This window comes from Physcomitrium patens, chromosome 4 (assembly GCF_059467195.1).
Source record: "Physcomitrium patens ecotype Gransden chromosome 4, ASM5946719v1, whole genome shotgun sequence".
NCBI lineage: Eukaryota > Viridiplantae > Streptophyta > Bryopsida > Funariales > Funariaceae > Physcomitrium > Physcomitrium patens.
In genome coordinates, this window is record NC_143413.1 from 20,289,276 (window position 1) to 20,361,364 (window position 72,089).

Genomic DNA, 72,089 nt, shown 5'->3' on the forward strand with positions numbered 1-72,089 from the left:
TATAATTGTATAACTATCCATAACAGCTGTTCTTTATCGGACAACCATTACCGGTTTTCCTCTCCTAATGTAGACGCATAACTTTGCCCCTAGTTTTGTTTGATAAACTTTGTGATACTATGTGCTGGTCATTGCAGTTTAGGGAAAAACCCTCCACAAAGTGTCACTTTCAAGCAAGGACTTGCAGCTCCCCTCTTTGCCTCAATATCCCTCTTTGGATTCTATACGTTGCTACGGTTTTTCCCCAATCTCGACATCCGCACTTTCATCTCTGCTTATCTCGGTGTGGCTGGTGTCGTGGCTGTTGCAAGTAATCTTGCACCGCCACTTCGCTCCATTCTGCCAAACGCTGAAAATGTATCTTGGCGTATAGGTATGGACCTGGGCATTACGCATTCGAAATGTGTCCATAGACCTTACGTCAATCCTCGTGAAACATAGTGGGTGATGTAGTGCAGTACGATGTACATTTGGAGGAGAGATGCTCAGATACGAAAGTGACATCTGAATACTAATGGTTTGTCAGCCTCTGCAGGGCATGACCCAAAAATGCATCTTCTGATGGACGTGCTTTGGAGTGGCAGATTTTCCAAAGTGGTTGGTTGAGGATGACGGCGAAGCTGTTCATTTAACGCTTACTCCTGCTGACATATTGGCTACCGCTGGTAACTCTCCTACACTTCTAGGATTTCTAGCTCTTTGCAAGAAAAGCTGATAAGGTGGAGTTCATATTTTGTCTCTCGCAGTATCAAATTACACTGACAGAATTCTGACGACTTATATGTTGGGATTCGCATACTGAAGTTGATTAGTGAGTGATTGACGGTATGGTTCGAACAGTGGGTATTGCGGCGGCTATCGCGAGTAAACAATCGGGCGCTCCATTCACTCTGAACAACTTCATAGCCGTTTGTATTGTAACTGAACTACTACAGCTTTTGTCTCTTGGGAGGTAAATGCCTTGCTTCATAAGCATAATGGTCTTAAAAACTTCAACTTTGACTTTGGTCGTAATGGTTACTCGTAATGCTATGCAAACCGCTCCTCTTATTCTTATACTTGATTTCACATTAAAAAGGTGTTGTCAATTGCTGTAACAAAATCGCGCTTTTCTTTTTAACAGTTTTGCGACAGCAGCTACCATGCTTTCGGGGCTGCTTCTGTATGATGTCTTCTGGGTCTTTGGCTCCTCGCATGTATTTGGCGACAATGTTATGGTGACCGTAAGTGCCTTCTTACTTTCATACACCTCGTATAGATTCTCATCATCATGAAGATCTCGCGAATCGACGCGATTTCTCTCTGCCAGTTTATCGTTTCACAACCGATATGTGGTATACTACATGGAGTATTCAACACTTCTCTTCAATGAATGTCATTGTGCAGGTTGCAACATCGCCAGTTTTCGACGGACCCATGAAATTAATTTTCCCACAGTTAAATGTAAGATCTGTGTTTATGCACAGTCTTTTCGTTTTCAATAAGCTTGTCAGTGCCTTGAATTTCAGATCTAGAGAGCTTATAGCTGAGGTTTAGGCCATCGGGAGCCAACTGCGACTTAGCATAACAATCCAGACCCTCCATCTCCATCTGCTCGCACACAAATGAAGTCATGAATCCAACAATTTTCTTAGGATTATCCTTGCACGACTCTACTTGAGTAATTGGTCGAAAATTTCAGTAGTCAAAACCTCTGATGCTGGACAAAGAACCGATTAACTTTGCAAGCATGTTATTTTATTCTAATTACAAACTAAGGTTCGTCATACTGGATGCAATCTGGACAGGCAAACGCCGCCAACCCTTACTCTATATTAGGGCTGGGAGACATTGCTGCACCCGGGCTACTGATAGCTTTGATGCTACGGTTCGACCGCTCTCGATCCAAGGGACTCTCCGGAGCAGATAAGACAGCCGACTCCCAGAAATTGCCAGCCGACAAAACATACTTCATTACATGCATCGCCTCATACATTTTTGGGCTGACTGTCACCGTTGGTAAGCGATCAGTGCACCAACGTTGGTACAATTTCCCTCTCGTCCTTTTTGCTCATACAAAGCATATCACCCACATTTCCTCTGCAGAAACTGCTGTAAGTGCATGTGTTACACCATCTTGTATGTCAGTTTAGCGGTACTGTCTGTGTTTCACAGTCTGACTTGACGATTGCAGTGGCAAACACGGTCTCCGGTGCTGCACAACCAGCGCTGCTCTATCTGGTCCCATCTCTTCTTTTCGGTGTGTTCATCGTTGCGGCTTCAAGGTCTGAGGCGTCCCTGTTGCTAGACTATAAGGAGGAGTTTTTGCCGATAGCTGTTAAAGGCGATGACACACTGGAATGAAAGGTCCTGGTTGGGTGATCCATCCTTTTCCTGTGAGTACAAAGCAGAGCTTCTTGTTCACAATACTGCTGGCTTATTGCAAATAGAGCAGGCAATTTGTTGCTCTTTCGACTCCCGAAACAATGATTGATAAAAGACAGTAAGAGAACTTCCCTTTCTTGTCTGAAAACTAAATGTGGGATTCCAAGTCTAGCGACTACATTGCATGGTGCCAATAGCATTTGAGAATGACTATTACTGTTGTCCCTCTCGAATATGACAGGTTTGGTAAACAAGTTTTTTTTTGTATAATTGAAACATTTTCCTCTTCCATGTTGATGTGCTCTTGAAAATGATCAAATGTCATCTTGAAACATTTTCCTCTTCCATAGCATAAACATCTTTTGGTCTATAATTTGATAAAAGAATTAGTAGATGGCTTGAAGCTTGTAATACTCCAATGCTTGAAGCATCTCTATTCTTAACATGTAAATAGCATATATCCAACAAAAAACTCAATACCAAAATATATTTACATGGCATGATACAATTATGATTTATTTATTTAAATATTGATATTATATCATTATTGAATCACTATACATTCAAATGATCATAAAATTAAAAAAAATTCATGTGTATAAAATTGACCATATGCAATTTCATGTCTCTTTTTGAATTTCTCCAACCATCAATTGGAAATCTTAAAGCATTAATACTTGTCCACATTTTCTTAATTGTATGCAACTTATATTGAAAATAAACCTATAAGTTTTGTAGCCTTCTTGAGTAATAACTTATTAATTATAATTCTATCTTTTGACCTTATTTGTGAACGAAGAAAGAATAAAAAGTAACTAAAGAAGAATTAACAAAATTATAAAACTAATAGGATTAATTTATAAATTTTACAAAAGTTTTAAATACTTAAAAAATTATATTTCTCTTTACTTGTTTCTTGCAATTTTGATTGAATTCATTAACAACTTATTTATAAAAGATGAGTCTTGTGAATAGATGATATTTTTTTTATTTGAAAAAGTATTAAATTAGTTTTTTTTTTTTTTTTTTTTTTTTTTTTACTAATATCCTTCATATTAAATAACAAAAATATTTCATCAAAAACACAAAATATTAGAAAGACTTACCAGCCATGAAAACTTCAAATGCATGTCTTATTTCCTTCCATATTGTAAATGAGCTTATGCCATCATATAACATAGAATTAGAATGACTCATTAATCATGCAATTCCTAAATGCATGCTATAAGAGACCATTGCCATGTCTCAATAAACACCTTAAATTCTCTAAATTGTTCAAGTACTTGAATTGTGAGGAGCTTTTGTAATACTTCATGGAATCAATCAAAGTAGAACTCAAGCATCAAGTATATTGGCACTAAGCTTTTTAAAACAAAGTTAAAAAGAAGTTTTGAAGTAGCTATTTTAGAATTTATATTGAGCCTAATAAAAATCCTAAGGCTTGATTTTTTGAAGTCCTTGAGTTTTCTTGTAACGTTCTTAATTACAAATGATTTTTTTTTAAAATATTTATTATTTGGATATTATAAAATTATATTGTATAGTGAAGGTTGTTATATAATTGAGTATTAGATTAACAAAATTAAATTTTAGTAGAGTTTCATATTCATAGTAGCTTGTATTATGTTAAATGGTAATGTCTTTATGACATTTGAAGCTAATTCTAGTTGGAGGTTCCAAGGGATAGAAGCCCTCTCAGCTAAGGTACAAAGTAGATCCCTATAGTACAAATCATGTGTAATACATGAATATAAATGCCAAAATATAGAATCAAGTTAAGGTTTCCAATTTAGAAGCTCCAATGGGATATAGTCTTAGATAGACTTCGAGTTAAGAGTCAATGTGTAGGACAAGTTTTGTAGTGCAAGAGTAAGCTTAGATAAAACATATTATACTTTAGGTGTGGCATTAGTAAAGTTGTAAGCTAGAGATTTCTCCTATGGATGTAGCTTTAAAGTAAGTGAACCACATACATATTGCATTAATCTACATCTAAATTCTTGTTATTTCTATCATTGTGAGTGTACAATTCACTTTTCGTAACATTTCAAATTAAAAATTTTAAATTAAGTTTTGAAAAGAAATTTTAACTTAAAATAGGATGAAATTTTTTCTTAGTGTTTGGTAACTAAAAGAAGTTGACAGAGTATAGTAATTCAAACATATTAGATATATAAGTTTTTGATAGAAAATATGGAATATTATACAAAAATCATCTATAAATTCTCATAATGGTTTATATTAAGACAAAGTTGAAGAATTAAAAAAAATGTAACAAATATAAATTGAAGATAACATGTAAACAAATAGTTTACTTTTAAACTTAGATGTAAGAAACAAATCTATATACTCCATTTAAGCCAAAAATAGATAAAATCAACTTTAAAACAGTATTCAAAAAAGTTTTTTTGTTTATAAGACAAATAAATAAAGTTACATGTCTAATATTTAAAAGTTGTCTTTTAAAGAATTTGCTTTATGAAGAGATTTAATAAAATATATTAAAAATTAAAACGTATTTAAAATACAAAAAATAAGAAAAAATAGTCATTAAATAATATTTTTTTAAAAAAAATATAAAAAATTAAATAAAATAAAATAATATAAAAATATCTAAGTATTTAGGTGTTTATATTTAATAAAAATTTTAAGTTGATTATATACAATATGGACTAAATTAACTTTAATTCTTTTATTGAATAAAAAAAGTATATAAAAACATAAATTTAAAAATAATTATATCAAAATTCTAAACTATTAATAATTAGTAAGATCTAAGATCATTGTAGAATTCTTAATATAGAATATAATGGTTAAAAATTTAAAAAATTAAAAGTAATATATTTGTATAAAATCAAAACTAGAAAAAAAAATGCTACATAATTAATTTTTTCTTTTGATATTTCAATTTACTTGCTATATTTGTTATAATTTTTTATCAAACATTGTGCTACTTTGCAAATAGAAAATAAAGTAAATTAAAACTTATAAGTGGATAGTTTAGAATATCTATATATATATATATAATACTTCTTTTTTAATAATATATCTAAAAAAGCTATAAATAAGAAGAATCAATTCTTATATTTTTTATTATACTTAAATTTTCATAATAAAAGTAATTGATATAAGAAGATCTATCCTTGATTTAACACGTTAAGAAGGTCAAGGTAGTAGAACTTTTTTCTTATAGTTGTAGTAATCTTATAGGTAATTAGGTTAAAAAATATAATATTTATTTTTTATTAAATTAATTTCCTTTATTAATATTTGTAGTAGAATAAATTCTCTATTATGCTCCGGCTTATGAAAAATTAACTTCTATTCTTTTACATTTATTATATAGGTTCATTTTATCCTAAAGAAATAAAATTATATAATGTCATTGATTTTTGTGGAGAATTATTATTTTTTTATTAATTTTTTATAAAAATCTAATTTTTTGGAATTACATTGAATTATTATATGATTCTATTTTTTTTTAAGTTCCTATTTATGAAAAATTTAATAAGATAATTAAAAATATAGTCTTTATCTATATAGATTTAGCTTGTAAAAATATTGAAATTGAAATCTATTATTTTCTTTCTTTAGGATAAAATAAACCTAATTTATTTATTATAGATTTCTATCTAGTAGTATGTATTAAATTTATTAAAAATATCTATTTTTATTTTATTTTATTTTATTTTTTTGAACTAATTCTAATTTGATAAAGAAACTATAATATAATTAAATCAATATATTTTTACAAATATAATTATTCTTTAATAAATATAAATATATGAATCTTTAGTAATTATTTTCTTAATTTTAAACTTAGTATTTTTTTAAATTATTTTTAAGTAAAAATTATTTAATTTCAGATTTTAAAAATAATTTTTTTCAAAAGATATACTTTAATTTTATACTTTTTAATAGAATAATACTAACATTTAATTGAAAAAAAAAGTTATCCTACAAATATAATTCTTTTATAAATTAAGATTGAAGTTTTTATCATAATAAATAACTTCTATGTTTTATCTTTATTTTTTATAGTTGATTATATTAGAAATCTATGAATTAGAGGTTATTAAATTATAATTATTTTTTTATAACAAAAAATTAATCAAATTTTTAATTTCTTATTAATACCTTATATAAAAAAAGATCAAGCTATGAATGAATTTATATTAGGTCTATATAAGTTTTAAAGGTCACATATGATCATATAGAAGATCTTGATTTTATTCTTGTATTTCTAAAGCTAATTATTTAATGATCTCAATTTGATTTTTGATAAATAAAGATTAATTAATAAAATTTAATCACTTTAAAAAAATTATTATAAACTAAAAAATATTATATTATATAAATTTTAATTTATAAATGTAATAGGTACTTAATTATAAAAAAAAGATTACTATGATCTACGATCATTTTATAATCTTAAAAATAAAAAGCTTAAAAAATATATTTTTTAAAATTTTTAATAATTTTAACATCCTTAAATCTTTTTAATCCTAAATCATGTACTTTATTAAATTTTAAGTTCTAAATCTTATTAATTTAAAAATCCTAAATTATAAAAATTCAAAAGAAATTTAGTTAAATTATAAATTTTCTAAAAACTTTATAAATACTAATTACAAAAATTATTAAGAATAAAAACTTAATAAAAGAAAATAAATAAAAAAGACTTTTTTTAAAGAATTGTAATAAATTAGAAATAAGGAAGTATGTATATTAAAAAGAAATTAGAATGGCTATTGTCAAAAGACAAGAAAATTAGAGACTTCTTGAAACTAGACTAGAAGCAAGAAAAGTATTGACAAGAATGAAAAAGGCTTCATTTTTGCATCTATATATACTATTTACCTAAGAGCTATATGGCAACATTCTATAGGACCTCCAAAATATATTGACTTTGCATAGCATGTATCTTAACTTAGAAGGTAAGTTTTTTATATAGATGCTACAAAGTTAACTTGTTTTGTAAGCTACCAACATGTTTAGTATGTGATTAACTTGTTAACCAAGTTTCTAATCTATCAATCAATTATAAACATATGTAAAGTTAACATAGCCTCTATAAAGCTTCTAAGAAGTTTTTTTAGAAGATATTGTAAAATTAATCTATTTTTTTTTACTTCTATCAATTCATATTACCTAAATAATAATTACAATAAATATATATGTTTGTGATATTAACCCTCCTTCTAAGAATGAATTCTATAAAGAGTGTTGATTATATATTGAAAAAAATTAAAATATAAAAAATTATATTTGTTATATACTTTGATCTTTGTTTCTTTTGAAGATAACTGATAAGTCTTCTCAACCATTGTTAATGTCTCATTTTAGAGTGAAAAGACTACCTTGTTATTTGATCATTGTTGAGACCTTTATAACTTCTTTCAAACAAAATATTTGTAATACTATTAGGAGTTATTCTTACCTCCAATAGAATCACCAAACATTGAGATTTTCTTCTTAGGTTGTGATATCAAATATATTATATCTTACCATCTATTTGAAGAAAAATTTATTTTTCTTAAAAGTCTACATCTATATTATATCATCTTAAAGGCTATGATAATTACAATGTTTCATCTAATAAGTCAGCAAATGATAATTCTTGAGTTGAATATATTGGCTACTATTTTTCATTTTTTTAATGCCATAATTACATAAAAACTATAAACAATGATAAAAGATTGAATATAATCTATCTTAAATTGTGTTTTTTTATAGCAAAGCTCTACTATCCTTTATTTTGATTTTGATGGATGTTGTTGATGAAAAGCTTTGATCTTCTCTGCACCATTTGTAAGATTTTTTGCTGGCTTCCATATATATTTGCTAATATTGTATCCACACTTATGAATAAGATATTCTAATCTAAGTTGGTGCCTCCTTAAGTCTAAAGATTCTTCTACCTTGATTTCTTGATTATTACCTACTTCTATAAGATGTGGTGGTATTTGTCTCTTTTCAAAAATATTTACTATCTTATATAGCTATTAAAGAGATATGTGAAATACAAGATGGATTTTCATAAATTTTTGTAGAAGTAATGAATAAACAACTAGTTGACTTTTTTGTAAATAAAGAAAGATCCAAGTCTATAATAATTTAACTTGTCATAAAAGTGAATAATTTTAATATTATGACAAAGTAATCATATCTTATTATTAATATAAAAATGAGGTTATTCCTTGCAATAGGCATTTGCATTATTTTTTTGTTGTTCTTGAGCCTTTTTTAGTTGAGCCTTTATTATTGTATGTAGTCCAAATAAATGATTTGCCAAATCTTTTGTTACAAGATTATTAACTTTTGAAAAGTCAAAAGTATCAAGTCATAGATAATAACCATAACTAATAAAAAAAGATGTTTGTTGCAAAAAAAAAATTATTATGTTATTATAAGTAAATTTTTACAATGATAAAAGAATTATTCGACCATTTTATTGATAGTTGATGGTATATTTCAAATATTGCTTCAAAACTTGATTTATATGCTTTATTTGTCTATTAATTTGATAATAAAAAGTAAAAGATAGTTTTATATCTATTTTTAGAATCTTAAAAATTATTCTCTAAAATCTTAATATAAAATAAGCATGTTTTTTAGATGAAGAATTTGCTAAAAGACACAATGTAACTTTAGTGAAGAAAATTAAACTTATCCGCATAAAAGTCAAAGATGGTTATCCATTATCTTCAAGAAATGTTACTCATAAAATCCTTCCTATAGAAGTAACAACTAATAGTAATAGTAGATTTTTAATATTTAATATCATTAGATCTTCCTCTAATCCAATCATTTTAAGTTTATCATGGTTAGAAAAATATAATTCAAAAATAGATTGGATTTTTTGTAGTGTTAATTTTTTTAAAATTATAACTAAGAGTATAATTGATCAAGTAAAAATTCATAAGTCTAGTGCAATTAAACATGTATTTATAGATACAATAGTTTTCTTGGATGCTACAAAAAAAAAAAAAAAAAAAAATTATCTTATGTCATTTATGCTGTACTTGATTCTAATGGTGAAAAGACTTCAAGTGGCATTTTAAGCCAATATCAAGCTTTTCAAGATGTATTTGAGAAGAAGAATGCAAATATTCTACCAAAATATTATTCCTATGAATGCTCAATTTACCTTCAAGAAAAAGTTCAACTGCCATTTAGACCAATTTACAATTTATCACAAAATGAGTTGGCTAAATTCAAGGGATATACTAAATAAAATCTAGCTAAGAACTTTATATGCCATTCCAAATCTCCAGAAAAAGCTCCAATTTTATTTGTGAAGGAAAATGATGAAACATTGCAAATGTATATACATTATCAAGGTCTCAACGAAATCACTATCAAGAATAGGTACTCACTATTTTGATATTTGGAATTTTTGATGACTTGAATTAAGCTATGATCTATACAAAAATAGATCTACAAGGAGCATACAATCTGATATGCATTAAAAAAAAAAAAATAAATAACCTCATTTTGAATACGATATAGACATTTTGAATACAACGTCATGTCTTTTGGACTTATAAATGCACTAGTAGCTTTCCAACACCTAATAAATAATGTTTTTTTAAGAGTTTTTAGATGAATTTATTTTTTATTACTTAGACGATATTTTAATCTATTTTAAAAATATAAAAGAACATAAACTTCATATTTATTGTTGTCATGACGTAATATAACTATATAATGAAACTATAATCAAAATTGAATTTCTAATTAATATCTAATTATCTTGATTCAATAATAATTTAAGGTATCTAAATATGGTTTTATAAAAGCCTCTTAGGTTATTTTTTTATCTTAATAGTTGGTAGGTTGAAGGTTGGTTAAAACTTTTACCTTCTAGGTTGTAGAGATTCTTTTACTACCTTAGAAAGACGATAAATTTATAAAATTAGATTAAAAGAGATAAATAATTAATATAATTGAAACTAGAATTAAGTTGAGGGTAGGATTGGACTAAAAAACTCTTAAAACATGTTAGATTGATATCCAGGAGTCAACTATTTGTGAGACAAGGTCAAAATTAGACCTTTGGCTACTAAAACATCCGCCTAGGACAAAATAGGGTTTTATTTGAAGATCAAAGTTTAAAATTTGAGAGCTAGATTTAATTTCTTTTCAGAGGCATAAGGCTAGTTTTTTTAGGATTTGTGATGACTTAGCAATTTTTGTTCAAAATTAGGATTTATATTGATGGTTTGGATTTTATGTTATACAATTAGGGCTAGCACTTTTGGCTAATTCGTGCAAATGGTATAACATCTATAGTTAAAAATTTGGTACTATTTAGATTATTGGATGTGCCAAGAATATACAAAATTTTGTATTAATCCAATACTGAAATTGAGAGATATTTGGATTTTGGTTCAAGAACATACTAGAAGTTGGTAATTTGGGGTTGGATAGGATTTCTTTGATATCTAGAGATCTATTAATCGGATCATCATAAAATTTGGCATAGTATTGGAAGATTTGAAGTTCAAGATATATACCAATTTTTATTTGAAGGTGATAGTTAAAGAAGGAGAAATCACTACTAGAACTTCTACATCACTTTTCAAGTTGGTATCCAAGTGACATTGTTTTAATTTTTGAAGGTATTCTCATGATTTGTAAGTTGAATTGGGCTGAAATTTCTTAAACATATAGAAGACTTACATTGACAATTGCATGCAAAATCTTACATCAAGTAGATAGTCAAATTAGAAGTTACAGCTTGTCAAAACTTATTGATTAGGATTGAGGCTTATAAAAAAAATCTAAATTGCTTAAATATGAAAGTAAAAAGGTAATTCGGGTTTATGTATGATTGAGGCTATTAAGAAGAGTGTTTTTTAGTACTTTTGAATTGAAATTTGGATTGTATTTTTCTCATATGAATGAAACCTATTAAGATTTCTTGGATACTTATAAAAGATAAATTCACCTTCCATAGTTAGGTACCCAACGCATTTCCAAATAAGACAACACGTAATATGACATTAAATATTATAAAAACTAAAAGATGTAGGACTCTATACTAAGATAAAAAAGTATGTATTTGACACTAATCATTTTGGCTTCTTAGGATATATTATTTCAAATGATAGCCTTATAATATATCCTAAGAAACTTCAAACTATTATAGGTTAGAAGATCTCAAAAATGGTAAGAGATGTTAAATGTTTTTTGTAATTTTCCAACGACTACTTGATCTTTCTTGATGAAGAAAGCATTGGGTTGTTGGTTGCTACTACTTGCTCAATCAAGTCTTGAGATAAGAAAGAGTAAGTTTATATATATATATATATATATATATATATATGATACTTTTAGGAATAATTATACCAAATATATAAGTCTTGAGTTCCCAAAAATATACAACGTATAATAAAAAAAATATAAATCCTTATATATTCTTTTAGGATATTACTCCTAAATTTCAACAACTCATATCTTTCAATCGGACCATTCAAATATAATCAAATTTTATATGAAGTACTAATGTACATCTAACAACTACACAAAAATTTTAATTGCAAATTCATTGCAGATCTTAAGATATTATCAAAATCCTAACAAAAGTTTCAAATCCTAGTTTTTATACACCCACATGCAATTTTCTTCACATCTCACAAATCAAATACTTAAATGCCACAAAATTTGTATGTATCACTTTTTAACACAATAATCTACCTTTTCTAAAGGGTTTGAGCAAAAAATTTGTATACAAACTTAAGATATTGTTCCAACCATTACTATGAACAAAAACACTCACTTACTCCATTTGATTTGGATGCATTGACTTCAAGTCTCTATAACTTCATCAAAAGAATTCCACATTCATCAAAAAACATATGAAAAATATAGCCAAAAAAGTACTCTCTCCAATTCTAATCGCTGATCTTTTGGTGCTCTCCATAAACATATGTTATGCCCTAGGGAGTGATAATAGATACAAAATTGATACCTTAACTTTGAGCGTCAATAATTCCTTCATAAATACTCCAAATCACATAAAATTTACATCCAATCTATATCCAAAGACCTAAATTTGCTGATCTTAGCCTCCAAAGCTCAAATGACATCCAAAGAAAAATCATAATCCCTAATAAGGCCTCAGGCAACCTCCTTGAAGCCCATTGGACATGGCCTCGACCAATAAGCATGAAGATTCCCATTCCTTGCCTTTATCCGACCATGCCTTGCTTTCATCCCTCCCAATAAGCCTCCCACTAGTTTAGATTTTCATCTTTAGGCTCTAATCTCCTTTCAAGGCTTCATATTAAATATTTAGGTCATATAATTTTTTAAATGCCAAAATCAAAATAGATAAAATCTAAAATAAAGTTTCTTATATCCAATATCTTTAAATTAATTTATTAACCATTCTAACACACACTAAGTCTTATGAACATATTATATGTTTTAATTAATTTTTACATATTATAAGTAATTATAGTACAATAATACCTTTTTTTAGATATTTTTATCTTGCACAAAAAAAAGATGCATCTTTTGATCATCAAATTTGAATTTTATCTATTTGAATAACAATTTTTTTGAAGTCAAAGCATTTTCATCTTCGAGCAATAAAATCAATATTTACTATTAATTCAATTCTTATCAAGAAAATTCAATCAAGTATATCTTTTGATTTTCTTATTCATGATATCAAAAATCCTTCTTCTAAGTCTCATGATGCTTCCAAATTTGAGTTCAAAAATAACATACTCTATTTTGAAAGATGCCTATACATTCCAAAAGGAGAAGTACATTTACATGTTCTTCAAGTACATCTACATGTTCTTCAAGTACATCATGACTTTCCAATGGCTGGATATTTTGGATATAACAATATTTTAAAACTTATATTCAAAGATTTTTGGTGGAGACAAATGTGAAAGGTAATTAAAAACTTTGTTCAATCATATGACATTTATTCAAGATCAAAAACTCCTAGTCAACAATCTTATGGACTTTTATAATATGTAAAAAATTATCATAGGTGAAGAAACAACCAAGTTTTTCATTAACAACATCTATCACTATCATGGATCAATTAAAGTTATTATATTGGATAAGAAAATTTAATTTGTATCAAGATTTTAGAAAATTCTTTTCAAAATTCTAAAAGTAGAGATAAAACTATCTTTGGCTTTCTATATTCAAACTAATAGATAAACAAAGCATGTAAATTAAGTCTTGAAGTGGTATTTGAGATATACCATTAAATACTAATAATTTGATTAAAAAATTCTTTTGCCATTGGCAAAATTTGCTTATAATAATACAATACATTTTTCTACATAACAAATACTTTTTTATATTAATTATAGTTATAATCCTCGACTTGATATTTTTGACTTTTTAAAAGTTAATAATCTTGTGGCAAAAGATTTGAAAAATTATTTATTTGAGCTACATATAATAATAAAGGTGGAACTAAAAGAGGCTCAAGAATAACAAAAGAGCAATATGGATTGTATCGCAAGGAACAACTTCATTTCTACATTGGTAATAAGGTATAATTACTTTGTTGTAATATTAAAACTATTTGTCTTTGTAAGAAGTTGGATTATCATAGACTTGGACTATTTTCTATTTATAAATAAGTCAATTTAGTCACTTATTGATTACATCTATCGAAGTTTATAAAAATCCATTCTGTATTTTATGTGTCTCTTTTAGATCTATATAAGATAGTGAATATTTTGGGAAGAAGACAAATACCATCGTCTCCTATAGAAGTAGATAATAATTAAATAATAGGATACTCTTTCTACCTTAGAATAGAATATTATCAATGGCTAAAAAGTCCTATTAACTACCTTCAAAGGGAACAAAGTTTAAAGTACATGGCAAATATAATTTGTCACATCTTAAACTTCCTCAACATATAATCATTGCTTCTTGTCGAATTCGCCTCTAGAAGGGAGATAACATCATGGATATATATATATATATATATATATATATATATATCTACTATAATTATTATTTAGGTAATATGAATAGGTACAAGTAGGTAAAAATAGACTAATTACATAATATTTTTTAGGAAATCTTCTTAAAAGCTTTCTAGATGTTGTTTTGACTTTACATGTATTTACAGTTGATTGATAGGTTTAAAACTTAGTCAACAAGCTAATCATGTACTACATCTATTAATAGCATATAAAACAAGTTAATTATGTAGCGTTGTCGTGATGTAATATGACTAGTAGGTGAAAGGGTGAAGAAATATATCATGTTTTCAGGATCTCACTTCAAAAATATTGTAGCAAATTATCTTGGAAAAATAGATATTAGTAAAAGGGTAGAAAAATTAAAGGTGCTAATGCTGCCTTTTTACAAATTATGCTTCTATTTACTTTGTAAGGCCATAAATAAGGCAAAATAAGGTAGATTAGAAAAATAAAGGATATAAACATATGTACGGAGGAGTTAGGAGTGCAAATTAGTAAAAATTACCTCAAGAAGACGAAAGTTGATACCCGGAGAGGGCCGGTTATGAACCGGGGTCGAAATCAGACCTTGAGGCACAAAACTGAGTCTCGACGAAGACTTGGGGACACTTTGGTAGATCGGAGAGTGGGGTTTGATAGAAGATTGGATAGGGTTTCTATAGGCATTGATTTTGGGTGATTTGGAGTTAATATGACTTTGTAAGAGCTTTGCAAATTGGAGGTTTGTTTCGGATGACTTGGGTTTTATGAAATAAAATAGGATTTATGTTTTGAGTGATTTCGAGAGTTTTGTTGCAGATCTACAAGTGAAATTTTATGAATTCATGATTATAGTTGTGTTAAATACATGTTGTGAAATTGAACTCGATCTAATGGTTGAAGTGAGAGATATTAAGGTTTAAGCGGGTCAAGGTCTCAAAAAATAGAATTTTAGGTCCAGTGAGGATTTTTAAGATTTCATACAATTTTAGGTCTAGTGAGGGTTTAGGATTTGGTTAGTATTTGATTTAGGATTTGGATTAGGATTTGGATTAGGGTTTAGGATTTGGTAAGGATTTGATTTAGGATTTGGATTAGGATTTTATTTAAGGTTTGGTTTAGGATTTAGGTTTTGGATTAGGATTTAGGATTAGATTAGAGTTTGGATTAGGATTTAAGGTTTACTTTAGGATTTGATTTAGAGTTTGGTTTAGAATTTAGGGTTTGAAATAGGATTTGATTAAGGGTTTAATTTAAGGTTTATTTAGGATTTGACTAAGGATTTAGGATTTATTAGGATTTAAGATTTAATTAGGTTTGGTCTAAAGTTTGAGTGAAATTCAATAGGATTTTAACTAGAATTAAATTAAGGTTGAATTGACATATATTTGAGTAATATTTGTGTTCATTCTAATATTTTTTTTAAAAATTTATTGTTTGTTTAAAATTTCTTTGAGTTGTTTTGAATTTGATTACATTTGTTTACCATTATTAAAGTCTAATTAGAGCATTGTTAGTATTGTATTAGAATTAGGATTTTTTTATCACAATTTCTATTCTTTCTTCTACAATCAATTGCCCGGAGCATTCTCAAGCAAGACTTAATACATTACAATATATTTGGTGAACTCGAGGTGAAATGCTTGAGGTGGAAGGAATTTATTATTATTTTTATTATTTAAATTTTAAAGAAGGAATTAAAGGAGAATGAAAGGAGGCAATTTGGATAGTACTTCAAATGGAGTTGGAAGAAGAGCTTCATTTGGAGGACAAGGTATGCATTTTGATCCTAACTCCGCAAGCATGTTTGAAGCTTTGACCTTATACATGCAACAACAAGAACAATAGGTTAAAGATCACAAAGAGAGTATGGCTAATAAAGCATTACAAGCGGTTGTGGACAAGAACGATCAATTTGAAGGAAAGGATATTACAAAATATTTAAGATGTTATGTAAAAGAAATGAAATTGAAGCATATTTCAGAAAGCAAGATGGTTTAATTATTTGAATTAGCCTTTGTACGAGAGATAAGAAATCAAGTTAATTTTCTTATACAACACTTTGGAGGTTCATGGGAGAAATTTTCTGAAGCTTTGAAGGATGAGTTTTTCTTAGAAGATAGTGATAGGGTTACAAAAAGGTCTTTTTTTGAATGGATTGAAAAGCCAGAGAAGGATCTTCTAGCAATAGAATTATTAAGGAAGTTTGAAAAGCAATATTCTTCTTTATCAAAGAAAGAAAGATAATTATTGGATCCAAGTAAGGTGGAGCTCTTTCTTTAAGCAACTGATGGAAAGTTGCAAGACAAGTTGGAATTCATGCTTGAAGATAAAGAAGAAGATGAAGGATTGATAACAAATTGGGAAAGGATAGAGAATGCTGTAAGGACGTTGACAAAAAGAGAAAGGAAAAAAGATATGGGGGGTAATTAAAGACCATTACAAGTATCTAAGGTAAAGGTGTCTAGTATCCATCCGACATCTTTCATTCAACCTTCAATGGCTACAATAAAGAAAGAAGAAACGGAAATTGATGAAATCATATGTGGGATGAGAGATTTGCAAATAAAATTTGTAAAACTTGAAGAGAAAGGTCAATCATCAAGAATATCAATAAAACAAAGACCAAGGCCAATGGAGGACGTAGTACATAGATGCATGTGGTGTGACAGCATAGATCACTCAAGGAGAGAATGTGAAGAATTTACAGAGGCATTACGTAAAGGAGTTGTTTTTTTTAGAGATGGTATGATACACTCAAAAGAAAATGGAGAAAAATTGGAAACAAATTTTGATAAAGGAGGAATGAAGTTATTTATTAGAAATACTTTTAAAGTGCAGACAATCTCAAGCAATGAAGCATCAATATATTGGGTGGAAGCAGATCCTAGTAGATGTTTAAGTATAAATCTTGAATGTCCGAGAGAATTTAGTTCTTTGTGAACAAGTGCAATAAGGTATGCTAAAAGAAGAAATTTTACTAGAGATGATTTAAAACGTGTTGGTAATAATATTTGACAAAATATTAGGTGGGATGATCTAGTAGTTAGATTATCTGTACATGCTTATATTCCAAGGAGTCAACATGAAGCATTAATAGAAGAAAAACAAAGGAGAGATGAAAATAATGAAGGGCCCTCAAAAAGAACTACAAGGGGAGAAAAAGCACGACAATAAAAGAATTCTATTCATGAAGAGACAATAGAGAATATTTCTACAAAAGAGAGGGAAATTGGAAAAGAAAAATAAAGGCTCCTGCTTATAAATTACAATCAGATATTGAAGCAACTATAGATTTGAAGAAGGTATTGGAGGAGCGGATTTTAAGTGAAAAGGTTGAATTTACAATTGGTGAAATTCTAGGAATTGCAAAGCGTGAATTTTATGAAGGTATTATTGATAAAATAAAGAGAAAACGATAATCTATAGGAGACTCTATGACATCGAATGTACAAGGAACAAGAGCAATAGAAAGAAATGAAGAAGATGAAATACAAAATTTTGGAGATGTCTTGCGAGTAAGGTTTGCAGAAAAAGAAGATGTCATTCAAGCTTCTAGCCATTATTTTAGAAGTCATTGGGTAAGGGCTACAATGGAGACTTTAATAAAATTGAAAAATTTAGAAGAACCAGTTGTAGTATTAATTGATCATGGTTCTGAAATCAATTTGATGTCAAAGGAATTATATAACAAGGAAAAATGGCCTATTGATATTGAATATGGGTGGATGATAAGAGCTGCGAATAATTCAAAGGGAGATTTGTATGGAGCATATCCAAATATCAAAGTGACAATTGGAGTTGTTATTCATGAACAGAATTTCTTTGTACAAGACATGTCTACATACCCTATTATATTCGAAAAACCATATATTATTTCGACACGAATGGAAACAAAAATAATGGATGATGGTTCAGCTTATGCAAGAATAAGAAGCCAAGATGGGATGAAAGCAGTTCAATTTTTAACTGTTTGTGCTAATCATGAGAGAAATCGTGATAAGTTGAGAGAGAAACCAATATCAAATGAGAAATTTGAAGACCTTGAGGATTTTTACCACACACCATTGTAAGGCGGGATTACAATGGATTAGAGAAAGAAAAGCTCCTACTTAATTTAGAAGAATTGTTATCTATTGGACTTATTGGAATGACACAAGATTATGTATTGACTTTTAAGACTATTGACAAAATGAAAAAGAGGGACAGATGTTATATTAAAAATATTGAGAAAAATTTGAAAGAAAATGGAGAATTGGTTGAAAATGAATTTATTTCAGGAGCATATGAAGAAGTAGGTTTTGCAGATACCATGGGGGAATTAAATTATCTATTACAATGTCAATTATAAGTAGAAAATAGAGTTATTAATGTGTGTTTTAAAGAATTTTATGATGAAATTCAAGGATTTAAAGAAAATTTAAGTTGCCAAGAGGTATATGTTGAAACTAAGTATAAATCAGTAGCAAAGAAGGTCAAACCAGTGGCTTTGCCACTACCATCTGATTGTGAAGAAATGATAAGTGGAGCATTGATACAACCAAATCTAAGAGATTCAAGGAAGATAGGGCATAAATTTACGGATGTTACATTAGATGGATTAAATGTTGGAGGTGATGGATTTTTAACAAAATGTGAAGAAAAATGTTTTAGGAATATGCTTTCACGTCATGGAAAAGCTTTTGCATTTGAAGCATATGAAATTGGGTGTGTTGATCCAAATATTGTAGCATCCATGGTTATTTTTACTATTCCTCATGAACCATGGAATTTGCGACCAATTCAAGTACCAAGAGCGCATTTATCTAAGTAGATTTACTCAATGAAAAGATTAAAATGGGAATTTTGGAACCATCTATAGCGTCTTATTCTAATCGATGGTTTACAGTGCCAAAGAAAAATGGAACAATGAGATTTATACAAGATATGCAACCCATAAATAAAGTGACTATTAGAAATATGGATTCAAGTCCAATTGTGGATGAATTTGCAGAAGCATTTGTTGGAAGAGCTATCTACTCAATAGGTGATCTTTATTCAAGTTATGATCAATTTCAATTGGCAATACAAATTAGGGATTTGACAACTATGAAGACACCGTTAGGATTGGTTAGAATGTGCACATTACCACAAGGGGCTAAAAATTCTATAGCACATATGATGAATGGAATGCATAAGGTATTAAGAGATTTTATTCTAAGAATAACAATGCCTTTCTTGGATGATGTACCTATTAAGGGATGTGAAGAAGAAAGAAAGGATGAAACTTTAGATTCATAGGGATGTAGGAAGTTTGTGGGAGATCATATTGAAGATTGTGAGAAGATTTTGAAAAGATTGGAAGAAGTTCATTTAATCTTATCGGGGACAAAATCAATGTTTGGAGTAAAAGAAATTTTGGTAGTAGGACACATATGTGGTTCATATGGACGTAAGCCAAGTATAGAAAAGATTGATATTATTAAAAAGATGAAAGAATATACAAATATAACGGAAGTGAGAAGTTTTTTAGGAGCATGTATTTTCTATCATATATGGATACTTCACTTTGCACATATAGCAGATCCATTTTATGAGTTGTTAAGAAAGAATTAAAAATTTCAATGGAAAGAAGAACAATAGAAAGCTATGGAAAAATTGAAAGAACTTCTTTCTTCATCTCCAACTTTGAAGAAAGTAAATTATGAAGGTGGAAGGCCAGTGGTATTAACAGATTGCTGTGAAGGGCTATATGAAAATAACCCCCTATCCAACCTCATTCTGTTGCGCGAAATCCATCATTGGCTAAGCAATTATTTGGTTATGCCATTTTAGGTTTCGCTTTAACAGAAGCTATTGCTTTGTTTGCCTTAATGATGGCGTTTTTAATCTTATTTGTCTTTTAATTTTTCGGTGCTGGGATTTTTTGGGAAAAAAAAATATATTTTGGCTGCACCCTATTCGCAAAGCCAATAGGGCTGCGCCCAAAAAATCTAGATTTTTTGGCACCTTAGGGCCGAACGATTCGTACGTTCGAGCCCTTCACCACTTGCCACCAAAAGTATAAGCGTAAAAGAACTGACAAAGATTTTCACCTTTACAGTTGCTTCGGGAGTAGAGCCTTAACGGCTCATTGGGAAACAAAGAAGCAGGACAAATATATATATATATTTTTTTTTTTCTTTTTTAGCGGCTTAACTTCTTGTCATAAATAATCTTTGATAATGCATAGCTTCGCGTGCTTTTTAATTGACGATGGGACCGAAGATCAAAGGTCATAGGCCGCGGGTCTAGATTCTTTTTTCTCGGCTGCGCGCCCGCGGCGGCCCGAAGGCGACAGGTTACGTTTGATTCGATATGCTTACTAGCATATCGAATCCAGGGCTTATAGTTTAATTGGTTCAAACGCACCGCTCATAACGGTGATATTGTAGGTTCGAGTCCTACTAAGCCTATATTCTATAGAACCAAAGTAATAAAATTAGACTGAAATGGATGCGTAACACGTTGCATGTAGGTTCCTGAACAGGAACCTACAATGAGACGCTGCTTAGGGAAGCCCCGTTCTGTCTGAGACAGAACTGGGCTGTGTACAAGTAGCGCAGGGGACATTAATTAGTCGGAATTGACCTTGTGGAGCCCGTGAATTCACCTGGGTCGGTATGAATCTATTTCAGAGATACAGTTCCCGGTTTCATGGTAATTAGTATTCCACTTTCTTTCTAGTTCGTGCCTACTCTTAGAAACTGGAATAGGTACCCTATTTCAGGGTACCCACCACACATTCGGGGATTGGAGGGATTCCCTTAGGGAATGACTCCACAACCTCCTCAGTGATACCGAGGCCATCTGCGCCTGCTTCTGTAACAAATTGAGGAATTACACACGAGGGGCAAACCCTTAGGAACAAACAAATGGTGTAGGATAGATGTAGGTTGTTGAGTTGCTAGAGACCCAGAATAGAGAATAGAATGTAGATAGTGTAGGTTATAAACCTACACTTTCTACGTAAGTTACCTACACTCTGTACTCTCTTTACCTACACTATCTAAGCTATCTCTGCCCTCTTATACGCTTATCCTGAGTAAGCCCATTTCCGATTTATTCTGTATGTAATTTGCACTATTCCACTAATTCCCGCCTGTGCCCATAACCCCCACATCTATTCTATATATGTACGGGCGTCGCTTTGTTAAGCATTCTTCTGATTTCTTTGAAGAGGCCCCGCAAGTCATTGTTGTTTTTCATTAATTTATCATCATTAAATTACATAATGATAAAAAAAAATATATATATATTTTTTTGGGTGTATAGCTTAATTGGTAGAGCATTAGGCTTTTAACTTAATGGTCGCAGGTTCAAGTCCTGCTATACCCAAATGTTTTTATAGAAGTTCCCCTGGCAGTTCATCTGCACATCAAAATATACATTGTACCTTGGCTCATCTAGTACGAGTAATTACGTTAAACTAAAATATATATATATTTTTTTATGTCTTTATGGGCGCTCACGCCCTTCTTTTTCTTTGCGAAAAAAGGCCGCGGGCCTCTAATCTAAGCTTAGATAGTTCAAAACGCCTTCTTTACGAGAAAATTTCATCAAAGGGCGAAGAGAAGGCCGCAGGATGCGGCTCTGAAAAGAGAGAAGTTAAGTAGGTGTTACCAACTACCCTTGGGGCACCTATTTAACTTCTCTATATTATACAATCTGCAGCAATCCTGCAGTTAAGGAGTTGTTTGATAGCAACTGTGAATAACAGTATAGATATAGATATCTTCATATTTAGCTCCCGCAAATTAATTAATATCTATGATTTTTGCATGTTTCTTGTTGTTTAAGTGTTTTTTTTTCGATTGGTTAACCTATAAACAAAGGTTCTGACGAGTTTCATTTCAGAAACGAAACAGTCTTTCTGGGAATTACACCCTTCATCAGTCCCCTTATGGCGACATTGGACTAGTATATCATCTGAGGAAAGAACTGCTTGAAACAGATAGCTTATCAAATTAATAATAGCTATCTGTTAGGAGAGACCAGAAAGCTGTTCGACAGAGTAACTTGTAAGAGTTCATTCCATTTATGATTGTGATAGTAAGAACTCAATGTTCAAGTTTATTCTAGTCCTTCAGTTTGTAAGAGAAGCCCAATTGCTAAGCATCTAGTAATTCTGCTTATTCTCGAGATCAACAGTTGTGAAAGTCTATTGAAAAAATAGATCACTGCTGAGGCTGTTTAATGACCTCAATCGCTGTGACTCTTGCAAACTTCGTCGGAAAGATTGTAAACCGATTGGTTTTCGATGTGAGTGTCTTCCACACTTATTTCTGTAAGAAAAGGTAAGAATAAAAAAGGCCGCAGGTCTTATGTACTAGCGACACCATAAATACTATTTTAAAAACTAACAATATCATAAATACTACTCGAAGCTTCGCTCTTTACTCCAGTTCATCAGGAGTCCACTTTAATCCTCGCGCCGAAGGCGGATTCCTGGTATTTTAAAGTTCCTAAGTAATCTACGTAACCGTCTTAGTTAATTCAAGAGACGGATATCTCATGAATTAATTATCTAAATTATGCCAACCTATCTTATGAAACCCAGCCCGGCAGTATAATCAATACTGGCGACACGATTGAGAAGCAGTGCTTCGGTTGGCAGGAACGGCTTGCAGTCGTGCTACCAGCGGTGTTTGCGTTCCGCTGCCGCTGCCACGTTATTGAAAGGCCAGACCTAGAGTAGGTGCGCATATCATATATAGCGCCACCTAATGTGGGCCGAAGGCAAGCCTTCTCCTTGGGCCTTCAATTAATAAATTTATATAAATAAACATATAAATATTGGGCTAAATATTGGGTGGGTTATTTTATTTCTTGGGTTATTTAGAATTTCTTTTTTTTTAGTATTAATTCCAATTAATTGATTGCCATGATTACATGGCAATTCAGAATTAGTTTTGGCGGCTAGAGGCCAGAGTAGGTGCCTGAAACCTAGAAATTCTTACCGAATGAATATCCTTTTGCCATTACTTTTCGGGGCGAGGCGGGGCTCCGCCCCCCCAATGGACTAGGTCCTTAGAGGGCAGAGCGGGTAAGTGCTTAAGTGGCACCATCTGCTAAGACGTCTAAATGCTTTCCTTGATAACCGGAAGTTCTGAAAAAGTGTGAAATGCCGGAGGGCTTTTGACCATCCATTCAAGTGTCGTTGAATTCTGTTCAACAGCCCAAGGACTTGGAGCACACTTGTTTTCACTGGTTAGAGTAAAAAAAACCACTACAAAGAAACAAAAAATTCCTATTACAGAAACATACGAGCCGAAACTACTGAAGGCATTCCATCCAGCGTAAGCATCTGGATAATCTGGAATGCGACGTGGCATACCTGCAAGACCTAAAAAATGCATAGGAAAAAAAGTCAAGTTCACACCAAAGAAAGTGATCCAAAAATGAATTTGACCTAAAGTCTCTGGATATTGAAGACCAGTTATTTTACCTATCCAATAGTAGAATCCTGCAAATAAAGCAAAAACAGCTCCCATAGAAAGAACATAATGAAAATGTGCAACCACATAATAAGTATCATGTAGAGCGATGTCCAGCCCAGAATTGGCCAATACTATTCCAGTAAGAGTAGAGTAGGTGCCCTTACTCGCGTGGGGCCACTTCTGGGTTTCCTTTGCGCTTTTAGTGCACCTCTCTCGTAACCGTACATGATAGTTTTCCCATCATACGGCTTGCACGCGCGTTTAATTCTTTTACGACTTGGCACGGGTTTCATAGTCTGTAGCGACGTGTCGAACGAGGCTGCGGTGCCTCTCCGGTTTCCTTCTTTTCCTTTTGAGTTTTTTTTTCGACCAGGGAGAGAGAGCCCGAAGAAGTATTTTCCGTGGTCGGCTCTCTCGTGCTCGAGCTTGCAAAGGGATATTCGCTTTCTGTTGAACATGGTCATCATCTCGTTTATCTGTGAGATGTTCTTGTCGAGTTGGCTCAACTTGCGCATGTGGTTAATCTTTACTGGTCCGGATTTGTTGACTAGGCATTTGGTATCTCCAGTATAGATCTGCCACGTAGCTTTTTAAAAAGAGGCATAGCGGGACCGTGGGCCAAATGAATGCAAGGGTCAAAACCTTGATAAGGGCACCGGTTTGTAAATCACTTATATATACTATTGTCTCAATTGCTTCTAGAATGATCTTTTCTCTAGAAGGCCACTGTAGTAAGCGGCGGGCGTTCGCCTCCTTCGAAGCGCCTCATACCTTGTTGAAATTGGAAGCGTTCCGAGCGAAGTTGTTTATTTTTCTTCTGCTGACGTCTACTATTTTGCCGTCAAGGGCCGGCCCGGCGTACTTCGCCCCGGGATGGATTAAAACATTCGTATGCCAACTCGATCAGGTCTTCTTGAAATAGAAATCTGCAAGGGTTAAGGTTGTTGTTAAGGTTGCCTTTGTCGTTGTTAAGAATGGAATGCAGTTCTTTCGCTACCAGGTCAGTTATCCGCCTGACTAGTGAAGTCCTCGCACGCCTGTGCGCCTGGCCCGCGTAGCAAGGGTATAGCAAAAAGATTTTTTTGAACCTCATTTGTCGAGGGCTTCCTCAGCAAAGTGAAGTGGTGGGTCACCTGCTGTCCCGTGCTTGACAGAAATGGCGTCATCCGGTTAGGTGTTGGGATTGGGAACCTCAAGTCCTTCATAGCGGGCGAGGCTTACTTGAGCCTTGAATTGCTTGCACCCTACTGCTATCTGGCCATGCACGAGGTTTTCGAGAGAGTTGACGCGTTGACCCGGTAGGGGGTCCACCGGGTTCGCCTCCCGTTAGTGCAAATTACCTCGTTGCTTTTGGTCCCTTCCGTTGCCTTTTTAGGGTACCACCTTTCGGAAGCCCCCAAAGGAGGGGTTTTTTCACCCTACTCATCTTTGCTTCTGGGGTCTCCCCTACACGTCAACTGGGGAGAGAATACGTCCGTCTGTCGCCATTCTTGGGGTTATGGCGAAGTAAACGTCATCCATTCCGGTTAGCACGTCGCACCCCCCTACAGTAAACAAGAAAATAAATCCTACAGCAAATAACATGGGTGTTTTGTATTGTATTGAACCTCCCCACATGGTAGCAATCCAACTAAAAATTTTTATTCCAGTAGGCACGGCAATAATCATGGTAGCCGCAGTGAAGTAAGCACGTGTATCAACATCTAAGCCTACAGTAAACATGTGGTGCGCCCACACAATAAATCCAAGAACTCCAATACTGATCAAGGCATAAACCATGCCTAGATAACCAAATACGGGTTTTCTTGAAAAGGTAGAAACGATATGACTAATGATACCGAATCCTGGCGAAATTAGAATATAGACCTCAGGATCGGGATAGATTTTGCCGTTCCCAGCAAAGCCCCCCACAGAACCCAGCGAGCTCCTCTCAAAGCACTGGGCTCTTCGCGGAATATGCCTATAACCTATGTAGTCTATCCTCAAGCATGTTCTGTAACAAGACACCAAGAGTGCACAAGGGATTTGTGCAACAAATTATCATTACCGGGCACTTCCGGGTTCTTATAAAAAGGCCGCAGGTTGTGAATCTCTAAATTAGAGCTAGTTAAATAACCTAAGCCTTGATTGCATACGGGACATATACCCTTCTGGCGGATGAATAGCCTGCTAAATTCGTTACCTTTTCCGTCCACAAGAATTTCCCGGGACTGAGAATAATTCTATCGAAATAGATAGGGGTCAGTCTATGCTGCCCTCCGAACCATACATGACAATTTTTTGTCATACAGCTCTCACTCGGAAAACTTCAATTGCTGAGATTCTTGTATCAGGTGCGTCTCTAAGGATGTGTTACTTAATAGAGGCCTGGGGCCGATAGTATGATATTATCTGCATTTCCTAGCTCCTTTGCATGATACGCTTCGTGGTGAGCTTTACATAATGGAATCTGCTTTCGTTTATATGCTCTGGACAACCGGGTAACCTTAGTTTCTGATTCAAATTTTTACTTAAACGTCTAAAACAGTCCTTACATCATCTATTTCGATATTCCTATCACCGCAGATGGCACAAACCCGGCCTAACCCAGACTCGTAAAATTTTTCGGCCCACTGAACCTGCATAACCTAATCCGGAGTAGCTGTTTACCTTGTAATTATGTAGAACCTTATATATAGTTATTCGGAATCGTCAGGCTACTCTACTCTAAGTATTCAGGCATTGAAGCTTAGCTCCAATTTTATTGAACCCAGTTCGGAACTTCGATTTTAACCTTAGATGAGTGAACTAAGAACCATATCACTTTTTGCAGATTTCTTTTATTAAGCACACCACAATAATTAAGCAGTCCTATGGGCCAGGATGGATATCTGGATGTGATAGTCTTATCTTTTAATACCTTTGGTGCAGATTCATTTATGATGCGGCTTTTGCGTATACGTATCTGCGAGTTTGAAAAACCAGTTCCCATGCAATCTATAAGGGGTTGGGCCATCTGAATCTTTTTCCGCAGAGCCAAGAAAGCCGGTTTTACGAGTAATGTCCCCAGGTTTACCTTGGATACTTTCATAGCAGTAAACCAGAAATTTAGGATCCGATAGAATTATTCTCAGTCCATTATAGCGTCCCTGGTTATTTTTACAATTGTTTACCATTTTCTTAGCATATGTACGGGCGTTGCTTTGTTAAGCATTCTTCTGATTTCTTTGAAGCGAGAGTAACTTTTTTTGCCCAAAACAGATGAAAAAGAACTATGGATCGTTTTCTGACTAGTCACCTTTGTGTTCTGGCTGGGTTGGTCTCCTTCTCCTTGCTACTATGAGACCTCTGAGCCCGCGCATCATTTGCCGGATGATGTGAAGCGGTTACTTCCCGTGGTTGCCCTATTTTCGTGTTTTCTCCCTGACCTTAGTCAGAGCCTCCAGTAGTTTAAGGTCCTTGCGCACTTGCTTGATTGCTCAGGCCGGTTCCTATGTTAGAATCACTCGTGGCTGTCCAACAACTATGACCGTTCACTACATCAGTCAAAGCTTTCGCCCAGATTGGTTCCTGGGTTACTCTGCCACACATATACCGACATATTCTGCTTGGGATATGTAGCCTTTTCAAGGCAGTGAGTGCGTATCAAGTTGGTTAACCTGACCCTTACTACCCTGCTTAAGGGATACCACCAAGGAGGGCAGTCCCCTTTGGCCTCCCCATTGACCAACTGCTCGCAAACATGATGGATTATTGACCCAAAATGTCGCATTGGCCTGCTGCATGTATTTCCTGAAAAGAGTCAGACATACATGTAGGAATATGGATATTATTCCTCACTGAAAACGAGCCTCGCACAGCGCACTAGTGATAAAATTGATAGAACCTAAAATAGAGGAAACACCCGATAAATGAAGACTGAAAATGGCTAAATCCACAGATCCTCCAGAATGACTGGTTATACCACTTAACGGCGGATAGACCGTCCATCCGGTACCAGCGCCCACTTCTACCAAAGCAGAACTTAAGAGAAGTAAGAGTGACGGTGGTAACAACCAAAAACTAATGTTATTTAATCGTGGAAATGCCATATCAGGTGCGCCTATAAGAATCGGAACGAACCAATTACCAAATCCACCTATCATCGCAGGCATAACCATGAAAAAGATCATTAAAAAAGCGTGAGCTGTTATTAACACATTATAAAGTTGATGATTTCCACCAAGAATTTGATTGCCAGGCTGTGCTAATTCCATACGAATTAGTACTGAGAAGCATGTACCCATGACTCCGGCAATGGCACCAAAAATTAAATATAGAGTCCCTATATCTTTGTGGTTCGTAGAAAACAGCCATCTTTGTGCAAAATTGTTCATTTCAGAACTCCATCTTTCAATAATACCATGCTTTGTTGAACTAGTTTTGACTGATGTTTTCGCAATTTAGAAAAGCGAAATTCGTCACAAACTGTTTCGCGAAAACAAGTGACTATCTTCTCTTGTAAACTGCTGCGAGAATGCTCTTGAATAGCTAACAGTGTTTTTAACTTTTGCTCTACTTGTTGGCATAACACAGCTTGCACTGTCTGTTTGCACTTAGGTGCGCAGCGCGTAAGCAGATCATTTATACAAGATTCTCCAATCATTTGCGTACTTGAACGCAAACTTATACTACGTAATTCATGCTGTTTCTTCAACTCGGACAACAGAGCTTCTTGAGAACTCATCAATTGCTGTAACTCTGAAAGAAGAGCTTCGCTTCGCGCATCAGAAGTAGCTTTTAAAGTTTCACCAAAGGTTTTTTTACTAAATATAACAAAACCTACAAAACTTAAAGCTACAATAATTTCTTCATTATAAATTAAGATTTGTTTTGAACTTAAAACACTAAAAATTAAAATAGTAAATATAATAAATTCACGCATTCGTATTTTTCTTTTTTTTTTGTCCGTTCTTGATATTTACTAGGGTGTTCCTTTGTCCGCGTAAAACATAGATTTTGTTAAGAGCTGTGGTTTGACGTGACGCTAAAGAAGTGATATGATAAGTAGAGGGACTCATAATTGAAAGTGCGTTTTTTTTTATTACTTGTGAGACACTAATTTCTCCCAAGGAACATACATAAGATTTATTCATTTGTTTTAATTGATTAGCATTTAAGCTTTTTACCATTTCGTTACACCACTTGGATGCTCCAGATACACCTGAGTACAGATAGGATATACTGGTATCAAAGCATTCTTTGAAAACAACATCCTGTTCAACACTGTAATCGCTCGGCTCTGTGCCTACATTTTGATGCGAAATCAGCTGTTTTCGTAATTTGAGAATGCGGCTTATTTTGGGTAATCCATCATTATATAATAATACATAAAAGGCCATATAAAAAACACATAACCAAACAAATTGCGTCAAATACGTAAATTGATCTAGTTGAGGCATTTTTTTTTCCTTTTTCTTTGCTGATTCAAATACTTTTATTGAATCACGAGAGAAGAAAACTTGTTTTCTTCTTTGAGCCCTTAATGTTAAAGCTCTTTAAGCAAAACCTGCCAAACGGGCCGCAGATTTTCATGGGAAATTGAAGAGGGAAAAGTTCGTAAAAAAACTAGAGTCATGATTAAAATATATGTATATTTTTTGTTATTAGTATTCTACATAACGCGGAGCGAACACCACGATTGTTTCGGAGTCTGGACGAAAAAAAAAAGATTTTTTAAGCTTATAGATAGGTTAACTAAAAGCTACTAATATTTCCACTACTATCCATTCCATTCCATCATCGAGGTATCGAGTTTCCACATGGGCATATGGGGCAATGATAAATCGCTTGTAGTCGCACTAATTGGTCATTTCCATGACATCCTTTCTTCAAAACCAGCTCTTTAGTTGCTCTGCGTTAACACACCAACAAAATTTCATTCCTTGCCCGGCCTGGATCTCTGAGTCTAGATACGTTATTTGTGGTGGATTGTTCCGTATTTTCATGCGTTTTCTCAGTGTGGGCTTGAGGCTTTGGGCCTAAGCGCTTTAAGCTTTGTTTGGTCTTTTGGGTCGTAAGAACCATGGGAATAAAGCTGGAATTTTTCTTTTTTTTTTTTTTCGGTCTTTTCATATTTATGAAAAAATGTGTTTTTTTTCGTGTTTTGCAAGTGTTTCCGCTTTGCGCCTAAACGCTTTACTTGTTTTTGACGCGGTTTTGCCGGCGAAGAATAATCTAGTTTGCCATCACCAATCTCTTTTACCACGATATTGCCAATTTTTGAGTTCATGTTCAAAATGGAGAAGATTCTCCATTGACTATGAAATACTTTTCGATTTCTGCGAAGACTCTTTGGAAGAAAAGCTATATGACCTGCGATTGCTACCGCATAACCTCCTTTGACCGAATTCAAAATAAACCCTTTGATCAAATTCCGGTCACTTCGCCAAATTTTGGTTAGTTCAGTCCAAACTAGTTTGCTTTTACATTTCCTTTCTAGCGGTTTTGGCAAAAGCATTTTTGGTTCACCAAACACTTCCACATCTTCAATTCCCAAAATAAACCTCGTTTGCTTGGTGATTGGCACTTTTTTCAGCTCATGTTGGAAACAAATTATTGGAGTTTTCAGCCCTGTATTCACCAATATCATGTTTTGTCGTAATTTTTTAACTGAACATTGTATAGCGCTTCCGCGTAATGGATTCAAACTAGAATTATATTGGGGAAATAGTTGAGTAAAGCTCATGTTGCTTTTTTCTTTTTTTTAGTACTTACTTTCTAACCTGATTCATCTGCTTATAGAGGCTTTCAGACCACGCAGCGCCCTCATAATCAGTTTCATGAGGAATGCAATTACATAGTAATTGCTAGAGAGTGAGGCGAAGGGCTGCTATTGTTGTGTGCTCTCACAGAGCCGTACATGATACTTTTGTGTCATACGGCTTTTTGCTCGAAGCCACAAAAGTATAGATTTTTTTATGTTGATATCATCCATTCATTCTTTTTTTATTTTTAGTGTAAAAAAAAATGGCTAAGTAACATAAAGGTAATGTATTGGATTGCAAATCCTAGAAAGATGGTTCAAATCCGTCCTTAGCCTACTTTAAATTCTACCCTTCCTTTATAAGTGCTGCACCTATTTAGTATCTAAGGAAGGTCAAAAACTTTGATCAACCTCTATACTTACCCGCCATCTGCAACACAGACAGTGCGAGCAACAACCGGCTAAACGCCCGCGGCCTTTTGGCAAGGCCTTGTTTCAAACTTTGAGGTTGCTTTTTCTCGAAGATAAGAAGCAAGATAAGTAAAAAATATATATATATTTTTTTGTGAAGCAGTCTCCAGAACGAAGCATGCTTTTGTTTAAAGCCACTGCAAGATCAACTTTCAGGCCACTTTATTCCCTTAAGATCTGAACTCCTTAAAAATTCTTTAATATAAAGCTTCACTCTATTGTGTTTAGAAGTGGATTTGAACCACTGACACAAGGATTTTCAGTCCTTTGCTCTAACCACCTGAGCTATCCAAACAGAAATAAAAAAAAAGGAACTATGTACAATTCTAGTTTGTTGGTTATTCAAAAATTATTAAGTACAAATGCATATCTGGGCCATCGAATACCTACTTCCGATTTTCAAGGATATTTATACGGATTTAGAAATGAAATGGCTATTATTAATTTAGAAAAAACACTTATTTGTTTACGAAGGGCTTGTAATTTGATTGAATCTATTATTCGTGCAAAAGGCCATTTTTTATTAGTAAATACCGATCCAGAATATAATAAAATAGTTCAACAAATGGCGAAAAAAACCAATCAGAGCTATATCAATCATAAATGGATTGGAGGATTTTTGACCAATCGCAAACATATGAAAAATGTACAAAAACACTTTCAGAATTTCTCTGCGCATTCCAAATTGAAAGACGCCTCTACATCGTCGCCCTTCGATTTTTTTCCACATTTTAGAAAGATGCAAAAATGTTTTGAAGGAATCATGACACACGATATTCCAGATTGTTTAGTAATAATAAATGCAAATAAAAATTCTATGGCTATACTTGAAGCCAATCAATTACAAATACCTATCGTATCTTTGGTGGATTCTAATATTTCAAACAGATTACAAAAATTAATAACTTATCCCATTCCAGTGAATGATGATTCTATACAGTTTGTATATCTATTTTGTAATTTGATTACGAAAACAGTCATTCTTTCACAAAGTGCTTGGCCGCTCTCGCGAAAACCCTTAAGTCGAGGCCGCAGGCCCTAGCTAAAAAAAAAATATATATATTTTTTTTTCGGATTGAAAAATGAAGAAAAAGAACCTTGAAACTCTTTCTGAAACTTTTTTCTCAACAGATTTTGCTTAATTTATCTACACTAATAACGACTTTTTCTCTATTTCTGTCATACATTGTAGTCACGCCCTTAATGATAGGCTTTTCTAAAGACTTCTTATGTCATTTTCATTTAGGTTTAATTTGGATTTGTTTATTGTTTTCTTTTCTTCCTGAACGTTTTCTTCAGAATGATTTTGAAGATGGTACACTCGAATTGTATTGTTCAAGCGGCTATTGTTTGCAAAAAATATTACTTTCTAAAGTGGTAGGTCATTGGGTTCTTCAAATAAGTGGTGTTTTTTGTACTTTTCCAGTGGTACAACTTCTATACCAATTTGATCAACTCAAAATGAATTGGTTCACCCTTATTATAGGAAGTCTGATATTTACTCTTATGTGTGGTATTCATTCTTGTTTGGCTCTTGGAATAATATCTCATAGTTGGAACAGTTTGCAAAATCTTACCACTTTACCCACTCTATTACCCTTAATCATTTTTTGCGCCTCTACCGAAACAGAATGGTTTCATGTTGTTTTATTAATGGGATATTTACTTTTGTTTTTATTTCTTTATGCCATTTTGGTTTCAATTACTTTACAAAAGTTGATAAGCCAATAGAATTGATTGCCTTTGCGGGTATACCGGCTCACTCATCGTAAATATTGTGAAGCAAAAAGAATATATTTTCCTTCTGTATTTATTTTCTATACTAGACTCCTGTACACTGTCTAATTCCAGCAGAGGGAGAAAGCAGGGATTTGGTGAAGTTTGAGTCAGAAAACTATTCCTAGGTGGTCCAGATGGGAATGACCCAGCTTAGCAGAGCGCAAAGCTTATTTTTTTTTTGCATTATAGATATCTTAGGAAGGCTTATCAGTAAAGCGCTTTGAAGCGCTGCGCTCAGCGAAGAAAATTTGTTTCCTTGCTGGGCTGGCTCTTTTCCTTCCACAAAGCAAAGAGCAAATCAAGCTGGAAAAAAAAGCTGCCGAGTTTTAATAATTAGCACGAAATGATCCATATTTTTTTTCTAGCTGGGCCATTGATGGATTATTATTTTATGATAAAACGTTATAAAATCCCTATGTATTTCGAAATACTACGACCTTATTTGATCATGTTATGCTCTTTTCGCTATGCACAAATTCTCATTGGATTTTGTTGGTTCGTAGCAGCAATGGCTATTTATTTAAGTATTTGGGTAGCACCATCCGATTTTCAACAAGGTGAAAATTATCGCATTATCTATGTGCATGTTCCTGCCGCTTGGATGAGTTTACTTATTTATATCGCAATGGCTCTCAGCAGTGTGTTATTCTTATTAACAAAACATCCGCTTTTTCAGTTATTTTCCAAAAGCGGCGCCAAAATAGGTGCTTTGTTTACATTGTTTACCCTATTAACCGGGGGTTTTTGGGGGAAACCTATGTGGGGTACCTTTTGGGTGTGGGACGCTCGTTTAACCTCTGTATTAATCTTGTTCTTTATTTATTTAGGTGCACTGCGTTTTCAACAGTTTTCTGCGGACGTCGCTTCTATTTTTATTTGTATAGGGTTAATCAATATACCAATAATTAAATTTTCTGTAAACTGGTGGAATACATTGCATCAACCTTCCAGCATTAGCCAATTTGGTACTTCAATACATATTTCTATGCTCATTCCAATCCTGTTAATCCTTATTAGCTTTTTTTGTTTAAGCGGGATTTTTTTTATTTTGGAAACACGTCAAATTATTTTATCTTTTTCTAGTTTTTCCGTAAAAAGTCAAATAAATCCGCAAAACAACAATAGAAAACAGGTTTTTTTTAGACAAACAATAGATCAAGCAAAAGCACCTAAGGAAAGGTGGACTTTTATTTTATTGGGTTTAATCAAGTTGTTCAAGGCTTTATAAGAAGCAAAGCAAGGCTCTGCGTTAGAAAATGCAAAAAAATCTATTTTTTTGCCAATTATAAGCAAAATTTAGCGAAATGTATAATGAATTGGGCCATTATTTTTTAGTACTGAGTATTTTCGTTGCATTAACTTACAACAAAAGACCTGCGGCTATTTCACTTTATTTTTTTTGTTTTACTATTTCTTTCTTTGGTATTTTGTTTTGCTACATTTCTTCTGATTTTTCTAATTACAATGTATTTACCAACTCAAATGCTAATGCGCCTTTATTTTATAAAATATCAGGAACATGGTCTAATCATGAGGGTAGTTTGTTATTATGGTGTTGGATCCTAAGTTTCTATGGATTTTTTTTGGGTCATCGGGTTCGACCCTGCAATGTTTCAAAACGAGGGCGCAGCAAAAATATATTTTTTTTTCGCAGACCGCTTGTGGCTTTTCGCTTTGCTTGCTTCATAAAGAAAGAGAATAAACAATTCAGACATCATTTATTGCAGAACCTGTTTGGTACCATAAATCGTAAAAGCTCCCTCAAGAGCCAATCCAAAGCGGCGCCCTCAGGTATCGTTCAAGAGCCCTCAGATAAAAGGTTAGAAAATGGTGTAAATGCGAGAGACAATAAAAGGCCCATAAGGCTTAAAAAATGGAAAGAGCTTTACGCTTTATGTAACAATTTAGATTCTTTATTTTTGGCACAGAATGCAAATGATAAAGTTTCCTTTATTGATGAACGGCGAATTTATATGGGCATTGCTTTATTTTTTTCGATTTTTTTATTAGCAAGTTCCAATCCTTTTGTTCGAATTTCATTTGTTTGTACTAAATCACTTGCAGAATTAAATCCTGTTTTACAAGATCCTATATTAGCTATACATCCTCCCTGCATTTATGCAGGATATGTCGCCAGTGCTATTGGTTTTTGCTTATGTCTAGCCAAAATAATGAATGGTATCTCTGTACTCTATTTGCCAATACGAAGGGAAAGCAAGGCCGAAATGTTTAATGCTTTCTCTCGCATAACAAATAAGCTGATTACCCAGGAGAATGCAAAAAAAACTATAAAAAATATATTTGAAAATACCAGTTCTCTCCATCCCAGTTTTGCTTTCATCTTGCGTAGCAATAGGAGCCTGCTCGGGCTTCGGCACTTGGTGTCGCTTTCTTCGCTTTGGTCGAAAGAGCGGCTGAATCTCACGAAGAGCCAGTGGACGAAGCGTGTTGTTCGTAAAGCGAATACTGCGGTTTTACATTTTGGTTGGACCCGCAGCGCGAATAAAGTGGTCTCTGGCCCACAATACCATGGGTGGAAACAAATTCAAATTTGGATTCTGACATGCTGGTGTTTTTTAACTGTAGGCATATTGCTAGGAAGTTGGTGGGCTTATCATGAATTAGGTTGGGGTGGTTGGTGGTTTTGGGATCCTGTAGAAAATGCTTCTTTTATGCCTTGGCTATTAGCTACAGCTTGTATTCATTCAGTAATTTTACCTAAATTGAATTATTGGACTTTGTTTCTTAATATGCTTACTTTTCTATGTTGTGTTTTAGGAACTTTTTTCGTACGTTCTGGATTGCTAGCTTCCGTTCATAGTTTTGCTACAGATTCTACACGAGGAATCTTTTTATGGTTTTTTTTCGTCTTAATTACTAGCATATCTTTGATGTTTTTTTTTCAAATGAAGCAGCAATCAAGTACCAGGCTAGTTGGTGCATTATCTGATTTACCATCGAACCAAGGCCTGAGGGCCCAAAAACCCGTAAACCAGATCTTATGGTATTCGCGGCGAAGCACTCTATTCGTGCACTTGCGTAAATTTACTCGTCTATCAAAGCTAATAGAGGACGAAGAAGGCCATGACAAACTAATTGTATACAAAGCAAGTAAAATACATAAATAAAAAAAGCTCTTTTTCTCGGGTCAAAGAGATAAAAAGCTAGCTTAATTTCGAATCCACACAGTGAAAGTGAAACCTTTGGCTTTTTTTCATTTGCTATGCGAAGGCTCCGTGCCTTCCAGCAGCTATGGCTACGGAGGTAGCGTACCGGGGGGGTGCAAAGCCTTCGCCGAAGGCCGAAGAAGATAAAATAAAGCCAAAAAATGAATTATTTTTTTGTTTCAATTTTGAGTTTTTTTATCTTGTATTCTCTTATTCGGAAAAGCAAAATCCTAAAAACAAATAGAGCAGATGGTCCAACTACAGAACTTTTTTTTTTTTCTTATCTTTATGGTTGTGCTTTGTGGTACGGCAGCACCCATACTATTTCAATGGTTGGTAAGTAGAGATGTTCCCACAGGTGCTCCTTTTTCTCATGGTACTATAATACCTATTTTTACCTCTTTATCATTGCTTTTAGTTTATGTACATTCCAGGGGATTCATACGCTCTATGGACAAAACAGAAAGGATAGTTTTGGTAAGAGCAAGACCCATTTTATTACCCAACATAATTGAAAAAAGCTCCCCAAAAACTAGAGCTAAAAATGCATTTTTTTTCTTTTTTATTTTCATTTTCAATTTTTTTATTTTCAAATTTATGGGAGACTTGTCATATTTAGAATCTTTCTGTGGTGTGCTTTGTTTTTTATTATTTTGTACGTTTTTCTTATCATCTAAATATAGGCGCGATACGTGGGCAAACAAGGAGCCTAGGCTTGGAATAGAAAAAAAAAGAAAAGCGCGTAAGCGGGCACAGAGAAGAAAGCGCCAAGCGCTTTGTTGGCCTAACGAAAAAAAGAAACAAAGAAATAAAAAGAAAGAAAATGCATTTTTATTTCTTTCAAATAAATCAAAAATATTTTTGATTTATTTGCTGCAATTTTCAAAAACCTTCGGCTTCAACGAAAAAGCCAAAATTTTGGCTTTTTATTCTCTGCTTGCTTTTTCGCAAGCTTATTCTTCCGTCCCTGAAAATAGTTGGAATAGATTTTTTCTTGTTCGCGCCTTACCAAAAAGACTGATGGATGTTGGTCATGACTTTCGAAAAGTTCCCATGACTATGAAAATTTCACATGGAGGAGTTTGCATCTTTATTATGGGTGTTATTTTGTCGTGCGACCCGGCAGCTTATGCGCGACCATCTCGTGTTTAAGCTCACGCCCACATGGCGTGAACTCTGGTTGAATTCGGGTTCTAAATCCCGCCGCTGAGATGCTCAGTCGACTCTTGAACCTTGATGGGAAGACGGCTTCTTCCCAAATTAGTGCAAAAGGTTCCAGGACTTAGGATGAACTTAATGTGAATGAGTATAAGCTTCGCTGCTCAAAAACACCCAGTATTGACCACACTGAGAGACTTGCCAATGGCAAGAAAGGCCGCGGGTAACGCTAGTTGGCGAAATGGCGTTAAGCATTCCTAGCGATACGGAAAGAGAGGTCGTGATGGATGATATCATCTACGTTCGTACTGTTCCTCGTGGAGTAAATCTCACATCCAAAAATCTAACCAGGGAACGGGATAATTCCCATTAAGTTCCAGTAAAACTGGCAGGCCAGCCGGGCCGTAAGCTAGTGGGAACAGGATTCTCCCGAAAAGACAAAACCTTCGAGGCAAACGCTCACTTTGCTCGCGTTAGTGAAGTAAATCTCGAAGAAAAGGCCGACGCGGGGACTCAGGGCGCAGCATAACGAATGGTGAAGAGTTCGTATGAGCAGAATGAACAGAAAAAAAAGATTTTTAGGCGAATGCCATGTAAATCTCCGCTTTATTATTTATTATTCGGTTTTCAGGTTCCCCCTGAGAAGAGCCGTATGAGGCCGTAGGCTCACGTACGGTTCGGAAGCCAAGCCCCTGCAGTGATGCTGTGGCTTAGGTTAACCAACACAAAAAAGAGACAGTTTACTCAATTATTGCCTTTAGGTTCTGAACTACATATAGGAAGAGAGCATTGTTGTTTGCGAGGTATTGATCAATTACATGGACCCACCTTTCATTCCATTTGTGGTAATTTGATTATTTATAAACCGTCCTTAAAAAATCCATTCATTTTGGATCATGATGAATCACTTCGTGCCATAATCGACTTGTTGCCAATTGCAGCGCCTTCGTACCAGACTGAAAAAGTTGAAAAAAAATATATATATTTTTTTTCAACTTTTTTCCATGGTGACAGATCATGGAGAAATCGCGAACATCATAGTTTCCCACTTTGGTTGACTGTGTTCCCAGAAAAAAGATTTTCTTTTTCTAATCAAGAAACAAGCACTACCAAAGTGGCTATACATAGTAATCTTTTTACGGATCTATATGCTTTAATTGGAACTGGAAGTTTTGAAACAGGCTGGTATATTACCATAATGAAACTACCTTTCATTTTCTGTATTTGGATAGGGTTTATTCTGGCTTCATTGGGAGGCTTGCGTAGTTTTCTACGTCAGCTGGCTTTATATAGATTGGATTGGAATTGAAAAAAAAATATATATATATTGAGATTGAAAATTACATAAATCTGGAGTAAAAGGATTCGAACCTTTGCCTGTCGGTATCAAAAACCGAAGCCTTTCCACTTGGCTATACTCCAAGAACTCTACCTACGGCCTTTTTTTAAAGCTTGTAACTAAAGTGCTACGCACCCACCTAAAACAAAAACGAAATCACTTTCCATTCTGCCAATGGCTCATAACAGAACGACGTAGGGGCGGTTAATTTGCTTATGTTCTCCTACAATATACAATATTTTTTAATAATCGAATTATTCATCTATATCGTGAATGAAGGACCTATAACTTTTTTAAGCCTGAGCTGTTCTCTTATGCATACGTAGTAAATAGAGCACTAGTTTATAATCTGATTTATGAATTGAGCACACTTCTTATGAATAAACGTATATTATTTTTTTGCCAATCAAGCAGCATGGCTTCTCTTACAATTCTTAAAAACAGTTCACGACTCGTGTTCGATCCGCGAAGCGAGAGTACAAATACTATGCGAGGTGAAAGACCCATTGATTCACAAATTTATGATATAATACTAAATTTCCTAATAGTAGAGTAGTTATACCTTTTTTTTTGTCAAATGTTGTTTGTTTGTTCTAAAGATGTCTATGAATTTGGGTGAAGGCCGCAGCCGTAAATCTTTAATAAAAAAATTCAAAACATCCATCATAGGGATCTATATTTATAGATCCAGCAATCTGGTTACGCTTAATCTTGATATGGGTCTTAAACCTAACCACTCGAAATTACTAAGCCTGCTTTTTTTTAGGCGTTAAATACACAAAAATAACCGCGGTGATTAGAGGATAGTGCGATCACTGCGGTCCCTCCCGCACAAGTAGGTTAGGATTAGAAAAAGATTATTATTAATATCAAATATATCTGATATATTTGATATTAATAATAATGCTAAACAAATATTTGTTTCTGGAGCCTCGTAACTTCCGCGGGTAATAATCATAATTTAGGGAAAGATCAGTTTCTGAAAATTCTCGTCATAGCCTTATGGTTTGCGATAAAGGCAGAGTTTAGGGTTAGCTTTAAGCTTATATTACCTAGAAAAAAGCGTGGACTCATTATGTTATTTTATCGTCATCACTTCATAATATCGTCATACTTGGCGCTTACTGTGGATCGGGCATCTTTATTCTTCATTTCTATTTGGTTGACCTGCGCGTAAATTCGTTTGTGACTCAACTTCCATTAGTTGAATATGCCGGGTGCAGCTCAACAATCTACCATAGCTGGTGGCATACTATCTCGAAAAGCAGTATTAACTGAGAAACAGTAATTAGATAGTAGGCTAGCCGAACGACTAGAGGCCTAGTGATCGCAGAACTTGAAGTTCCGACTTGTACGGATAGAGGGACTCGAACCCCCACAAACATTATAGTCACCAGAACCTAAACCTGGCATGTCTACCAATTCCATCATATCCGCCAAAATTTGATTCAATCTGTGGAAATTTTTTTCTTTTTTCTCCAGTTATTAGACCCTTTTCATGGCCTCAATACCATTTCGGCTGCTAGCTCCAGGGCCATGCCGGATTTTTTATCGCCGATCAATAATCACAGTCACATGAATGGGTCAAAGGCCCTCTCGTCGAATTAGAATTGAACTTACACCATCATACATATTTGGCCTAGCCCTGTAGGTTAGGTTGTGTTTTATGGTTTCTGAATCGTGCCTGTAGATAAATATTTTTCATAGTTCATCACTGTAAAAATAAACTAAACTAGATTTGCTTACAATTTTATTATGTTATTTCTTATTGTTGTCTTTGTTATATTGTGGTTGGGTGCGCGATGTACAAAAACACGCAAATTTTTGATTTACCCAATACTATACAGATTATGACATCTATAAAATAGTAATAGAAAAATTAAAAGAAGCAGGAGAAAAGAATAAAGAAAGATTTGATAAAAAGCATCGACTACGATCTAAGGATATTGAAGATGGTGATTGGATATTAGTTTATGATAGTAGCTTAGACAATCAACATAGCACTATGAAGAAGTTTGCAAAGAGATGGTTTGAACCATATATTGTCAAAAAGGCACACAACAATGGAACATATTCATTACAAGAACTTGATGGTACAGAATTGAAGGTACTTATAGCAGGCAAACGAATCAAGTTATTTAAACAAAGAGATGAAGACATTTTTTTTGATGAAGAACAAACTTCAATACAAGATATCGAGATTGGAATAGAAGAGCACACTGAAAATCAAGAATTGTACCAAGATGAAGAACATTCCACATCAACATATTGAAGAATTGTTGGTGCATGCCAGTGGATGCACAGATTCAAGGGGGGGGGGTGGATGTCGTGATGTAATATGACTAGTAGGTGAAAGGGTGAAGAAATATATCATGTTTTCAGGATCTCACTTCAAAAATATTGTAGCAAATTATCTTGGAAAAGTAGATATTAGTAAAAGAGTAGAAAAATTAAAGGTGCTAATGCTACCTCTTTACAAATTATGCTTCTATTTACTTTGTAAGGCCATAAATAAGGCAAAACAAGGTAGATTAGAAAAATAAAGGATATAAACATATGTACGGAGGAGTTAGGAGTGCAAATTAGTAAAAATTACCTCAAGAAGACGAAAGTTGATACCCGGAGAGGGCCGGTTATGAACCGGGGTCGAAATCAGACCTTGAGGCACAAAACTGAGTCTCGACGAAGACTTGGGGACACTTTGGTAGATCGGAGAGTGGGGTTTGATAGAAGATTGGATAGGGTTTCTATAGGCATTGATTTTGGGTGATTTGGAGTTAATATGACTTTGTAAGAGCTTTGCAAATTGGAGGTTTGTTTCGGATGACTTGGGTTTTATGAAATAAAATAGGATTTATGTTTTGAGTGATTTCGAGAGTTTTGTTGCAGATCTACAAGTGAAATTTTATGAATTCATGATTATAGTTGTGTTAAATACATATTGTGAAATTGAACTCGATCTAACGGTTGAAGTGAGAGATATTAAGGTTTAAGCGGGTCAAGGTCTCAAAAAATAGAATTTTAGGTCCAGTGAGGATTTTTAAGTTTTCATGCAATCTACTTGTTGGATTGGAGTAAAATTTGTGTAAGAGGGTATTAGACTTGTTTTTCTATGTCCATGAGAAATTTGAAACCAATCGAATGGCGCAAAGAAGAGAAATTGGCTCTAGAAGGTTGGCATCAAGATTGGAGAAGGAGGCCGGCTAACACCCAAACATATGTTTGAGGTTTTCGTCAATTTGGTAACTCCGATCCTTTTCAAATTTTTTTATGCATGTTTTAAACTTGATTTTTAAGAAGTATGCAAATTTTGAATTGAGATCAACGGTTTATTCATTAGATATTGAGGTTTAAATCTGTCATAGGAATTACTAGGATTTGGATTAGGATTTGGCTAGGATTCGATTTAGGGTTTGATTTAGAGTTTAGGATTTGGATTAGAGTTTGGCTAGGATTTGATTTAGGATTTGGATTAGGATTTGGATTAGGATTTAGAGTTTGGTTAGGATTTGATTTAGGGTTTGGATTAGGGTTTGATTTAGGATTTGGATTAGGGATTGGATTAGGATTTAGGATTTGATTAGGGTTTAGGGTTGGATTAGGGTTTGGTTTAGGATTTCGGATTTGATTAGCATTTAATTTAGGATTTGGATTAGGATTTGGATTAGGATTTAGGGTGTTGTTAGGATTTGATTTAGGATTTGGATTAGGATTTAGGATTGGATTAGAGTTTGGATTAGGATTTAGGATTCACTTTAGGGTTTGATTTAGGATTTGATTTAGGATTTAGGGTTTGAAATATGATTTGATTTAGGATTTAATTTAAGATTTATTTAGGATTTGACTTAGGATTTAGGATTTATTAGGGTTTAAGATTTAATTAGGTTTGGTCTAAAGTTTGAGTGAAATTCAATAGGGTTTTAAATAGAATTAAATTAAGGTTGAATTGAAATATATTTGAATAATATTTGTGTTCATTCTTATATTTCTTTAAGAATTTTATTGTTTGTTTGAAATTTCTTTGAGTTGTTTTGAATTTGATTACGTTTGTTTACCATTATTATACTCTAATTAGAGCATTGTTAGTATTGTATTAAAATTAGGATTTTGTTATCGCAATTTCTATTCTTTCTTCTACAACCATGTGCCAGGAGTATTCTCAAGCAAGACTTCACTCTTTACGACAACGTTTATATTAAAAATTTATATTGCAAGTAAACATATGTATCATGCAAAGTCGAAATATTTTTGGAGGTCCTAAAGAATGTCGCCACATAGATCCTAGATAGTTAGTGTATATAAAAACAAGAATGAAGCCTTCTTCATCTTTGTCAACTCCTTTCTTGTTTCTAGTCTAGTTCAAGAGTTTCCAATTCTTTGTCTTTTGGCAATAGCTATTTTAATTATCTTTTTAATATAAATACTTTTTATTTCTATTTTTTCATATTTCTTTGAAAGAGTCTCACTAATTTATTTGCTTTTATTGAGTTCTTATCCTTGACATTAAGCAATCCATGATAGTGATAGATTTTTTCAAAGAAAAACATAGTTGTTTCTTCATATGTAATAGATTTTTTACATGGTACAAAATGTGTTATCTTGGTGAAACAATCTACTATCAAAAATATAGAGTCATAAGAACTTGAGACTAAAAGATCTATGATAAAATCTATAGAGATAGAAGATTATAATTATTCTGAAATAAGTAATATCACAAATAAAAGTATTAAAAGACATACTTAATTGAACTTACTTAATAAAAGTTGAATCAATAGTTAATATCGATTTCATTTCTTAAAGATGAAAATACTTTAGCTTCAAGAGAATTATCTATTATTCATCAAAAATAAAATATTTTTCTTTTAGTATAAAGTAAGATTGTCTAAAGAATATATTTGACAATCCTTCTTATTTTTATAGTAGATATGTGATTTTGAATTAAAATCTTGATATAGACATACTCTAACAGACTTGGCAATGATTCAAAATGCATGCTAATATAAAATACTCAAGTTCTTGTCATTCATTTATATGGTCACTAGATTAAGAGCACCTTCTAAATAATGATGCTATTTTTAAAATAAATCCTTGATTGCAATACATTCTTACCATAAATATCATAATTAATCTTGATTCTTGAAAAAAAATTGGAATAAAAAGCTATTACATAAAATTTATCATCTATTCTTATTTGAGACAATATAGCATCCAAAGAAAAGTTTGATGCATTCATTTCTATAAAAAGATGGCTTAGAAAAGTTAATACAATACAAGATTGGTGTAAAAACAAAGGTGTCTTCAAAGCTTCAAATACTACTTCTACTTTTTGATTTCATTGAAGTTTTTCTTTACAAGTCAAATGTGTAAGTAGAGTTGCAACTTAAAAAAAAATCCTTCATAAAGCTCTAATAAGAATTGGCAAATCTTAAAAGTATTGAATATTTTTTATTATTTTTAGAATTTTTCAATCCATAATAGTTTGAATTTTCTTAAGATCCATCATTAATGCATTATTTGAAATGAAATATCCTAAAAAATCAAATTGAGTAGTGTAAAATACATACTTTTCTATTTTGGTATAGAATTCTGCATTGTTAATTTCTATAAGATATAATAAATAAAAAATTTATATTTTATTATATTTTTAGAATAAATTAAAATATCATCTAAGTAAGAGACAAAAAAATTGTCCAAAAATTCTCAAAAGATATTATTTACTAGATGTTAAAAAGCTATTAGTACATTTGTAATTTCCAAAAGGTATGATAGTATATTCAAAATTTCAATACTTGATTCAAAATATAGTCTTTTATTAATCTCTTTTTTTGATGCATACTAGATTATATACTCCTTGTAGATCTATTTTTGTAGAGATCTTAGGTTGATTCAATTAATCAAGAAGTCCAGATATCAAAAGTAGCAAATATTTATTTTTAATGGTGATCTTATTGAATCCTCAATAATTGATATACATCTGCAATGATCCAACTTTTTTTCTTTACAAATAAAATTGAAGCTTCTATTAAAAATTTGGAATAGTGTATGAAGTTTTTGGCTAGATTTTTTTTAATATACTCTTTGAATTCATCCAATTCATTTTGTGATAAATTGTAGATTGGTCTAAATAGCAATTAAGTTCTTTCTTGAAGGTCAATTGAGCATTTACAAGTACAATGTTTTAAAAGACTATCTACATTTTTTTTTTTCAAATACTTCTTGAAAATCTTAATATTGATTAGAAATACCATTTGAAGTCTTTTTTTGATTAAAAATAGATGTTTCTTTCTTTTACAACATATAAAAAAAATACTTATACCTATAAATATAGGTTTGGTTGTACTTGATTTATGGCTCTCTACTTGATCAAGTATACTCTTTGTTATACTTTAAGAAAATTCAAGACTATGAAAAATCCAATTTATTCAAGGATTATACTTTTTTAACAAAAATAAACCTAAAATGATTAAATTAGAAGGAGATTTAATGATATTAAATACCACAAAGCTACTATGACCAATAATTACTACTTCTTAAAGAAATATTTTATGAATACTGTCTCAAGAAGATAAAATTCAATCATATATGACTTCTCTATGAATATGTTTTATTTTCTTTATTAAAAATATGTTACATCTTTTAATAAATTCTTCATCTAAAAAATAAGTTGATGATCTTGAATCTAGTAAGATAGAGGCTTTATGATATTTAGGTCCTAAATCAATATCTATTGTAAAAGAAGAAGAGAATTTTAAGGGAAAAATAAGACCTTCATTAGGTATTGTATAAGGTTCTACCACATAATCACTATTGTAGCTAAACAAACTCATTTTCTAACATACTATCTTCTTTCATAGTTGTATTTTTTATTTTATGATTATATCACTTCTTTGAATAATTTTTTGAATAATGTGCTTTGGTTCTCCATAATATAAATATAATCCTTCTTGACAACAAGTCTTTTCTTGTTTAGTAAGAAATTCAAAATATATTGTATCAATTCACATATCTTCAACTTCCAAAGGTATGTATTGAAAAGACATTGGTATTTACATTGAATTATAATAACGCTCATGCCTACTTATGCAATTTTTAGATCAAAATTTTAAAAAGTCAATTATCATACTTTATATTAAAATCAATTCCTTAACTCAATGTTTGAGGATCAGATAAATTGATCAACAATTTCTTTGCTTTGTATTATAATCCATAAAAAAATTAGCTAATGAGTGCAATATCATCTGACTTGATATCAATTGCAAGTTATTAAATTATGAATCATATAATGTTATAGATTATTTTTTCTATAGCAAAATATGAATTTTATTCATTGCTACATAAATTGCATCATATTTTCTATACACAGATCAAAACTTTGCCAAGAAAGCTTTCAAATTGTCTAATATTAAGTCATATCATTCAAACAAAGATGAAAATCATAGTAATGTAGAATCAAAAAGTAGAATTTGTGATTGCTCATTTTACTTATTCCAAATTAATCTAATGGGAATAAACTTGTATAGGGGGATTTGAACATGGGGAATGACTAGTTGCTTAAGCGTTCATGTTAGGATCACACAATCAATTACCTCCTGAATGTATTGTCTCTATTTCTAATATCTGAAAACACAAAAAAACTATAATCTCTTCCTTCACCTTATCGATCTCTTCCTTACAGCAATTCAGTCATACCAATAACTGCTATTTCTACGAATATATTCACCCTCATAATCTCCAACTGTAATACTGCGCCCTCACAGCTTTCAGCACACAATTACCCTCATTCCAATTACTGGAATTCTTCACACAAAACTGCCATTCACATTACGGTGTTTCACACGAATACAAAATCATTTTCTCTGCTAAACTACAATCAGATTTCAGCATTCAATCTTTCTTCTTCTCAAATAATATCAATCACATTTCCATTCCATAATTCACTTCAAAATATTCAGAAACTCTCAATCCTCTTATTCAAAGAAAATAACAAACAAAAGAAAAGAAGTAGCACTAAGCTTACCCCGACTCATACTATTATAGCGATGGCACCTTAATTAACTTCTACAACTCCTATATACTTTTCCATGATTCTCCAGATTTTAACCATAATTCTATAATTAACCACTTTTAAGAACTAAATCACTCATTCGTTATTTTGAATTTCCTATTATATGGACTATTAATATATTTTATCAATATCTTTCAAAAACGAATTAATATCTATTCTACAGTGTTTCAATAAACTTGACTTATGATTCTAGATTTGAATAGTTTTGGAATTAAAGTTTAATTATTAATTATACTTAATTAATAAATCTTCAAAACTTTGATCTTATATCAAACTTCTCAAGTAAGACAATTCTTGGTTCTCTATTACTTAAATGGTGTTTTACTATAAGAAAAGAAATATGATTTGGTGCAGATGTTGAAGCAGCTCCATTATCTCTATATTTCTACTTATTATCATTCTTACTCCTCTTTGTAGTGGTAATATTGATTTAATGCATTGCAAGTACTAACTTCTTCAATTGTTCTTACATTTGTGCCATTACATTCTCCATTTTGACAAGCTTTGCCATAATAATACTTAGAGAAAAAAAAATATCTAATATTGCTTAAGACAAGTAAAAAAAAAAAAAAAAAAACTTATGAATAAAGAAAATATTAAATTTATATCAGTTTTGAAGAGGATAATTTGTAACTTCTAATTTTCTTATGTCTTATAAAGAAAAAGTAGTAATTTACTCTTAATTAAAAAAAAAAGAAGCTTTGATATTGTAAGTGCATTCTTGTCAATTTATCAAGGACAAAAACTTGATGAAAGCAAATAAATAAAAGATTTTTTTTTCAAAAAAGTAGAACAAATAAAAATAATAGAATATGTATATTAAAAAAAAACTAGAATAGTTATTGCTAATAGACAAGAAAATTAAAGACTTCTTGAAACTAGACTAAAAGTAAGAAAAGAATTCACAAGAGTGAAGAAGGCTTCACTCTTGTCTCTATATATATTATCTACTTAGAAGCTACGTAAAAATATCCTATAAGACCTCCAAAACATGTTGACTTTGTACAACATGTATCTTAACTTATAAGGCAAGTTTTTTATATGAATACCACATAATTAGCTTACTCTACAAGCTACCAATATGTTGTCATATTATGTAAAGTATTGCTTGATAGTGCAATAGGCACCTGATTATAGTAGGTAGAATGGAAATTATAAGAAAAAAATCCTAATTCTAATAGAATATTAAATAAAATCTAATTAAATCTTAACAATGCTAAATAAGCTTTAATCAAATTTAAAAGAAATCTTAAAGAAATTACAAAAGAAACAATAAAAAATCTTAAAGAATTGAAAAAAAATCCACAACCTACTTGAAATTTAAAGCATTGATCTTGCTTAAAAATTTACACACCTTTTAACAATTGAGTTGGCAAAAAGCACACAAAATTTGAAGATAATTGCGCTTACCAAATAGAAAAAAAAACCCTAAATTTTGCTTGGGTGTTAGTAGGCCTCCTACTCCAATCTAAATGTTAAACTTCTAGTTCTAATATCTCTTTATCAAACTATTTAATTGTTTTCAAATTGTACATGTATATAGAAAATTAAGTCTATTACTCTCAAACATAAATTTTATTTCAATCCAATTAGTAAATTGCTGATGATTTTTAAAACGCTAATTGCCTTTCAAAGCCCAATTTCTGAGACCTCGATCTACTTGAAATTTCATAGCCTTTAGTTCAATTGTTCAATCAAGCTCAAACTTTTAGCTTACACTTCAGACAACTATTTTCATAAGACATCAAATTTTGAATTATAGATCTAGTATCAAACTCATGAAATTTTCCAAAATGTAATATCCTTTTTATTTCACAAATTCCAAAGTCACCCAAAACAACTATGACTTTGCAAAGCTCCTGTAAAGTTATTACACACTCAATTTCTTGAAAATCAATGCTCAAAAAAATCCTATCAAGTCTGCTCTTAAGTTCCACTCTTTGATTTGCCAAAGAATCTCCAAGTTGTTATAGGTACTCGGTTTTGTGCCTCAGGGTCTGATTTTGACCCAGGTTGATAATTGGTCCTCTTTGGATATTAAATTTTGCCCTTTTGAGTTAATTTTTATTCTAATCAACTCCTAATTTCTTCTTATATATGCTCATATTCTTTATTTTTCTAATCTATCTTATTTTGCCTTATTTATAGGCTTACAAAGTAAGTAGAAGCCTACTTTGTAAAAAGGTAGCATTTAAATCTTTAGTTCTACTTTCTTTTGGACTTTTTTCTATTTACTAAAATAATTTTCTATAATATTTGAAGTAAGATCTTCTATAATATAGTAGATTTTTCACCCCCTTTCACCTATTAGTCATATTACATCACAACAACATATGATACTTAGTTAACTTGTTGACTAAATTTCTAACCTTTCAATCAACTACAAACATATGTAAAGTTAAAGTAGCATCTATAAAGCTTCTACAAAGCTTTTCTAGAAGATAATATGAAATTAATCTATTTTTTCTTATTTCTACCTATTCATATTACTTAAGTAACAATTATAGTGTATATATGTCTATGATACAAACCATAATAAGAAATAGATCATAATTAGATTATTGGATCAAATTCAAATTTAGTATAATTTTTTCTTTTTTATTTTTTAAGTAGAAAAAAAATAAAAATAGATCTAACTTTTGTATTAATAGATATTTCAATAAAACCTTCAATTATGTTGCTTGGCTATTTATTATAGATTTAAAAAAGACTTCTAATAGCTAATTCTTTTAATTTTGATTATTAATTAAAAAATAATATAAAAATTTAATTTGATATTTTTGATTAATACTTTAAAATTTTTCTTCATCAAAGCTATAGATCTTTCATTATTTAAGAAATTATAATTAATTTTAAATTACCAAATTCCAAAATTTTCTTATATATAAAATTAAATATCTTGTAGCTGCAATGCTAAATTAATATAAAACTTAAAAACCATATATCTTACTTATACATTCACATAATTATAAAAATTCAACCATTGATCAAATAAAAAGCTTAAAATAAATCTAAACTTTAGGTTATTACTTATTGTTCTTAAATTTTTGTTACCCACATAATCTTAACTTTAATTGTTGCTTTAGAGTATTTTATTAAAACTTTATCCTTAAATCTTATATCCATATATTCTTCTTATAACTAACTCTTTAATTACATCATCCAATCTTTTAAAAAATCTTCTATTTACCACAAGCTCTTATTTCTTAGTGTTGATTTTTTTAATTTAATTAAAATTAATTTTTTTTTACTAATCATCATCTCTTTAGTATTAACCTTATCATTATTAGGTTGAATTTTGTAAGAATCAAATTGTAACTCTATCCTAAAAGTAATTATATTTTCTTTTTAGCTATTCCATCTTAATTTTATCTATTTATGGTCCAACCAAAGTAATAGAAGATTTTATAATATAATAAGCAAAATCAAACATAAAACTTGATATCAAGCTTGATTTATTAGCTATTAAATTATGTAAAAATATTTATAAAAATTATATTTAAATTATTTCTTTATATCTTAGATCTTCATTAATCTTTTTATTAAATAGTTGTATTACAACACAACAATGATTAGCTTGAACTTTTAGCAAGAATGTTATCTATTTTTATAATTTTTTATATGTAATGTAAAGATGACTATTTTAGTTGCTATTAAGTACTTAATTCTAATTAAAAAATTCTAATCCATAAATATAGTCTTTATACTTAAAAAATATGATAAGAAGTTATAACCTTTAACTCTTTTTATTGATTAGAATTAAGAAGCTCATCAAGTTGACTTTATATGAAACAAATCAACCTAATAACCATAAAAAGAGGTAAAATATATAGTTTTTAATACAACATAAATAATATTGTCATTTGAAATATCCATTAGATTATTATTAAGAAATATTTGTATAAAAAATAAAAGTTCCATACAAAACATTGATAAAAATAATTATAGGAAAATAAAATGAAATTAACTTTTTAATATTTGTCATAATTACTAGAATCAAAATATGAATTGACATGTTAAGAATTGTGGTAAATAAATGATTTGGTTTATTTTAGAGCCTCTTCTTTCTTTAAACAATATCCAAAAGTTAAGATTTCTAAAAAAGGATTTTTAAAAAAAAATTAATTTTAAAACCAAACTAAGATCTTTTTTAGGACTTTTATAATGTGGCCTTTGAAATTGGACTACTAAATGTGCAGACCCACACAGAAATAATCTTGACTTACTATTTCAGAGTTAATATCTACAGGAAGGATATTAAGACTTTTCTACACATCCTCAAAACGGTAAGATAACTTGTATACCTAAACGTCTTCAACTAAGTCAGCGAAAATTTTCTATTTGTGTCAAGAAGAAAACAAAAATCTAGACGAGTATCAAACCAAGCACCTGCATTTCTTGTACCGCGCCGAACTCTCTGACTTCTAGAGCTATGAATATGCGGAAGAAAGTAACATTGCTTCGTGTAGTTGGTTTGGTTCATTAATTATTTGTCAGAATTCATGACAATTTTTAAACTTGAGAAGCAGTGTTACTTCTCCGAGCCGATTCTCTAGCAGTGCGCATGGAGCTGGCGCAACCCTTAGACGGCTACCACAGTGGCAGACAATTGAATCTAGATCCCACGCCATGCAGAAAAATCCTATGCAAAGTGATTGGACTTTGGCAGCAGATCACAGCATTGTACAGGAGTAGATGGAAAACTCAGAATCAAGGAGTCCTTTCATTATTGAAATCCCGGGGCCCACAGGGTCCAAGATCATCACAGCCTGCACGCCTCATGTGAGCCGACATTGGGAGCGCGTGTGCAGATGCAGCATGTGCTTCAGGAATGTTTCCGAAGCCAAGTTCGGGGCTTCTACAACTAAAATCCAAGCTATCAGAAACCTGACTTAGACTGCTACCAAGGTCGACTGCTGGCGTATGCGAGTCCCGCGGCTCTAACCTGCACCCAGCGAAGAGAGCATGTCAAGTGCCGAACCGTGTGATGCGTTGCATCAAGGCAATGCCGCCAATGTTTACCAAACTTGACAGTCGTTAAGAACTTTAACATTTGATCAAAATCTAACATTTTGCACCCATGAGTACCTTAAGCTTGGTGAAGGAGATGGTTGTGTCGTTCAGCATGTATAGCGTGTTCAGCCGTTTTCCCGCAAATCCCATGTTGGGTACACCAGGTTGGCGGATGAGACCCAGGGGTTTCCCCGAGTGGCTGAATACTGAACCAGCCACAACAACCGTCAGAATCAGAAGGGGCTCAGAATATGATGCAAAGAAACCTGTGCAAGTACCACACGTTCTTTCGAAACTCTGCCGGATGAATGGCGTGTAAGGACTGATCCCTGACCTTGGACTCCGTCCACGGTTCCGATGTAGACGCGCTCCGCGGTGTCGACCTTGATACCATCAGGAATTCCAAGTCCTGGGCCGCTTCCGTCGTAAACGGCAACGGAGGCAAACAGCCGGCGGTTGGTTAGTAAGCCGTCCGTGCCCACGTCGAAGACGGTGACCGAGTGCGGCCTGGCAATATCGAACTGCCCCTGCAAGCTGACAGAGGTCAAGTACCAAAGGTCAATCACATAGACACACAACGATTAACGCTTCAACATCTTCTAATAGAATGTATTTCTTCTCAATTCATCTCAAATTCTGATTGAATGCTGTCAATTGACCCAGTGTCCATAACACGACGAAGCGGGGGTTGCAGGAGACAGCGCTGTACCCAAGAGCAAATCCAGAGTCGGCAACATAAAGACGCTTCTCATCGTGCGAGAATGCAAGTCCGTTGGGCTGCGTGAATCCATCCGCCACGGCATCCACCACGCCGGAGGTACTGATCTTGTAAATCTGGTTCTTCACGTTAGGCGCGTCTCGGAATCCCTGCACACTGCCGTAGCTGGGATCTGTGAACCAAATCGTCCCGTCACGCTTCACCACAGCGTCATTTGGGCTGTTGAACGGTACTCCGAACCAGTTGTCTGCCACCACGGTTTTTTCCATGGTCTTAAGGTTAATCCGCTGAATGAAACCCCCTTTGGTCCTCGATCCTTGCTGGCAGACCAAGAGATTACCGTCGTTGTCGAGCACCATTCCGTTGGGGACATCGTCTAGGGGCGCGCTCAAGGTTGTCACAACTCTCGTCCTCAGGTTGACCTTCTTCAGCTGGTGGTTAATATCACACGAAACGATCAGATACATGTTCTAGTGAGTCAAAAGTTCAATTATCTTGTGCAGCCATTCAATCAATCACCTATGCTTTGGACCTGACCAGAGAATGAGAGGGGAATGAGGCCTACGTCTGTTCTTACGACACCATTGGGACCTTCCAACCTCACGGACGAGAAATAGAACTCGTTGTTGTCGGGGTACCACACAGCGCCTTCGTGAGCGTTTGTCTTTACCAGCTCAACAACCTTTGGTGACGGGCCCAGAATATCCAAAAACTCTAGGTCGCGGACCTGCAACCCAGCCACAAGACAAAGCCATGGAATTTCATGTGGGCAACGATTTGCGATGCATTCACAGCAGGGGCACTCAGAGGGGATGGGCGGTGAAACCTACCACGAATCTGCAATCTTCAATGGGCTCCACGGGCCCAGTGGGCGTGCGATTTACGAGGCTGCCTTGGCGCCAGTAGCACGCACCTGGTGGAAGGGATGTGCCGTCTGACGCTGCGCCATTAACATCTACAGCATCACACCCAGCAAGTTGTGGAATGAGTTGATCCTTTTCTGCAAATTGCGATCGGAATGGGCACATTTGTGAAGACCCATCTTAGAAGTAAGCGAGGTCAAGGGCGATGCTGCTCAGATAGAATTGCTAGCTCTCAATCCTGAACATGTCCCCGTCTTCGAACGCTAAGACTGCTCGAAGAATTTCTTCGAGCGAATCGTTGGATGACCGTATACAATGGACTTCTTGTCCAACGAGGAGGACAACATTGGGTGCAACTGGTCATGGCTCGCCCGAATACTATGGTGATCACTGCAACGGGAATGGTTATCACAGAAGCTAAACGTTGCAGCTAAACTTCTCAAGGCCCTTAGAACTGGCACGAAGATTTGTAAGCGAAACGGGAACGGAGAAGGGCAACGGATGGCAGGCTTCGACTCAGAGAGTGGAACAAATTTTAAGAAATCATTTCGATAAGGTGCACACAGAGCGCGGTGGGAAGTGGGGATGGCGTACATGTGGCGAACAAGACTGAAAAAGTTACCGCAACTCTGAGAAACATCACCAGAGCCATCTCTAAGGCATCGAAGTGCCTAGCAGAGCCCTTGCCGGGTGCTGTCCTCCTCAGAAGACCAGCGCAAAGCTGCGACTGCAACGGCTGCTACGAAACAACTGCCACATTCACCTTTAAAAATGCTGTGTGGATCCAGACTGTTTCAGTTACAGTGCAATCTGACCGACGGGGATGGAGATGTGTGGAGGGGGAAGCGAGACCTCCGTGCAAGGCTTAAGAGAATTTGCTGCTAGAAGTTGCGCTAGATCCCTATTTTGAGATGGGACAAAGTGGGTGGCGATACCAGTGAGGCAGCATGTGTGAGTAACGGCGGTGTTGGCATCGAGACAGGCATACCCAAATTAGGAGAAATAATGTTGTGAGAAGTTATTCATGTAGGTGGGTAAAATAGAGAATCTGATTGAATTTTGCATTGGTGAGTAACAGTGGATATAACGCTGGAAGGATACTTGAAGCATGCTCCTCGTGGAACACCATGTCGCATGATGTAATCAGCTCTCCATTATTGATTTTGTGGACTTTATAGCCTTTGCCGAGGGAGCTGTAGCCAAGAAGAATGCACCAGAGGTTTAATCGTTGATTTTAACTCAGAGAGGAACCGGTAAATTTGCTAAACAGCGGCTACTAAATACACGAAGGTGGGCTATATCTGGTTTTCTTTTATTTTATGCCACATTTCAAAACGAGTAGTGTCACAAGGAATCGCTTGTGTTGGACTCCTATTTTGCATATAGATTGTGCACATGACCGCTTATATCCAATAGTGTTTAGATAGCTTGGCTTCATGAAACATACATCTTGTGGCATTGAGAAGAGTGCAATTTTTTCTTTCAGCAATGCCATTTTGGCGGGGAGTGTAAGCAGTTGTGGATTGATGTTGTATTCTGTGAGCTTCCAAGTATTGATTGAAAATGGAGAAGAGATATTTTCCTTCTTGATTGAAGTGAAGGACTTGCTGTTTGTAGCCCGTTTGTATTTCAGCTTAAAGATGAAAAAGTTTATATACATAAAAGCATTTTTTTTTTTGGCAAAGTAAGCAAAGTATTGTGTAGTAGAAAAAATCTTCTATAAAAGTAATATAATATTCAAATCTCAAAAATGTTGGGTGTTGCAATGTGGCTATTGAAATCAAAATTTACTATATTAAGAAATTTGTAGCATATATTGTTGCAATTTTAGAAAACTTAGTTGCTACTACTAATGTTGATATCAGATTACTTCTTAAATAAATACCATAATAAGTATGCTCTATGTATATCAATACAATTGTTTCAAATAATTATTGCTTATATATTCCAAGTGACAATGTCATAGTATTGAAATCTTGTTTGTAGGAATAAAAATATTATGTTGAGTAGAATTTGCAACCACCATAAGATTGTATTTTTTGGACTGTTTGCTTGAGGTGACTACATCTAGTAGCAAATACTTTGATTGCAGCTAGTATTTTGTCAATAGGTCACATAAATTTATTTTTGGTAAAATCTTTATTATAAAAAAATCAATCATGGTCAATGATGATGATGCTTGGAACCTAAAGTCTAAGAGCATGTCAAGCTGCCAACCAGAATCATAATTATTTGTATCAATTTGGGCATTGATATAAACCAATTTATATATTGTAAAAAACTTGAGTGCCATTGTTATGGTTTTAAGCAACCAAGGTGTTTGATTCATCACAAGAAGCAATCATATTGCTAGGTTCTTTGCAAAAAACTACCATGGCTCTTAGGTAAATATGTAAAGCAACCAAAGTGATAAGTTGTCATGGACATAAATATTTATTCCAACAATTATCTATATAATTAAGTAGAAGTAAATAAAAGTAGATTAATTTTATAATATTTTCTAGAAAAGCTTTTTAGAAGCTTTATAGATATTGCTTTGACTTTATATGTGTTTATAGTTGATTAGTAGCTTAAAAACTTGATCAACAAATTAGCCATATATCACATGTGTTGGTAGCTTATTCTATGAGCTAATTATAAGGGAGACATATAGAAAACTTGTCTTGCAAGTTAAGACATGTGTCTTTTAAAGTCAATATGTATTGGAGGTCCTATAAAACCTCATCATGTAGGTCCTAATTAGATAGTATATTGTCACGGACATACATATAATTACCTACATGAATAGATAAAAGTATGTAAAAGTAGATAAAAGTAGGTTAATTGTGTAATATCTTCTAGAGAAGCTTCTTAGAAGCTTCATAGATGCTGCTTTGACTTTATAGGAGTCTATAGTTGACTTTTAGGTTAGAAACTTGGTCAAGAAGTTAACCATGTGCCACACATGTTGGAAGCTTAAAGATTAAGCTAACTACGTGGTCCATCCATAGAAAACTTGCCTTGCAAGCAAAGGCATGTGGCCTAGAAAGTCAACATATATTGGAGGTCTTATAGAACATCGCCACGTGGCTTCTAGTTAGATAGTATATATAGAGGCAAGAGTGAAGCCCTCTTCACTCTTGTCAACTCCTTTCTTGCTTCTAGTCTAGTTTCAAGGGTCTCTAGTTTTCTTGTATTTTGGCAATAGCCATTCCAGTTTCTTTCTTAATATACATATTTCTATTTTGTCCTATTTCTTTTTGAGAAAAGTCTCACTTACTCTTTAGCTTTCATCGAGTTCTTGTCCCTGACAGATTGACAAGAGTACACTTACAATATCAAAGCTTTGTCTTTTCTTGATTAAGAGTGGATTACCCCTTTTTCTTGATAAGACATAAGCGCATTAGAAGTTGCGGATTACCCTCTTTTAAACTGATATTGTTCTTAGTATTTTCTTTGTTATCAATTCCTCTCTTCTATTTGTTTTGAGCGTTATTAGACATCTTCTCTTTTCTAAGTGCTACTATGGCAGAGCTTGTTGAAATGAAGAGTGCAATGGCACAGATGCAAGAACAATTAAGGGAGTTAATGCTTGCGATGCATCAACTCAATTTACCACCACAAGGAGCAACAAGAATGGTAGGAAGTAAAGATATAGAGATGATTGGGGCTGCTTCAACATCTGCACCAAACCATATCCCTTCTCCCAGAATGGAACACCCTTGGAGTGTTAGAGAACCGAGAGTTGCCTTGTCCGAGAAGTTTGATGGTATCAAATCCAAGTTTCGAGGATTCATCAATCAGGTCCAACTAGTGATTGAACTTCAACTCCATAGCTATCCAACTCCAGGGTCACAAGTTAGATTCATTGGTACACTTCTTTCAGGTTCAGCATTGTCATGGTTTTCATCTTTTCTTGAACGACGAGATCCAATATTGGATAATCTGGAGGCTTTTTTGGCGGAGTTTCGATCCATGTTTGGAGAACATGATGCAATTCGTGTTGCAACCAACAAGATCCGTATTTTGCGACAAGGCAATCGATCAGTAACATTATATGCTTCGTAATTTCGACAACTTGCAACTGATATCAAGTAGGATGATGCCGCACTTGTGAGTCAATTTCTCTACGGATTACAATATGAGGTAAAGAAATTGATGCTTAATTTACCTGATCCTCAAACATTGAGTCAAGCAATTGACTTTGCTGTGAAGTGCGACAATTGACTTTTTGAATTTCGATCCGAGAGTCGCACAAGTGGGCCTCAACGTTACTACAATTCAATGGCAACACCGACGTCTCCTCAACACATACCTTCAGAAGTAGAGGATATGTAAATTGATGCGGTACGTTTCAAACCTCTTACTGAGCAAGAAAAGTCTCGTCGTCGACAAGAAGGATTGTGCTTATATTGTGGAGAACCTAAGCACACTGCTCAACATTGTCTAAAGAAGCGACGTAACTACAAAATGAGGAGTACGGTTGTCAAAGAAGACAGTATGTCAGAAAACGAGTACGTCCAGCTACAATAGGGACCGTGCGGCTGGAATCTTGTACAACTTCTAATGAAGGTCCTATCCTCTCCTCAGAACCATCTCCTTGTTTTATAATAGATGTGCGTTTAGGACCTAATAATTACAAAGCCTCTGCCTTGGTAGATTCAGGAGCCTCATCTTGTTTTTTAGATGAAGAATTTGCTAGATGTCATAGAATATCATTAATACAAAAAACTAAACCTGTACACGTAGAAGTCATAGATGGTCATTCGTTGTCTTCTGGAGATGTAACTTACGAAACACTTCCTGTAGATGTAGTAATAAATGGTCATAGTAGTTGCGTAATTTTTAATATAATTAGATCTCCCTCTAATCCAATAATTTTAGGCTTATTATGGTTAGAAAAGTATAATCCTCGAATAGATTGGATTTCTCGTAAACTTGATTTTCCTCAGAGCATTAGTAACAGTTCTATTAATCAAGTAAAAAACCATGAGTCTAGTATAGTAAAACTCGCACTTATAGGTGCAAAAGCATTTATACACGCAACAAAAGAAGGATCAACTTTTGCTATTTATGCTGCACCTATTTCTGAAAGCGTAAAGACTTCAAGTGGCATTCCAAGTCAATATCAAGATTATCAAGACGTTTTTGAGAAAAAAAATGCAGATATTCTTCCTGAGCATCGCCCATACGATTGTTCAATCGATCTCAAGGAAGGAACTCTGCCACCATTTGGACCAATTTACAGTTTATCGCAAGATGAGTTGGCTGAACTCAAGACATATATTGACGAGAATTTAGCGAAGAATTTCATACGCCATTCAAAATCTCCAGCAGGAGCTCCAATTTTATTCGTAAAGAAAAAAGATGGATCTTTACGAATGTGTGTTGACTATCGAGGACTCAACAAGATCACAATCAAGAACATGTATCCATTACCTTTGATATCAGGACTCCTTGACCAGTTAAATCAAGCTAAGATCTATACAAAAATAGATCTAAGAGGAGCATATAATCTAGTACGGATCAAAGAAGGAGATGAATGGAAGACTGCGTTTTGAACCAGGTACGGGCATTTTGAATATAATGTCATGCCTTTTGGACTCACGAATGCACCAGCTACTTTTCAACATCTCATGAATGATGTATTTCGTGAATTCTTAGACAATTTTATCGTCTGCTACCTAGACGATATCCTGATTTATTCTAAGAATGTTGAAGAACATGAAATACATGTTCGTCAAGTATTACAAAAACTCAGAGATGCAAGATTGTACGCCAAGATGGAAAAGTGTGTATTTCACACTACTCAAGTTGACTTTTTAGGATACATCATTTCAAATGATGGTCTCATGATGGATTCTAAGAAAGTCCAAACAATCATGGATTGGAAGATTCCAAAGACTGTAAGAGATGTCCAATGTTTCTTGGGATTTGCCAATTACTATTGGATCTTCATCAAAGACTTCTCACGAGTTGCAGCTCCACTTACACGCTTGACTAGTAAAGATAAATTCCAATGGAATCAAGAAGCGGAAGTAGCATTTGAAGCCTTGAAGACATCGTTTGTCTCTGCACCAGTCTTATATCGTGTTGACTTTTCCAAGGTATTTTTTATGGAAACAGACACATCGGATTTTGCCTTGGGTGCAGTTTTATCACAAATGGGAACAGATGACAAACTTCATCCGATAGCTTTTCATTCAAGAAAATTCTCAACAGCCGAGATCAATTATGAGATCCACGATAAAGAACTTCTTGCAATCGTGGATTCCTTTCAAGAATGGCGTCATTATCTAGAAGGTGCTTCTAGTCCAGTCACTATGTATACAGATCACAAGAACCTCGAGTATTTCATGTCAGCACGCGTGTTGAATCGTCGTCAAGCTCGTTGGAGTATGTCTTTGTCAAGATTCGAGTTCATTATCACTTATCGGCCAGGAAAACAACAAGGTTTGTCCGATGCCCTGTCTAGACGTTCTTATTTTGCACCAAAAGAAGGAGATGCAGCTTTTGAGCAACAAAGAACAGTCCTCTTGAAACCGGAGCAATTTCATCTCCGAGCAGTGAAATCAACATTGACTGTTGATTCAACTTTTCTCAAGCAAATCCAGTCCAGTATGTCCTCAAACCCTCTTGTTCATGATATCGAGAATAATTCTTTCAAGTCTCATGATTCTTCTAAGTTCGAGTTCAAGAATAATCTATTATATTTTGAAGGACGCCTATATGTTCCAGAAGGAAAAGTACGTTTGCGTGTTCTTCAAGCACGTCATGACTTTCCAGCAGCAGGGCACTTTGGATATAATAAGACTTTGGAACTCATATCAAGAGATTTTTGGTGGCCACAAATGTGGAAGTCAGTCAAAGACTTTGTACAATCATGTGATATTTGTTCAAGATCAAAAATTCCTCGACATCGACCTTACGGACTTCTTCAGCCATTACCTATACCAGAACAACCATGGTCTTCTGTTTCTATGGATTTCATCACAGATCTTCCAAACTCAAGATCTTATGATTCTATATTTGTGATAGTAGATCGTTTCACCAAGATGGCACATTTTATGCCATGTACAAAATCTATCACAGGTGAAGAAACAACTAAGCTTTTCATTGATAATATCTATCGCTATCATGGATTACCTAAAGATATCATATCGGATAGGGGAACTCAATTTGTGTCGAGATTCTGGAGGACTCTTTTCAAGATTTTAAAAGTAGACATAAAGCTATCTTCAGCTTTCCATCCTCAAACTGATGGACAAACAGAGCGCGTAAACTAAGTCTTGGAGCAGTATTTAAGGTGTACCATCAACTACCAACAAGATGATTGGACAAACCTTCTACCATTGGCAGAGTTTGCTTATAATAATACGGTACATTCCTCCACGCAACAAACACCTTTCTTTGCCAATTATGGCTATCATCCACGACTTGATACTTTTGATTTTTCAAAAGTTGATAATCTTGCAGCAGAAGATATGGCAAATCGGTTGTCAGAGTTACATGCAATAATGAAGGCGTAGTTGAAGAAAGCTCAAGAACAACAAAAGATAAATGCAGATGTATATCGTAAAGAGCAACCACAACTCAACGTGGGTGATAAGGTATGGCTACTTCGTCGCAATATCAAGACCACTCGACCTTGTGACAAATTGGACTATCGTAGGCTTGGCCCTTTTTCTGTTTCTGAACAGATCAACCCAGTTGCATATCGGTTACATCTACCGGAGTCAATGAAGATCCATCATGTATTCCACGTGTCTCTTCTTGAACCATATAAGACAGTGGATATACAAGGAAGAAGACAAATGCCACCGCCTCCTATAGAAGTAGATAATAATGAAGAATTTGAGGTGGAAGAGATATTAGACTCAAGGCGGCGCCGAAATAAGCTGGAATATCTTTTTCATTGGTGCGGATATGATATTAGTGAGCGCACATGGGAGCCATCTAGGAATCTAGCAAATGCATCAGCTAAAGTCAAAGTTTTTCATCAACGACATCCATCAAAACCAAGATGAAAACCTCTCTTATAAAAGAGACAAGATTGAGGCAAGATAACATTCAATTTCCTATCCTTGTTTGTAACTTCTTTGCATTTTGTGACGCTAATTAGATGGAGAGCCAACAACCAGCGGATTCAACTCAAGAACCTTTGTTTGCTGACTTATCGGATGAGACATTGCGATTGTCACAACCTTCAAGACGACCAACCGAAATGAAGACCCTCAAGAACGACATGTTCTTCCTCGAATAGATGGTGAGATACAACGCGTTTGGTATCACGACCTTGGAAGAGATTCTCGATGTTTGGTGATATTATTGGAGATAGGAACGACTCCTGATGGTGTTTCAAATGTATTATTTGAAGGAAGTTATGAAGGCCTCAATAGTGATCAAATAACAGGGTGGTCTTCTCGCCCTGGAATGGGACACTATCGATGGCTAAGAGGACCCATCAACTATCTTCGAAGAGAACAAAGATCAGAGTATGTAGCAAATACAATTCGCCGCATATTAGATTTTCTCAATATATAATCACCGCTCCTCGTGGAACTCGTCCCTAGAAGGGGGGGTAATGTCACGGACATACATATAATTACCTATATGAATAGATAAAAGTATGTAAAAGTAGATAAAAGTAGGTTAATTGTGTAATATCTTCTAGAGAAGCTTCTTAGAAGCTTCATAGATGCTGCTTTGACTTTATAGGAGTCTATAGTTGACTTTTAGGTTAGAAACTTGGTCAACAAGTTAGCCATGTGCCACACATGTTGGAAGCTTAAAGAACAAGCTAACTACGTGGTCCATCCATAGAAAACTTGCCTTGCAAGCAAAGGCATGTGGCCTAGAAAGTCAACATATATTGGAGGTCTTATAGAACATCGCCACGTGGCTTCTAGTTAGATAGTATATATAGAGGCAAGAGTGAAGCCCTCTTCACTCTTGTCAACTCCTTTCTTGCTTCTAGTCTAGTTTCAAGGGTCTCTAGTTTTCTTGTATTTTGGCAATAGCCATTCCAGTTTCTTTTTTAATATACATATTTCTATTTTGTCCTATTTCTTTTTGAGAAAAGTCTCACTTACTCTTTAGCTTTCATCGAGTTCTTGACCTTGACAAGGACTCAACAAGATCACCATCAAATATAAGTATTTTCTATATTTAATTTTAAAGTTTCTTGATTAATTCAATCATATAAAGATCTATACAAAAATAGATCTATGAGGAGCATATAACTTGATATGTATTAAAGAAGATGTTGAATAGAAAATTATATTTCAAACCATGTATGGATATTTTGAATATAATGTCATGCTTTTCAAATTCACAAATATACTAGCTGCTGTTCAATATTTAATAAACAATATCTATTATGAATTTCTTAATGATTTTTCTGTCTGTTATTTAGCCGACACCTTAATCTACTCAAAGAATATAATATAGCATAAACTTCATGTTCATTATGTATTACAAAAACTAAAAGATGTAGATTTATATGTCAAGATAGAAAAGTATGTATATCACATTATTCAAGTTAACTTCTTAGGATACATCATTTTAAACAATGGTCTTATAATGGATCTTAAGAAGGTTTATACTATCATAGATTAGAAGATTTCAAAAATAATCAAAGATATATAATATTTTTTAAGATTTTTTAATTGTTACCAAATCTTTATCAAGTTCTTTTTTCAAATTCTAGCTTCTTTTGTACATTTGACATGTAACGACAAACTTGAGTGAAATAAAGAAATTGAAGCATCTTCTAAAGCCTTAAAAATAACATTTATTTTTGTACCAATCTTGTATGGCATCAAATTTTTCAATGCATTTTTTATGGAAATAAATACATCAAATTTTGTTATAGGTGCAATTTTGACACAAATGTGAGTAGATAACAAACTTCATCTAATAGCTTTTTATTCCAAAAATATTTTAATAGCTAATATTAATTACAAGATCCACAACAAAGAACTCATTGTAATTGTGGATTTATTTCAAGAATGGCATCATTATTTAAAAAGTACCTTAAATCCAATCACTATGTATATATAGATTATAAAAATCTTGAGTACTTTAAATTGATATGTCTTTTGAATTATTGCTAAGCTTGTTAGAGCATGTTTTTATCAAGAATTGATTTCAAGATCACTTATCAATCTAAAAAATAATTAGGTTTATCGAAAGTCCTTTCTAGATATTCTAATCTTATATCAAAAGAAGAAGATACACCTTTTGATTAATAATAAATTATTTTCTTGAAGCTAGAGCATTTTTATCTTTGAGCAATGAAATCAATATTGACTATTAATTCAAAATTTTTCAAGCAAGTTCAATCAAGAATGTCGTTTGATCTTCTTGTTCATGATATTAAGAACAATTCTTTTAAGTCTCATGATTCTTTTAAATTCAAGTTTAAAAATAATCTATTCTATTTTGAAGAACAATTAAAATTTTTTAAAAGGCAAAATACAATTAAGTATTTTCAAAGTTTTTCATGATTTTCTAGTAGTTGGAAATTTTAGATACAACAAGGTTTTACAGCTAATATCAAGAGATTTTTGGTGGCCTCAAATGTGAATGGCAATTAATTTTTTTGTACAATCATATGATATTTGTTTAAGATCAAAAATTCCTTGTCATAGTCTTTATGGACTCTTTTAGCTATTACCTATTGTGGACCAATCATAATCTTCTATTTTTATGGATTTTATCACAAATCTTCTAGTCTTAGATTTTTATGATTTTTTTTTATGATAGTAGATTGTTTTATCAAGATGGCATATTTTGTATTATATACAAAATATATCATAGGTGAAGAAATAATTAAGTTTTTTCTTTATAATATCTATTACTATTATGAATTGGTAAAAGATATTATATCAAATATAGAGATTTAATTTATATTAAGATTTAAAAAAATACTTTTTAAGATTCTAAAGGAAGACATAATACTTTCTTTGGTTTTTTATCATCAAATTGATGGATAAATAAAAGAGGTGAATTACATTTTGGAGTAGTATTTGAAGTGTATTATCAAATACTAATAAGATAATTGGATAATTTTCTTGCCATTGGTAAAGTTTACTTATAATAATACGATATATTCTTTTATATAATAAATATCTTATTTTACTAATTATAATTATCATTTATGACTTAATGCTTTTAACTTCTTAAAATTTAATAATCTTGTGACAAAAGATTTTACAAATCATTTATTTAAACTACATACTATAATGAAGGCACAGTTAAAAGAAACTTAAGAATGATAAAAGATCAACATTAGTGTCTATTACAAGAAAAAACCTCAATTTTATATTAGCAATAAAATATAATTATATTGTTATAATATAAAGACTAACGGTGTTGTAATATAAATATTTACAGTATATAAAAATTAATTAAAACATATTATATGTTGATAAATCTAAAAGTATATTACAATGGTTAGTAGATTAAATTAAAAAGATTTGGTATAAGAAACCTTACTTTGTTTCTTTTACTTCTTTTGATTTTGGCATATATATATATATATATATATAAGACCTAAATATTTAGTATGAAGCCTTGGAAGAAGGTGAAAGCCTAAGAAAGAAAATCCAAACTAGTAGGAGGCTAATTAGAAGGGATGAAGCAAGGTGTCAAGGACAAAGACTCGATGAGGGAAAATATACACCAAAAGGCTATCTCGATATAATAAGTCAAAATATAAACAAGTATGTATATTAAAAGGAAACTGGAATGGCTATTGCCACAAGATAAGAAACTAAAGACTCTTGAATCTGGACTAGAAGCAAGAAAGGAGTTGACAAGAATGAAGAAGCCTTCACTCTTGTCTCTATATATATTATCTAACTAGGGGCTACGTGGTGACGTTCTATAGGACCTCCAATATGTGTTGACTTTGTAGGACACATGCCTTGACTTACAAGGCAAGTTTTTCTATGTGTGGGCCACATAGTTAGCTTGATCTTCAAGCTAACAACATGTGTGGCACATGGCCAACTTGTTGACCACGTTTCTAATCCAAAAAGTCAATTAAAGACACCTATGAAGTCAAAGCAGCATCTAGGAAGTTTCTAGGAAACTTCTATATTAAATATTATAGAATTAACTTACTTTTATCTACTTTTACTTACTTCTACCTATTTCTATATGTAATTATTAGCTTACATGATTATGGCCGTGACATTACCCCCCCTTCTAGAGACAAGTTCCACGAGGAGCGGTCATCATATGTTGAGAAAATCTATGATGCGACGAATTGTATTCGCCACATACTCTGATCTCTGTTCTCTTCGAAGATGATTGATAGGGCCTCTACACCATCGGTAGTGTCCCATACCAGGGCGGGAAGACCACCCAGTTATTTGATCATTGTTGAGGCCTTCGTAACTTCCTTCGAATAGAATATTCGGAACACCATCAGGAATTGTTCCTATCTCTAGCAAAATCACCAAACATCGAGAGTCCTTTCCCAAATCGTGATACCAAACTCGTTCTATCTCACCATCTGTTCAAGGAAGAACATGTCGTTCTTGAAGATCTTCATCTTGATTGCGTCGTCTTGAAGGTTGTGACAATCGTAATGTCTCGTCCGACAGCTTAGCAAACAAAGGTTCTTGAGTTGAATCTGCTAGTTGTTGGCTCTCCATCTAATTAGTGTCACAAATGCAAAGAAGTTACAAACAAGGATAGGAAATTGAATGTTATCTTGCCTCAATCTTGTCTCTTTTATAAGAGAGATTTTCATCTTGGTTTTGATGGATGTCGTTGATGAAAAACTTTGACTTTAGCTGATGCATTTGTTAGATTCTTGGATGGCTCCCATGTGCATTCACTAATATCATATCCACGCCAATGAACAAGATATTCTAGCTTATTTCGGCGCCGCCTTGAGTCTAATATCTCTTCCACCTCAAATTCTTCATTATTATCTATTTCTGTAGGAGGCGATGGCATTTGTCTTCTTCCTTGTATATCCACTGTCTTATATGGTTCAAGAAGAGATATGTGGAATACAGGATGGATCTTCATTGACTCCGGTAGATGTAACCGATATGCAACTGGGTTGATCTGTTCAGAAACAGAAAAGGGGCCAAGCCTACGATAGTCCAATTTGTCACAAGGTCGAGTGGTCTTGATATTGCGACGAAGTAGCCATACCTTATCACCCACGTTGAGTTGTGGTTGCTCTTTACGATATACATCTGCATTTATCTTTTGTTGTTCTTGAGCTTTCTTCAACTACGCCTTCATTATTGCATGTAACTCTGACAACCGATTTGCCATATCTTCTGCTGCAGGATTATCAACTTTTGAAAAATCAAAAGTATCAAGTCGTGGATGATAGCCATAATTGGCAAAGAAAGGTGTTTGTTGCATGGAAGAATGTACCGTATTATTATAAGCAAACTCTGCCAATGGCAGAAGGGTTGTCCAATCATCTTGTTGGTAGTTGATAGTACACCTTAAATATTGCTCCAAGACTTGGTTTACGCACTCTGTTTGTCCATCAGTTTGAGGATGGAAAGCCGAAGATAGCTTTATGTCCACTTTTAAAATCTTGAAAAGGGTCCTCCAAAATCTTGACACAAATTGAGTTCCCCTATCCGATATGATATCTTTAGGTAATCCATGATAGCGATAGATATTATCAATGAAAAGTTTAGCTGTTTCTTCACCTGAGATAGATTTTGTACATAGCACAAAATGTGCCATCTTGGTGAAACGATCTACTATCACAAATATAGAATCATAAGATCTTGAGCTTGAAAGATCTGTGATGAAATCCATAGAAACAGAAGACCATGGTTGTTCTGGTATAGGTAATGGCTGAAGAAGTCTGTAAGGTTGATGACAAGGAATTTTCGATCTTGAACAAATATCACATGATTGTACAAAGTCTTTGACTGACTTCCACATTTGTGGCCACCAAAAATCTCTTGATATGAGTTCCAAAGTCTTATTATATGCAAAGTGCCCTCCTGCTGGAAAGTCATGACGTGCTTGAAGAACACGTAAACGTGTTTCTCCTTCTGGAACATATAGACGTCCTTCAAAATATAATAGATTATTCTTGAACTCAAACTTAGAAGGATCATGAGACTTGAAAGAATTATTCTCGATATCATAAACAAGAGGGTCTGAGGACATACTGGACTGGATTTGCTTGAGAAAAGTTGAATCAACAGTCAATGTTGATTTCATTGCTCGGAGATGAAATTGCTCCGGTTTCAAGAGGACCATTCTTTGTTGCTCAAAAGCTGCATCTCCTTCTTTTGGTACAAAATAAGAACGTCTAGATAGGGCATCGGACAAACCTTGTTGTTTTCCTGGCCGATAAGTGATAATGAACTCGAATCTTGACAAAGACATACTCCAACGAGCTTGACGACGATTCAATACGCGTGCTGACATGAAATACTCGAGGTTCTTGTGATCTGTATACACAGTGACTGGACTAGAAGCGCCTTCTAGATAATGACGCCATTCTTGAAAGGAATCCACGATTGCAAGAAGTTCTTTATCGTGGATCTCATAATTGATCTCGACTGTTGAGAATTTTCTTGAATGAAAAGCTATCGGATGAAGTTTGTCATCTGTTCCTATTTGTGATAAAACTGCACCAAGGCAAAATCTGATGCATCTGTTTCCATAAAAAATGCCTTGGAAAAGTCAACACGATATAAGACTGGTGCAGAGACAAACGATGTCTTCAAGGCTTCAAATGCTGCTTTTGCTTCTTGATTCCATTGAAATTTATCTTTACTAGTCAAGCGTGTAAGTGGTGCTGCAACTCGTGAGAAATCTTTGATGAAGATCCGATAGTAATTGGCAAATCCCAAGAAACATTGGACATCTCTTACTGTCCTTGGAATCTTCCAATCCATGATTGTTTGGACTTTCTTAGAATCCATCATGAGACCATCATTTGAAATGATGTATCCTAAAAAGTCAACTTGAGTAGTGTAAAATACACACTTTTCCATCTTGGCATACAATCCTGCATCTCTAAGTTTTTGTAATACTTGACGAACATGTATTTCATGTTCTTCAACGTTCTTAGAATAGATCAAGATATCGTCTAGATAGCAGACGACAAAATTGTCTAAGAATTCACGAAATACATCATTCATGAGATGTTGAAAAGGAGTTGGTGCATTCATGAGTCCAAAGGTCATGACATTATATTCGAAATGTCCATACCTGGTTCAAAACACAGTCTTCCATTCATCTCCTTCTTTGATCCGTACTAGATTATATGCTCCTCTTAGATCTATTTTTGTATAGATCTTAGCTTGATTCAACTGGTCAAGGAGTCCTGATATCAAAGGTAATGGATACATGTTCTTGATTGTGATCTTGTTGAGTCCTTGATAATCAACACACATTCGTAAAGATCCATCTTTTTTCTTTACGAATAGAATTGGAGCTCCTGCTGGAGATTTTGAATGGCGTATGAAATTCTTCGCTAAATTCTCGTCAATATATGTCTTGAGTTCAGCCAACTCATCTTGCGATAAACTGTAAATTGGTCCAAATGGTGGCAGAGTTCCTTCCTTGAGGTCGATTGAACAATCATATGGACGATGCTCAGGAAGAATATCTGCATTCTTTTTCTCAAAAACGTCTTGATACTCCTGATATTGACTTGGAATGCCAATCGAAGTCTTTACGTTTTCAGAAATAGGTGCAGCATAAATAGCAAAAGTTGATCCTTCTTTTGCTGCGTGTATAAATGCTTTTGCACCTATCAGTACGGGTTTTACTATACTAGACTTATAATTTTTTACTTGGTTGGTAGAACTATTAATAATGCTTTGGGAAAAGTCAACTTTACGTGAATTCCAATCTATTCGAGGGTTATATTTTTCTAGCCAGGATAAACCTAAAATAACTGGATTGGACGGGGATTTAATTATGTTAAAAGCTATGTAGCTATCATGACCGTCTATTGTTACTTTTATAGGATGAGTTTCATGAGTGACATCTCCAGAAGACAAGGGACGACCATCTATGACTTCTACATGTACTGGTTTAGGTTTCTGTACAAAGGATATTTTACGACTTTTAACAAATTGTTCATCTAAAAGACATGTTGAGGCTCCCGAATCTAATAAAGCAGAGGCTTTGTAATTCTTAGGTCCTAAATATAAGTCTATTATAAAACAAGGAGAGGGTTCTGAGGAGAGGATAGGACCTTCATTAGGAATTGTACAAGGTTCCAGCTGCACGGTCCCTATTGTAGCTGGACGAATCCGTTTTCCGACATGTTGTCTTCTTTGACCGTCGTACCCCTCATTTTATAGTTGCGTCGTTTCTTTGGACAATGTTGAGCAGTGTGCTTAGGTTCTCCGCAATACAAACATAATCCTTCTTGACGATGACGAATCTTTTCTTGCTCAGTTAGAGGTTTAAAACGTACCGCGTCAATTTGCATGTCTTCTACTTCTGAATGTACGTTTGGCAAAGATGTTGATGTTGCCATTGAGTAATAACGTTGAGGTTCCCGTGAATGATTCTCAGATCAAAATTCAAAAAGTCGATTATCACATTTTACCGCAAAATCGATTGCTTGACTCAAAGTTTGAGGATCAGGTAAGTTGAGCATCAATTTCTTTACTTCGTATTGCAATCCATAAAGAAATTGACTGATGAGTGCAGCATCATCCCACTTGATGTCAATTGCAAGTTGTCGAAATTGTGAAGCATATACTGTTACTGAGCGATTTCCTTGTTGCAGAATTCGGATCTTATTTGTTGCAACACGAGTTACATCGTGTTCACCATACATGGATCGAAACTCCACCAAAAAAGCTTCCAAATTGTCCAATATTGGATTTCAGTGTTCAAGAAAAGACAAAAACCACGATAAAGCAGAACCAGAAAGTAGAGTGCCAATAAACCTGACTTATGATCCTGGAGTTGGATAGCTTTGCGGTTGAAGTTCAATTGCCAATTGTACTTGATTGATGAACCCTCGAAACTTTGATCTCGTACCATCAAATTTCTCAGGTAAGGCAATTCTTGGTTCTCTAGTGCTTATAGGGTGTTGTACAATTGGAGAAGGAACGTGATTTGTTGTAGATGTTGAAGCAGCTCCGATCATCTCTATATCTCCACTTTCTGCTATTCTTGTTCTTTCATGTGTTGGTGAATTGAGTTGATGCATCGCAAGCATTAACTCCCTCATTTGCTCTTGCATTTGTGCCATTGCACTCTTCATTTCAACAAGCTCTGCCATAATGACACTAAGAAGAAAAATTTGTTTGATATTGCTCAAGACAAAAGAAAAGAAAGACTTGATAATAAAGAAGATACTAAGAACAATATCAATTTAGAAGTGGGTAATCCGCAAACTTCTAATACGCTTATGTCTTGTCAAGAGAAAGGGGTAATCCACTCTTACTCAAGAAAAAACAAAGCTCTGATATTGTAAATGTATTCTTGTCAATCTGTCAAGGACAAAGACTCAATGAGGGAAAATATACACTAAAAGGCTATCTCGATATAATAAGTCAAAATATAAACAAGTATGTATATTAAAAGGAAACTGGAATGGCTATTGCCACAAGACAAGAAACTAAAGACTCTTGAATCTGGACTAGAAGCAAGAAAGGAGTTGACAAGAATGAAGAAGCCTTCAGTCTTGTCTCTATATATATTATCTAACTAGGGGCTACGTGGTGACGTTCTATAGGACCTCTAATATGTGTTGATTTTGTAGGACACATGCCTTGACTTACAAGGCAAGTTTTTCTACGTGTGGGCCACATAGTTAGCTTGATCTTCAAGCTAACAACATGTGTGGTACATGGCCAACTTGTTGACCACGTTTCTAATCCAAAAAGTCAATTAAAGACACCTATGAAGTCAAAGCAGCATCTAGGAAGTTTCTAGGAAACTTCTATATTAAATATTATAGAATTAACTTACTTTTATCTACTTTTACTTACTTCTATATGTAATTATTAGCTTACATGATTATGGCCGTGACACAAGGCATGGTCGGATGAAGGCAAGGAATGAAGAACTTCATCCCTATTGGTCGAATACTATGTCCAATAGACTTTAAGGAGGCTGCCTTCGACTTTAATAAGGGTTTCGGCAACTTCAAAGGAAAATTTAGAAATTAGAAGCTAAGATTGTAAGATTTAGGATTTGAAATACAATTTTTGTGCAAAAATTAGAAGATTTGGAGTTAGAGTGAAGAAATTATAGTCATTTAAAGTTAAGGTGTTAATTTAAGACATATTGTTACTCTTTTGTGAATACAAGAAGTTGTACCATGTTTTTTGAAGATTAAAAGGTGCAGTTGGAATGGCGATTTCAAGGCCTACATCTTTTACAAAGAAATTATTGCTTTTGGAATTCATATAAAGGAGATATAAGGAGTTGAAGGTGACACTTTCAAATCAAAGGTAGTAAATAAGTAGTTTTATTTATAATAATGGTTGGAGCCATAACTTGAGTTTTTAGTTAAATTTTTAGTTCAAAGTTTTTGAAAAATAAATAATTTGTCTTATAAAGCTATACATATAAATTTCGTGGTATTTGAGCTTTTATTTTATGAAATATAAAGAAAATTGTACGTGGGCATATAAAGACAAGGATTTGAAGTGACTGTTAGGATTTTCAAAATATCTTAAGATCCTCAAAGAATTTTCAATTGAAATTCGTTGTGCAAGTTGACAAGAATACATCAGTATTTCATATAAAATTTGAGTAAGTTTGGATAGTCAGATCAGGAGATATGAGGTATTGAAGTTTGGAAAGTTTTTGACATAAGAATATACAAGGTTTTAGATGATTTTATCATATTTTGGATGTTATTGGTTACTTGAGGCTTATGTATTTGGTGTAATTTCTCCAAAAGAAAAATTTTATACATAAACTTAGGGCTTCCTTTATTTTGAAGTTTGATTAAGCCATTATTGACAGCCCTAGAGCCCAATACTTTCTTGAAGTAAACTCTGTCTACACCGACAACGGTCCATGTGACAAATTGGATTATCATAGGCTTG

General features: G+C 33.5%; 4 protein-coding genes and 2 non-coding genes across 6 annotated transcripts in view; 3 read left to right on the top strand and 3 right to left on the bottom strand.

The window, feature by feature from the left end:
- The window catches only part of LOC112280774 (signal peptide peptidase 2), a 4,086-nt gene extending 1,569 nt beyond the window's left edge, over nucleotides 1–2,517 (top strand). Inside the window, exons 3-9 of the mRNA XM_024516588.3 lie at nucleotides 138–373; nucleotides 585–665; nucleotides 841–952; nucleotides 1,124–1,223; nucleotides 1,387–1,443; nucleotides 1,788–1,998; nucleotides 2,174–2,517. Of these exons, the coding sequence (XP_024372356.1) occupies nucleotides 138–373; nucleotides 585–665; nucleotides 841–952; nucleotides 1,124–1,223; nucleotides 1,387–1,443; nucleotides 1,788–1,998; nucleotides 2,174–2,343 (967 nt within the window). The 3' untranslated portion in view covers nucleotides 2,344–2,517. The remainder of the gene's footprint in view (nucleotides 1–137; nucleotides 374–584; nucleotides 666–840; nucleotides 953–1,123; nucleotides 1,224–1,386; nucleotides 1,444–1,787; nucleotides 1,999–2,173) is intronic.
- Nucleotides 2,518–21,601: 19,084 nt separating this feature from the next.
- TRNAK-UUU (transfer RNA lysine (anticodon UUU)) lies at nucleotides 21,602–21,674 on the top strand. The gene has a single exon. It is a non-coding gene; the product is annotated as a tRNA-Lys (tRNA).
- Nucleotides 21,675–29,837: 8,163 nt separating this feature from the next.
- On the bottom strand, nucleotides 29,838–35,412 carry LOC141045359 (uncharacterized). Its single transcript, XM_090250114.1, has one exon. The coding sequence runs from the start codon at nucleotides 34,864–34,866 to the stop codon at nucleotides 34,720–34,722; it is 147 nt and encodes a 48-aa protein (XP_090106240.1). The 5' UTR covers nucleotides 34,867–35,412; the 3' UTR covers nucleotides 29,838–34,719.
- Nucleotides 31,193–31,266, bottom strand: TRNAF-GAA (transfer RNA phenylalanine (anticodon GAA)). The gene has a single exon. It is a non-coding gene; the product is annotated as a tRNA-Phe (tRNA).
- A 1,904-nt stretch (nucleotides 35,413–37,316) lies between the features above and the next one.
- On the top strand, nucleotides 37,317–40,229 carry LOC149989435 (putative mitochondrial protein ymf2). Its single transcript, XM_090250185.1, has 3 exons — nucleotides 37,317–37,380; nucleotides 37,468–37,556; nucleotides 37,740–40,229. Exons 1-3 carry the CDS (start codon nucleotides 37,317–37,319, stop codon nucleotides 38,382–38,384), a joined length of 798 nt encoding a protein of 265 aa, XP_090106311.1. The 3' UTR covers nucleotides 38,385–40,229.
- Nucleotides 40,230–51,171: 10,942 nt separating this feature from the next.
- On the bottom strand, nucleotides 51,172–54,047 carry LOC112281902 (uncharacterized). The gene is made up of 8 exons (XM_024518917.3): nucleotides 54,009–54,047; nucleotides 53,668–53,809; nucleotides 53,041–53,165; nucleotides 52,776–52,937; nucleotides 52,202–52,641; nucleotides 51,827–52,026; nucleotides 51,568–51,698; nucleotides 51,172–51,424 (listed from the first exon to the last, which is right to left on the bottom strand). Exons 1-8 carry the CDS (start codon nucleotides 54,045–54,047, stop codon nucleotides 51,380–51,382), a joined length of 1,284 nt encoding a protein of 427 aa, XP_024374685.2. The 3' UTR covers nucleotides 51,172–51,379.
- Nucleotides 54,048–72,089: the final 18,042 nt, after the last annotated feature.

What these genes read in the sequence shown, in the direction of transcription:
- LOC112281902 (XM_024518917.3), bottom strand. Translation starts at nt 54,047, where the DNA reads ATGCCAACACCGCCGTTACTCACACATGCTGCCTCACTG. An exon ending in TTCAGTCTTGTTCGCCACAT is followed by an intron (nt 53,166 to 53,667) that starts GTACGCCATCCC and finishes GTGATGCTGTAG; the next exon opens with ATGTTAATGGCGCAGCGTCA. An exon ending in GACTCTGGATTTGCTCTTGG is followed by an intron (nt 52,027 to 52,201) that starts GTACAGCGCTGT and finishes GACCTCTGTCAG; the next exon opens with CTTGCAGGGGCAGTTCGATA.
- LOC141045359 (XM_090250114.1), bottom strand. Translation starts at nt 34,866, where the DNA reads ATGCAGGGAGGATGTATAGCTAATATAGGATCTTGTAAAACAGGATTT.
- LOC149989435 (XM_090250185.1), top strand. Translation starts at nt 37,317, where the DNA reads ATGGCGTTAAGCATTCCTAGCGATACGGAAAGAGAGGTCGTGATGGAT. An exon ending in GGATGATATCATCTACGTTC is followed by an intron (nt 37,381 to 37,467) that starts GTACTGTTCCTC and finishes TAAAACTGGCAG; the next exon opens with GCCAGCCGGGCCGTAAGCTA. An exon ending in ACTTTGCTCGCGTTAGTGAA is followed by an intron (nt 37,557 to 37,739) that starts GTAAATCTCGAA and finishes ATGAGGCCGTAG; the next exon opens with GCTCACGTACGGTTCGGAAG.